The following is a 72,089-nucleotide window of genomic DNA, read 5'->3' on the forward strand; positions in this document are numbered from 1 at the left end:
GTCCTTAGGTTGACGGAAGTCTAAGGTGTTCCTGATTCTATTTGCAATTACCTTAGTAAATAGTTTGTAGGCAACTGACAGTAAGCTGGTCGGTCTATAATTTTTCAAGTCTTTGGCGTCCCCTTTCTTATGGATTAGGATTATGTTAGCGTTCTTCCAAGATTCCGGTATGCTCGAGGTCATGAGGCATTGCGTATACAGGGTGGCCAGTTTCTCTGGAACAATCTGCCCACCATCCTTCAACAAATCTGCTCTAACCTGATCCTCCCCAACTGCCTTCCCCCTTTGCATAGCTCCCAAGGCTTTTTCTTCTTCTTCCGGCGTTACCTGTAGGATTTAGAATTCCTTTAGACTATTCTCTCTTCCATTATCGTTGTGGGTGCCACTGGTACTGTATAAACATCTATAGAACTCCTCAGCCACTTGAACTATCTCATCCATATTAGTAATGATATTGCCGGCTTTGTCTCTTAACGCATACATCTGATTCTTGCCAATTCCTAGTTTCTTCTTCACTGCTTTTAGGCTTCCTCCATTCCTGAGAGCATGTTCAATTCTATTCATATTATACTTCCTTATGTCAGCTGTCTTCCGCTTGTTGATTAACTTCGAAAGTTCTGCCAGTTCTATTCTAGCTGTAGGGTTAGAGGCTTTCATACATTGGCGTTTCTTGATCAGATCTTTCGTCTCCTGCGATAGCTTACTGGTATCCTGTCTAACGGAGTTACCACCGACTTCTATTGCACACTCCTTAATGATGCCCACAAGATTGTCGTTCATTGCTTCAACACTAAGGTCCTCTTCCTGAGTCAAAGCCGAATACCTGTTCTGTAGCTTGATCGGGAATTCCTCTATTTTGCCTCTTACCAGTTGCTTCCGTTCCCTCCTCAGGTCTAGGCTAATTCGAGTTCTTACCATCCTATGGTCACTGCAGCGCACCTTGCTGAGCACGTCCACATCTTGTATGATGCCAGGGTTAGCGCAGAGTATGAAGTCTATCTCGTTTCTAGTCTCGCCGTTTGGGCTCCTCCACGTCCACTTCCTGCTATCCCTTTTGCGGAAGAAGGTATTCATTATCCGCATATTACTCTGTTCCGCAAACTCTACTAATAACTCTCCCCTGCTATTCCTAGTGCCTATGCCATATTCCCCCACTGCCTTGTCTCCAGCCTGCTTCTTGCCTACCTTGGCATTGAAGTCGCCCATCAGTATACTGTATTTTGTTTTGACTTTACCCAACGCCGATTCCACGTCTTCATAGAAGCTTTCGACTTCCTGGTCATCATGACTGGATGTAAGGGCGTAGACCTGTACAACCTTCATTTTGTACCTCTTATTAAGTTTCACAACAAAACCTGCCACCCTCTCGTTAATGCTATAGAATTCCTGTATGTTACCAGCTATGTTCTTATTAATCAGGAATCCGACTCCTAGTTCTCGTCTCTCCGCTAAGCCCTGGTAGCACAGGACGTGCCCGCTTTTTAGCACTGTATATGCTTCTTTTGGCCTCCTAACTTCACTGAGCCGTATTATATCCCATTTACTGCCCTCTAATTCCTCCAATAGCACTGCTAGACTCGCCTCACTAGATAACATTGTAGCGTTAAACGTTGCCAGGTTCATATTTCAATGGCGGCCTGTCCGGAGATGTATGCACTGAAAGTGCCATCTTTGATTAAATCGACTGTTATTCCATCCTCTCCTGCCGCTTTTCCCCATTTCATGCCTTGCAAGGCCCTTCTGACCTCATCTCTAGGAGGAGTTTCTGTGTACTGTTCATTATTGTTTCGAATAGAGTACTCCTGAGTCATCTGGGTGCTGTACAGGTCACCATAGAATTCTTCCGCTGCTTTTATCATACCTTCGAGATTGCTGATATTACCCTGCTTATCTTTCAGTGCATACATCTTGGTTTATCCTATTCCAAGTTTCCTTTTCACTGATTTCAGGCTGCGTCCATTTCTTACGGCTTCTTCAGTCTTTCTCATGTTATAATTTCTAATATTGCTTATTTTCGCTTTGTTGATCAGTTTTGACAGTTCCACGAATTCTATCTTATCTCTCGAGTTGGACACTTTCATTCTTTGTTGTTTCTTTATTAGGTCCTTTGTTACTTGGGAGAGCTTGCCTTCTGGTTGCCTTGGTGCCTTGCCTCCCACTTCAATTGCTGCCTCTCAAGCCAGCCTCAGTACGGTTTCCTTCGTTACCTCTATGTCATGATCATCATCACTCTGTTCTAAGGCTGCATATTTGTTCGCAAGTGCCAGCCTAAATTTGTCTGCTTTTACCCTTACTGCCTCTAAGTTGACCTGTTTTTTCTTGACGAAGTTTACTCTTTCTCTGTTCAAATTGAGGTTCAAATTGTATACTGGCCCTCACTAACCTAAAATCACTGCACTTTACCCTACCTATCACTTCTACATCCTGCACTATGCTGGGATCAGCAGAAAGTACGAAATCAATTTCATTTCTTGTTTCACCGTTAGGGCTTCTCCAAGTCTCCTTTCTGTTGCTACGCTTCCTGAAAAAGGCGTTCGTTATTCTCAGCTTATTCCTTTCTGCGAATTCTACCAGCATCTCTCCTCTAGTGTTTCTAGAATTGACACCATAGTTGCCAACTGCCTGTTCACCCGCCTGCTTTTTCCCCGCTCTTGCATTGAAGTCACCCATTACTACTGTATACCGCATCCGCACTTTTCTCATCGCTAATTCAACACCTTTTAAACTTATCTACTTCCTCATCTTCGTGACCGGACGTTGGCGTGTAGGTTTGTACTACCTTTAATCTTTACCTCTTATTTAGTCTGATTACGACTACTGCTACCCTCTCGTTGATGCTGTAGAATTTGTCAATGTTGCCTGCTATGTCCTTATGGATTAGGGATCCTACCCCGTATTGCTTATCTGGGAGACCTCTATAGCAGAGGACATGGCCGTTATTCAGCAATGTGTAAGCCTCACCAGCTCTTCTAATCTCACTAAGGCCGATAATATCCGAAACAATGTCTGATAGTTCTTTGAAGAGTCCTGCTAAGCTAGCCTCACTTGAGTGGGTTCGGGTGTTAAACGTTGCAAGGGTCAGTTTCCATGGGCAGCCTGTCCAGACCCAGAGATTCTTAGCACCCTCTGCTGCGTTGAAAGCCTGACCTCGGTCAGATGCTCCGCAGTCGCTGGGGACTGAGGGCCATTGGTTAATCGAAGATATCATTAGGGAGGTTGTGGCCAAATACTACACCAGGGAGGCCAATTCCTGTTCTGGTGAGGGAGTGTCTTTGTTCAAGCTTAGTGGGCCTTCCTAATTTGGTTGTACCTGGATTAGTGTAGCCCCACTCGCTATAACTTCAGGATAACTTGAATAATGCAATGAATAATTTTACAACCCAATTATTGCATCTAGAAATGGATTGGCAAGCACATAACATAATACATTAGTTAGGTTAAGAAATAGGCTAACATAATAAATAATCAGTTCTGATATTGTCTTCTTTTATTTTGTCAAATTGGAATTTTTGATGCAACTGCGAGAACATGCAGTAGTGTTTGCGTAATAGCTAAAGGGACATGAACTTTGCTTTTTGTCTGAGCTGTTAAGAAAGCATGCAAACTGTAATTACGGCAGATCTGCACAACATTTTCATATTTGCAGGGGAAGGAAAGATGTTTAGTACACAGAATGATTACTGCAGACACTGCCAACACATCCTGGTTACAAGAAATGAGTAAAGTGTCAACTATAATGCTGGACTGGTTGTCGATAAATAGCACCGATTACATTTTGCACTGTTTTGACGCGGTGCATAAGCAGGTGGCGGACAACTTCTTTCACTATATATACAGTGTTGTAAACAATTTCATTATTTTCCTTGTGCATTGCAAGCACTACCACGAAATGCCACCATTTCAGAGAAGGCCACATTTTGACCAGTTTTAATGCATAATCGAACTCATCCACAGATGTTATGACTCGTCACTAACAGTGACCAACCACTAATGGCCTCAGAACTTCAGAACTGGTGATGGAAGACACAAAAGAGTACAAACTATAAGTGCTGTGCTGAGTCATCAAACAAAAGTCTAAGGCTTTTTACTGCAAAGGCAATTTACTTGTGCATGACATTAGGGAGCTGCTTCACTGCATGGTACAAACACCTAAGATGCAAGAAGTTTTATTTCTTTTTGCCCAATGAACATAATTGCAGATTTCCTTTTTTTTCTTTGAAGTATTCTTGCATAACTTATGGATGAACCATATTCTTGGGGTTTCCTTTGACATCCGTAATTTTCAAACTATAATATCTTTAGTTAGTTTTTCAACTATACCAAAAATGCTGGTTTTGCAAATTTTGGTGTTGCATCACTGGATATACCATTCAGCCTGATACAACCTTTACACCACAATATATGCATGTGCCAACAATGTACAGCACCCAAAGGGTGTAGACTGGTCCTCACGTTTAAGGAAACATTCTGCAGTTCGTTAAATAGTTATGAATAAACTTAGAAACATGCCCTGTGTCATGTTTGACAGAATGAACTGTAACGACCTGCCTAATTGCCTGCTTTCTTCTTACTACATTCTTTACACATGACACATCTATAACCCTGACATTTGTGTAGGGAACCTAGTTTCGAAAGTTAATACTGTCTTAAACAATGTGTTAAATTCGTGCAGTATTAACCAGCTCAATATAAACTCGTCTAAAACTAAATTTTATTCTTGTCCCACCAACGCTCATCCGCATTCATTCCTTCGCTTTAACTTGGTAATAATATTATTGCACATAGTACTTCCTGAAGGGGATCACGGTCACTTACCAAGTCTGAAGTATAACCCGCATTTCGGAACCGGGCACGTGTTCCTTGTTCACTGAGTTGGACAGAAAATCGTCGTCACTTATGTAGCCAGCACGTGACGTAACAAACATGCGTCCGGTGTGTCCGGTTCATCGTAGCTGGCGTCGATTGAATGATTAGCGATTCTAGCAGCCACCGGGATGACATGTTCTTTTCTTTGGCAACAACAGTGGCATTGTCCCAGTCAATCTTGTGGCTATGTTCCTGCACATGCTCGGCAATGGCAATCGTCATGTGACTATTATTTCTTACGTCACGTTTATGGTCCTTGAGGCGTCTGGAGAACTTCCCTGTTTCACAAATATATTCTTTGTGGCAATCAGCGCATAGTATTTTATACACGACTCATAAAGAAAAAGATAAAGGAAATCACGCTGAGTGAAGATGACGCCATGGTCTCGTTCGACGTCACATCGCTTTTCACTAGTGTCCCAGTGAATTTGGTAATAGCCATGTGCAAAGAAGCCCCAGAAGGAGACAGTGGTCTTCCTGGTTGCATGTCCTTCGACATCCCCAAACTTAACGAGCTGCTGCGGTTTTGTCTAAGCAATACATATTTTTCTTATGGTGGCAGCCTTTATCAGCAAACGCATGGCATGGTGATGGGAGCGCCAATATCGGTTACCACGGCCAATCTAGTAATGGAAGCCTTGGGAGGAAAGGTGCTGGCCACATTCAACCCGGCGCCTAAAGTTTTTTATCGCTACGTAAAATGACTGCTTCTGTATTTTGAAGAAGCAAGACATACAATGCTTCCTGGACTGCCTGACTGCCCAAAATGCACACATACAATTCACCGTTGAACATGAGAGGGACAACTTGTTGCCTTTATTGGATGTACTGATTCGTCGGGATGGGGGCGCTCTCGCCTTCTGAGTATACAGGAAGCCTGCACACACAGGTTGTTACCTCAGGTTTAATTCTTGTTATCCTGTCGGCCACAAGACGTCTGTAGTGTTGTCCTTGATAACATGCGCCCTACGCGTCTCCTCAGGCGACAATGCACTGAAAAAGAAATTACGGACGATCCACCGTGAGCTAACCCGCAACAGCTACCGTAGTCGTTCCATATGTAGGACCGAGAAGCGGATATGACAGCCAAGCTCGGAGAACAACACGACAATCTGTGCACGTGCAGCCATCCCTTACGGCCGAGGAATCAGCGAGGCACTGTCAGGCGTATTTTCAACATATGACTTGCGCATTGCCCACATCCCGACCAGCAAGCTTCGGAACCAACTAATGAATGTGAAAGACAGGTTACCTGTTGAATCATTCCCAGCAGTCGTGTATAAAATACTATGCGCTGATTGCCAAAAAAAATATATTAGTGAAACAGGGAAGTTCTCCAGACGCCTCAAGGACCATAAACGTGACGTAAGAAATAATAGTCACATGACGAATGCCATTGCCGAGCATGTGCAGGAACATAGCCACAAGATTGACTGGGACAATGCTATTGTTGTTGCCAAAGAAAAGAACATGTCATCCCGGCGGCTGATAGAATCGCTAATCATTCAATCGACGCCAGCTATGATGAACCGGACACCAGGGACTATGCCTGCAATTTACACACGCTTGTTACATCACGTGCTGGCTACATAACTGATGATGATTTCCTGTCCAACTCAGTAAACAAGGAACCCGTACGCGGTTCCGAAACGTCGGATTATACATCAGACTTGGTCAAATGACCGTGATCCCCTTCATTTCCATGCCTGACCAGACTAACTTTCGTCGAACCCTTGATTATAGTACTTCCTGTAACTATTTGGGTGTAGAACTTGATTCTAACCTTAAATTTTATCAACACATAGCCAACATTAGGCAGAAGGCAACATATGGAATAAGGACACTTTTAAAAGCTCGGTATGCATTGAACCGCAAAACACTTACCCACTTACAATCATTACAAGTATTACAAAACTAGGCTGTTAGAATTACATTTAATTTGAACCATTTCAATTCCAAACAGTTATTACGTAATTACAACATTCTTACTGTAGATGAACTTATTAACTTTAATCTTGGTACATTTTTATGCCAACAACTAGGTAATGCTCACTGGAACAGTCTGACACCTCTCGTCTAATGAATACTAATCTTAGGCGATTTGCACTAAACAATAATATTATTCTTCCCAAGGTATGCACAAATTATGGTGAGCAGAGTATCCATTTTTTGTCCATTTCCTTCTGGAACACAATACCTCCTACAATTAAATCATGTATATCCTTAACTAGAACTGAATGACCACATTTTATAATCTGCAACAACTTAAGTCTTTCTTTTTTCATTTCTCCCTTCCAAATGTACGTTTTGTTGAAACTTATGCTACACAAATAAAAGTTTGCTTCGTTGTGTTTCATTATCCCTTTGCTTTCATAATGGCATAATTAGTCAAATGTCAATTATTATACTTCATTACTAGAATGTTTGTAGCTAATTTGTATTAGCGCTGCTAAACATAAACCAATACTATGTTTCCTATTTTTTAAATTTTATACATTATTTGTTGCAAGTGTTTATATTTTTACTTATACGCTGTACAGGAGGTCCCATTAGTCTTTGACGTCGGGACCTCCTCCTGTATAACATTCCCTTGTACTGTATTTTGTCTATTAATAAAGAACCCTCATTCATTCATTCATTCATTCAATGAAATGCTTTTTAATGTCTAAGGAAATACCAAAGTATTTCATTGGCTCTTTATATTAGACAAGCTTTCCCAAATATTACGTACTGTACTTTTTAAGTGATATAACTTTCTGAAACCTCTACTGATGCCAATACTATACTGATGTAAATTTAATGAGGTCAACATTAAAAAAAAAACAAGTACAGATACATAAGTAAAGGAAGATCAGTATTTTATTTATTTATTTAGTACCTACTACAGACCTTTCAGTCCAAGCAGAGGGGCAATAGAATGCATACAAACAAAAGAGGACAAATTAGGGACAAGCGAATACAAATTTATACAATTTTAGTCACACTCTATCTGTAAACTGTCATTCCAGTCTGATATTGTTCTGGAAAAAAAAAGAAAATTTAAACGTGTCAGTTCAAGCATAATAGGGTGTTAGTGAGTCCGGATGATGCTGTCTTGTGTGCCGTGTTAGTGCAGGTGTTATGTGAGTCGATGGTTTAATTTCAAGCCTGTTGTTGAGAAGAAGGGAAAGGAAGGGAAGGAGTGATTCAAGAGTGGGTATGGAATTTTCTGTCATCATTTTAGAGGGAGAGTCCAGTCTTACGAATTTATGAAATATAAACCTAACTGCCTTTCTTTGCATTTTTTCAAGACGCACAATATTTGACTTAGCGTAAAGATCCCATGATATACATGCATACTCTAACTTTGGTCTAATGAAAGTAAAAAAAAAAACAGTAATTTCACATTAGGCGGGGCATTTTTCAGTCTGTGTCTTAGGAAACAGAGTTTGCGGAAAGCAGAACAAATATCATTAATGTGCATGTTCCAGTACAATGTGGAAGTCAAGGTAACACCTATGTATTTGTAATTGTTAGTCTCACGCAGAGATGAAGAACCTAGCGTATAAGTTAGTGGTTCTTTTTTAAGAGTAATACGAAGAAATATGAATTTATCAGCATTAATAAAGATACCCCATTCATTACACCACTTCATTATGTTATTTGAATCCTTTTTGAGGACAGTCTGATCATTCTGACAAGTTACATCACTGTATAATATACAATCATAGGAAAACAGTCCAATTTGCACACTGGGAGTTATGGTTTTAACAATGTCATTTATATACATTAGAGACAGTAAAGGCCCCAAGACACTACCTTCGGGCACCCCTGATATGACTGGGAGAGTGGCCGAGCTATGTTCACCAATTGTAACGCAGTGAGTGCGTTTGCTCAGGTAAGCAATAATGCAGTTTATGAAAATGACAGGTATGCCAATAATTCTAAGTTCGAAGATTAATTTGTCGTGCAGAACCTTATTAAACGCTTTTCTGAAATCTAAATATATTACATCTATTTGACCATTATTGTCTAGAGATAAAGCAAACGAATGAATCACTGATACCAATTACTGCAGCACATGACAAGATTTTGTTCACTTAACACTGCCAATAAAAATGCCTACACTAACTTATTATGGACCATACAAAACTGCTATCTTTGGCCTTCATCATTGTAATAAGTAAAACCACTACAAAATAACCCAGGCACTGCAAATGTTTTGATTATATTACAGAACAGCGATTGTGTTGTTCCAAAACTGGTCCTGCAGAATTGCCTAAAGAGTTAAATTAGGCTGGAAATGCAAAGTGTTCAGCTTGTAAACAAAATGTTATTGACGGTATGCCTTATAATGTCAACAATATGGTGCTTCCACAAGAGCAAACAAGAACAATGTATGCGATTTCTTTGGCATTTACCACACTTAGTTTCACTTATACTTTACCAGATGTAGTACCAAATAAGGTTAACTCGGAAAAAATACAATGCTATTTTAAAAGCATAAAATTATGCAATGGAAATTTTGATGACCATGAATTTTACAGAAATAAAAGGTGGCAAGCCTATGCTGCCAGTTCAACAAATTCTTTACAATATTGAACAGCATCAATGAAAACGTGCTGTTAAGCTTTCATTCTAGTTTACAAGACATGGATCCCCAATGACTAAATCAGTACAGTACCTTACTACGGCAACAGTAAAAAAACGTTGCAATTTCGACTCCCTTAAGTCAGCTTCGCCGCACTACATCCATGCTAGGCGGTGATCATAAAGTGAAAGGGGGCGACTGTTACAGCTAATGCGTGTTCCTTAATTGTGCACGCGCGCACCCGCCGTTTTAGGCGCACCACTCACAGGTGTAAAAAATTATCTCGGGTGCGGCTTTGGAGATTTGAGCACTTCTTTCACCTATGTTACGCACCGCGAATATGAGACCGTAAACCAGTCTCTGGTACGCGTTCCTTACTTATACACATACACTGGAAGCCATTATGAGCTGCTTCTGATGTTTGCTGAAGCAATTTCGGCCCCTTGTTTTGGGGTCATGGCCCTATGCGCTCTTACTGTGACCAGAGACGGCGCGTGAGACTCTTACTACGTTTCTACAAGCAGAATAGTCTTTGTAACAAGCCTTTGCACATCAGACACCTCCAACAAATCAATGTAGTAGCAATCACGGTATTAGTCCTCAGAGAGATGAGTAGTTGCGCTTGCAGTTTGCACATTCTCCCTTCCCGTAAACCGCAAGACAATGTGTATCATTAACCGCATTACACAGATGTATTGAGGTGGGACCACTGTGAACCGAGTGCTTCAATGCAATACAAGTATGGTACATTACGGTGAAGCATACTATAGCACATCCGTTGCCGGCGGCCCGATGTGCAAGCGATGGGCACACAGCACGAAGATTTAGTTACACACACAGAGGTTCACGCTAGCACCCATTCATAAACCACATAAACCAGACGCTTTATGTGCACTGTTTGCTGTCGAGCTCACTTCGAGAGACATATCGCTATCTACGAAGCAGGCGGAAAAGTTCCATTCGCATCTGCGTGCCTTCGCAGGACACAGCGACCCCGTAGAAACTAACAAAAGCGGCAACGCCCTGCGCAGAAACCACATAATCACCTTCTAAAAGACTGCTGGGCAACGTGAACACGGGCACAGGCCAATTTCACTGACGCACATAGCACAATTAGGGCCAAACCACAACCTATCTAAACGACACACTTACAGAAAACTTCACCAATGACTTCATGTTGTCTCCTATCTCATCTCGAGGAACTTGTCTCGTTGATCAGTTTACCATGAACCAACTAGCCCAAGCAAGAGTTTTACTTGTCTACTTCAAACTGGAATAAGCGGCGACGACATGCAGACAAACCACATTACCTTCCAGTAAGCTAGTAAAGGACACGAGCAGCCAGGGGCACGGCCGAAGTCCGCACGGGCAGAATGGAGCTCACCTCGCGTCCATCACTTTAGCGACACCTATTTAAAAATAGTATACGGAGCCAAGCCAAATCATTATTTAGCGTCTATTTGGGTGAACCTAACGCTTTCGGGCCCTAACCGTTCGTACGACCAGGGCACGATAACGCTTACCCCCCCTTTCCACTCCTACGACCGGGTCGCAGGAACGGCGGCCATCGGAATACCCGTTTTCCACTCTTGGCTGGCGGAGAGGGGAGGCTTCGTTCCGGACGCGAAGCTCTCCACATCTCTGTAAGGTGCCTGCTTGTGGTCTCGTGCTGACGATGCCCTCTCGGTGAGCGCATACTTCCCCCCTCATCTTTTAAGAGGTTGAATACATACAAGCATTTGTCTCGCAAACCAGATTTATTTCAAGGGAATTTTCCACGTCTCAGTCATTTCTCTCGTCGTATTCGAGTGCTGATTACCGTTTGTTAACGAAGCTTTCCCTCAAGTCAAAATATTTTAAGGCAGTTTTCTTAGTCTCTAAAGCCGCTCGAGTACACGCTGCTCCTCTGGCGGCCATTTTTCCAAGAAATTATGCCTTCCAACAACTCAGAATCACCAAAATCGACTGTCGCAGACAACATCAGTGCCTTTCCACGTAAGTATGAGGCTCGGAGCAGGAGCTATGGCGCTTGAAAGTAACCGGTGGCTTGACGAACCAACCGACTGAGCTACCTTTCCGGGCAACATCGAAGTTAAATTTATATTCGAGTGCTGATTGTAGTGTTATAGTTTATTAACGAAGCTTCCCCTCAAGTCTAAAAATTTTAAGGCAGTTTGTTGTGTGCGTATCATGGACACGCATGCTTATATCGCCTTCCATTTCCCTACCATGGTTGCGCTTTAAAACCACGGCGCTGAAATATTGCTTTCCTCTCCTTCAACTGCTACACGCAGAGACAAAACAACAGCGCGCGCATGCGATCCCATAGATGAGATGAATACATATATGTAGATATGTATCAGTCATAGCTCTCGTAGTATAACCTTCTGAGCCGTTTCCTTTTTTTCTTTTTTTTTGAAAGAAGTCCTATTAGGGTTATTATAATTACACGAAGGTTTTTTGCCCTCGCCAGCAGCAGTACTTGAGATAGCTATTGTGGCGGCTAGCTTCCCACGCAATGCGTGCCGCCCTCGCACCTGTTTAAGCTTTTCCTAGACGCTAGAGCTATACTATTGCCGCGCAACCTTGAGCGATCGGAAAGCGCGTTTTCCACTCTTGGCCGGCGGAAAGGGGTGGCTTCGTTCCGGCCGCGAAGCTCTCCTCATCTCTGTAAGGTGCCTGGTGGTGGGCTCGTGCTGACGATGCCCTCTCGGTGAGCGCATACTTCCCCCCTCATCTTTTAAGAGGTTCAATACATACAAGCATTTGTCTCGCAAACCAGATTTATTTCAAGGGAATTTTCCACGTCTCAATCATTTCTCTCGTCGTATTCGAGTGCTGATTGCCGTGTTATAGTTTGTTAACGAAGGTTTCCCTCAAGTCAAAATATTTTAAGGCAGTTTTCCTAGTCTCTAAAGCCGCTCGAGTTCACGCTGCTCCTCTGGCGGCCATTTTTCCAAGAAAAATGCCTTCCAACCGCTCAGAATCCGCAAAAATCGACTGTCGCGGACAACATCAGTTCCTTTCCACATAAGTAGGAGGCTCGGAGCAGGAGCTATGGCGCTTGAAAGTAACCGGTGGCTTGACGAAACAACCGACTGAGCTACCTTTCCGGGCAACATTGAATTTATAATTATCTTCGAGTGCTGCTCGCCGTGTTATAGTTTATTAACGAAGCTTCCCCTCAAGTCTAAATATTTTAAGGCAGTTTTTCGTGTGCGTATCATGGACACGCATGCTTTTATCGCCTTCCGTTTCCCTACAACGGTTGCGCTTTAAAACCACGGCGCTGAAATATTGCTTTCCTCTCCTTCAACTACTACACGCAGAGACAAAACAACAGCGCGCGCATGCGATCCCATAGATGAGATGAATACATATATATATATATATATGTATCAGTCATAGCTCTCGTAGTATAGCCTTCTGAGCCGTTTGCTTTTTTTTCATTTTTTTCTTTGAAAGAAGTCCTATTAGGGTTATTATAATTACACGAAGGTATTTTGCCCTCGCCAGCAGCAGTACTTGAGATAGCTATTCTGGCGGCTAGCTTCCCACGCTATGCGTGCCGCCCTCGCACCTGTTTAAGCTTTTCCTAAATCCTAGAGCTATACTATTGCCGCGCAACCTTGAGCGGATGGAAAGCGCATTTTCCACTCTTGGCCGGCGGAGAGTGGAGGCTTCGTTCGGGCCGCGAAGCTCTCCACATCTCTGTAAGGTGCCTGGTGGTGGTCTCGTGCTGACGATGCCCTCGCCGTTATCGCATACTTCCCCCCTCATCTTTTAAGAGGTTCAATACATACAAGCATTTGCCTCGCAAACCAGATTTATTTCAAGGGAATTTTCCACGTCTCAATAATTTCCCTCGTCGTATTCGAGTGCTCATCTCCGTGTTATAGTTTGTTAACGAAGCTTTCACTCAAGTCAAAATATTTTAGGGCAGTTTTCCCAGTCTCTAAAGCCGCTCGAGTTCAATCTGCTCCTCTGGCGGCAATTTTTCCAAGAAATTATGCCTTCCAACCACTCAGAATCAGCAAAAATCGACTGTCGCGGACAACATCATTTCCTTTCCACATAAGTATGAGGCTCGGAGCAGGAGCTATGGCGCTTGAAAGTAAGCGGCGGCTGGATGAACCAACCGACTGAGCTACCTTTCCGGGCAACATTGAATTTATAATTATATTCGAGTGCTGATCGCCGTGTTATAGTTTATTAACGAAGCTTCCCCTCAAGTCTAAATATTTTGAGGCAGTTTTTCGTGTGCGTATCATGGACACGCATGCTTTTATCGCCTTCCGTTTCCCTACCATGGTTGCGCTTTAAAACCACGGCGCTGAAATATTGCTTTCCTCTCCTTCAACTACTGCACGCAGAGACAAAACAACAGCGCACGCATGCGATCCCATAGATGAGATGAATATATATATATAGATATGTATCAGTCATAGCTCTCGTAGTATAGCCTTCCGAGCCGTTTCCTTTTTTTCTTTTTTTTCTTTGAAAGAAGTCCTATTAGGGTTACTATAATTACACGAAGGTATTCTGCCCTCGCCAGCAGTAGTACTTGAGATAGCTATTCTGGCGGCTAGCTTCCCACGCTATGCGTGCCGCCCTCGCACCTGTTTAAGCTTTTCCTAGACGCTAGAGCTATACTATTGCCGCGCAACCTTGAGCGATCGGAAAGCGCGTTTTCCACTCTTGGCCGGCGGAAAGGGGAGGCTTCGTTCCGGCCGCGAAGCTCTCCACATCTCTGTAAGGTGCCTGGTGGTGGGCTCATGCTGACGATGCCCTCTCGGTGAGCGCATACTTCCCCCTTCATCTTTTAAGAGGTTGAATACATACAAGCATTTGTCTCGCAAACCAGATTTATTTCAAGGGGATTTTCCACGTCTCACTCATTTCTCTCGTCGTATTCGAGTGCTGATTGCCGTGTTATAGTTTGTTAACGAAAGTTTCCCTCAAGTCAAAATATTTTAAGGCAGTTTTCCCAGTCTCTAAAGCCGCTCGAGTTCACTCTGCTCCTCTGGTGGCCATTTTTCCAAGAAATAATGCCTTCCAACCACTCAGAATCAGCAAAAATCGACTGTCGCGGACAACATCAGTTCCTTTCCGCATAAGTATGAGGCTCGGAGCAGGAGCTATGGGGCTTGAAAGTAACCGGTGGCTTGACGAACCAACCGACTGAGCTACCTTTCCGGGCAACATTGAATTTATAATTATATTCGAGTGCTGATCGCCGTGTTATAGTTTATTAACGAAGCTTCCCCTCAAGTCTAAATATTTTAGGGCAGTTTGTCGTGTGCGTATCATGGACACGCATGCTTATATCGCCTTCCGTTTCCCTACAACGGTTGCGCTTTAAAACCACGGCGCTGAAATATTGCTTTCCTCTCCTTCAACTACTGCACGCAGAGACAAAACAACAGCGCGCGCATGCGATCCCATAGAAGAGATGAATACATATATATAGATATGTATCAGTCATAGCTCTCGTAGTATAGCCTTCCGAGCCGTTTCCTTTTTTTCTTTTTTTTCTTTGATAGAAGTCCTATTAGGGTTATTATAATTACACGAAGGTATTCTGCCCTCGCCAGCAGCAGTACTTGAGAGAGCTATTCTGGTGGCTAGCTGCCCACGATATGCGTGCCGCCCTCGCAGCTGTTTAACCTTTTCCTAGACGCTAGAACTATACTATTGCCGCGCAACCTTGAGCGATCGGAAAGCGCGTTTTCCACACTTGGCCGGCGGAAAGGCGAGGCTTCGTTCCGGCCGCGAAGCTCTCCACATCTCTGTAAGGTGCCTGGTGGTGGGCTCGTGCTGACGATGCCCTCTCGGTGAGCGCATACTTCCCCCCTCATCTTTTAGGAGGTTCAATACATACAAGAATTTGTCTCGCAAACCAGATTTATTTCAAGGGAATTTTCCACGTCTCAATAATTTCTCGCGTCGAATTCGAGTGCTGATTGCCGTGTTATAGTTTGTTAACGAAGCTTTCCCTCAAGTCAAGATATTTAAGGCATTTTTCCTAGTCTCTAAAGCCGCTCGAGTTCACGCTGCTCCTCTGGCGGCCATTTTTCCAAGAAATTATGCCTTCCAACCACTTAGAATCAGCAAAAATCGACTGTCGCGGACAACCTCAGTCCCTTTCCACATAAGTATGAGGCTCGGAGCAGGAGCTATGGCGCTTGAAAGTAACCGGTGGCTTGACGAACCAACCGACTGAGCTACCTTTCCGGGCAACATTAAAGTTATAATTATATTCGAGTGCTGATTGCCGTGTTATGTTTATTAACGAAGCTTCCCCTCAAGTCTAAATATTTTAAGGCAGTTTTCGTGTGCGTATCATGACACGCATGCTTATATCGCCTTCCGTTTCCCTGCCACGGTTGCGCTTTAAACCCACGGCTCTGAAATATTGCTTTCCTGTCCTTGAACTACTACACGCAGAGACAAAACAACAGCGCGTGCATGCGATCCCATAGATGAGATGAATACATATATATAGATATGTGTCAGTCATAGCTCTCGTAGTATAGCCTTCTGAGCCGTTTCTTTTTTTTCTTTTTTTCTTTGAAAGAAGTCCTATTAGGGCGATTATAATTACACGAAGGTTTTTTGCCCTCGCCAGCAGCAGTACTTGAGATAGCTTTTCCGGCGGCTAGCTTCCCACGCAATGCGGGCCGCCCTCGCGCCTGTTTAAGCTTTTCCTAGACGCTAGAGCTATACTATTGCCGCGCAACCTTGAGCGATCGGAAAGCGCGCTTTCAACTCTTGGCCGGCGGATAGGGGAGGCTTCGTGCTGGCCGCGAAGCTCTCCAAATCTCTGTAAGGTGCCTGGTAGTGGTATCGTGCTGACGATGCCCTCTCGGTGAGCGCATACTTCCCCCCTCTTCTTTTAAGAGGTTCAATACATACAAGCATTTGTCTCGCAAACCAGATTTATTTCAAGGGAATTTTCCACGTCTCAATAATTTCTCTCGTCGTATTCGAGTGCTGATTGCCGTGTTATAGTTTGTTAACGAAGCTTTCCCTCAAGTCAAAATATTTTAGGCAGTTTTCCTAGTCTCTAAAGCCGCTCGAGTTCACGCTGCTCCTCTGGGGGCCATTTTTCCAAGAAATTATCCCTTCCAACCACTCAGAATCAGCGAAAATCGACTCTCGCGGACAACATCAGTCCCTTTCCACGTAAGTATGAGGCTCGGAGCAGGAGCTATGGCGCTTGAAAGTAACCGGTGGCTTGACGAACCAACCGACTGAGCTACCTTTCCGGGCAACATTCAAGTTTTGATTATATTCGAGTGCTGATTGCCGTGTTATAGTTTATTAACGAAGCTTCCCCTCAAGTCTAAATATTTTAAGGCAATTTGACGTGTGCGTATGATGGACACGCATGCTTATATCGCCTTCCGTTTCCCTACCACGGTTGCGCTTTAAAACTGCGGCGCTGAAATAGTGCTTTCCTCTCCTGCAGCTACTACACGCAGAGACAAAACAACAGCGCGCGCATGGGATCCCATAGATGAGATGAATACATATATACATATGTATCAGTCATAGCTCTCGTAGTATAGCCTTCTGAGCCGTTTCTTTTTTTTCTTTTTTTCTTTGAAAGGAGTCGTATTAGGGTTATTATAATTACACGAAGGTATTTTGCCCTCGCCAGCAGCAGTACTTGAGATAGCTATTCTGGCGGCTAGCTTTCCACGCTATGCGTGCCGCCCTCGCACCTGTTTAAGCTTTTCCTAGACACTAGAGCTATACTATTGCCGTGCAACCTTGAGCGATCGGAAAGTGCGTTTTCCACTCTTGGCCGGCGGATAGGGGAGGCTTCGTTCCGGCCGCGAAGCTCTCCACATCTCTATAAGGTGCCTGGTGGTGGTCTCGTGCTGACGATGCCCTCTCGGTGAGCGCATACTTCCCCCCTCATCTTTTAAGAGGTTCAATACATACAAGCATTTGTCTCGCAAACCAGATTTATTTCAAGGGAATTTTCCACGTCTCAATAATTTCTCTCGTCGTATTCGAGTGCTGATTGCCGTGTTATAGTTTGTTAACGAAGCTTTTCCTCAAGTCAAAATATTTTAAGGCAGATTTCCTAGTCTCTAAAGCTGCTCGAATTCACGCTGCTCCTCTGGCGGCCATTTTCCCAAGAAATGATGCCTTCCAACAACTCATAATCAGGAAAAATCGACTGTCGCGGACAACATCAGTCCCTTTCGACATAAGTATGAGGCTCGGAGCAGGAGCTATGGCGCTTGAAAGTAACCGGTGGCTTGACGAACCAACCGACTGAGCTACCTTTCCGGGCAACATTGAAGTTTTAATTATATTCGAGTGCTGATTGCCGTGTTATGTTTATTAACGAAGCTTCCCCTCAAGTGTAAATATTTTAAGGCAGTTTCTCTTGTGCGTATCATGGACACGCATGCTTATATCGCCTTCCGTTTCCCTACCACGGTTGCGCTTTAAAACTACGGCGCTGAAATAGTGCGTTCCTCTCCTTCAGCTACTACACGCAGAGACAAAACAACAGCGCGCGCATGCGATCCCATAGATGAGATGAATACATATATATAGATATGTATCAGTCATAGCTCTCGTAGTATAGCCTTCTGAGCCGTTTCTTTTTTTTCTTTTTTTCTTTGAAAGCAGTCGTATTAGGGTTAATATAATTACACGAAGGTATTTTGCCCTCGCCAGCAGCAGTACTTGAGATAGCTATTCTGGCGGCTAGCTTCCCACGGAATGCGTGCCGCCCTCGCACCTGTTTAAGCTTTTCCTACACGCTAGAGCTATACTATTGCCGCGCAACCTTGAGCGATCGGAAAGCGCGTTTTCCACTCTTGACCGGCGGATAGGGGAGGCTTCGTTCCGGCCGCGAAGCTCTCCACATCTCTGTAAGGTGCCTGGTGGTGGTCTCGTGCTGACAATGCCCTCTCGGTGAGCGCATACTTCCCCCCTCTTCTTTTAAGAGGTTCAATACGTACAAGCATTTCTCGCAAACCAGATTTATTTCAAGGGAATTTTCCACGTCTCAATAATTTCTCTCGTCATATTCGAGTGCTGATTGCCGTGTTATAGTTTGTTAACGAAGCTTTCCCTCAAGTCAAAATATTTTAGGGCAGTTTTCCTAGTCTCTAAAGCCGCTCGAGTTCACGCTGCTCCTCTGGCGGCCATTTTTCCAAGTAATTATGCCTTCCAACCACTCAGAATCAGCAAAAATCGACTGTCGCGGACAACATCAGTCCCTTTCCACATAAGTATGAGGCTCGGAGCAGGAGCTATGGCGCTTGAAAGCAACCGGTGTCTTGACGAACCAACCGACTGAGCTACCTTTCCGGGCAACATTCAAGTTATAGTTATATTCGAGTGCTGATTGCCGTGTTATGTTTATTAACGAAGCTTCCCCTCAAGTGTAAATATTTTAAGGCAGTTTTTCTTGTGCGTATCATGGACACGCATGCTTATATCGCCTTCCGTTTCCCTACCACGGTTGCGCTTTAAAACCACGGCGCTGAAATATTGCTTTCCTCTCCTTCAACTACTAACGCAGAGACAAAACAACAGCTCACGCATGCGATCCCATAGATGAGATGTATACATATATATAGATATGTATCAGTCATAGCACTCGTAGTATAGCCTTCTGAGCCGTTTCCTTTTTTTTTCTTTTTTTCTTTGAAAGAAGTCCTATTAGGGTTATTATAATTACACGAAGGTATTTTACCCTCGCCAGCAGCAGTACTTGAGATAGCTATTCTGGCGGCTAGCTTTGTACGCTATGCGTGCCACCCTCGCACCTGTTTAAGCTTCTCCTTGACGCTAGAGCTATACTATTGCCGCGTAAGCTTGAGCGATCGGAAAGTGCGTTTTCCACTCTTGACCGGCGGGTAGGGGAGGCTTCGTTCCGGCCGCGAAGCTCTCCACATCTCTGTAAGGTGCCTGGTGGTGGTCTCGTGCTGACAATGCCCTCTCGGTGAGCGCATACTTCCCCCCTCTTCTTTTAAGAGGTTCAATACATACAAGCATTTGTCTCGCAAACCAGATTTATTTCAAGGAAATTTTCCACGTCTCAATAATTTCTCTCGTCGTATTCGAGTGCTGATTGCCGTGTTATAGTTTGTTAACGAAGCTTTCCCTCAAGTCAAAATATTTTAGGGCAGTTTTCCTATTCTCTAAAGCCGCTCGAGTTCACGCTGCTCCTCTGGCGGCCATTTTTCCAAGTAATTATGCCTTCCAACCACTCAGAATCAGCAAAAATCGACTGTCGCGGACAACATCAGTCCCTTTCCACATAAGTATGAGGCTCGGAACAGGAGCTATGGCGCTTGAAAGTAACCGGTGGCTTGACGAACCAACCGACTGAGCTACCTTTCCGGGCAACTTTGAAGTTATAATTATATTAGAGTGCTGATTGCCGTGTTATAGTTTATTAACGAAGCTTTCCATCTAGTCAAAATATTTTAAGGCAGTTTTCCTAGTCTCTAAAGCCGCTCGAGTTCACGCTGCTCCTCTGGCGGCCATTTTTCCAAGAAATTATGCCTTCCAACCACTCAGAATCAGCAAAAATCGACTGTGGCGGACAACATCAGTCCCTTTCCACATATGTATGAGGCTCGGAGCAGGAGCTATGTCGCTTGAAAGTAACCGGTGGCTTGACGAACCAACCGACTGAGCTACCTTTCCGGGCAACATTGAAGTTATAATTATATTCGAGTGCTGATTGCCGTGTTATAGTTTATTAACGAAGCTTCCCCTCAAGTCTAAATATTTTAAGGCAGTTTGTCGTGTGCGTATCATGGACACGCATGCTTATATCGCCTTCCGTTTCCCTACCACGGTTGCGCTTTAAAACCACGGCGCTGAAATATTGCTTTCCTCTCCTTCAACTACTACACGCAGAGACAAAACAACAGTGCGCGCATGCGATCCCATAGATGAGATGAATACATATATATATATATATATATATATATGTATCAGTCATAGCTCTCGTAGTGTAGCCTTCTGAGCCGTTTCCTTTTTCTTTCTTTTTTTTTCTTTGAAAGAAGTCCTATTAGGGTTATTATAATTACACGAAGGTATTATGCCCTCGCCAGCAGCAGTACTTGAGATAGCTATTCTGGCGGCTAGCTTTCCACGCTATGCGTGCCGCCCTCGCACCTGTTTAAGCTTTTCCTAGACGCTAGAGCTATACTATTGCCGTGCAACCTTGAGCGATCGGAAAGTGCGTTTTCCACTCTTGGCCGGTGGAGAGGGGAGGCTTCGTTCCGGCCGCGAAGCTCTCCACATCTCTGTAAGGTGCCTGGTGGTGGTCTCGTGCTGACGATGCCCTCTCGGTGAGCGCATACTTCCCCCCCTCCCCCATCTTTTAAGAGGTTCAATACATACAAGCATTTGTCTCACAAACCAGATTTATTTCAAGGGAATTTTCCACGTCTCAATAATTTCTCTCGTCGTATTCGAGTGCTGATTGCAGTGTTATAGTTTGTTAACAAAGCTTTCCCTCAAGTCAAAATACTTTAAGGCAGTTTCCTAGTCTCTAAAGCCGCTCGAGTTCACGCTGCTCCTCTGGCGGCCATTTTTCCAAGTAATTATGCCTTGCAACCACTCAGAATCAGCAAAAATCGACTGTCGCGGACAACATCAGTCCCTTTCCACATAAGTATGAGGCTCGGAGCAGGAGCTATGGCGCTTGAAAGCAACCGGTGTCTTGACGAACCAACCGACTGAGCTACCTTTCCGGGCAACATTCAAGTTATAGTTATATTCGAGTGCTGATTGCCGTGTTATGTTTATTAACGAAGCTTCCCCTCAAGTGTAAATATTTTAAGGCAGTTTCTCTTGTGCGTATCATGGACACGCATGCTTATATCGCCTTCCGTTTCCCTACCACGGTTGCGCTTTAAAACTACGGCGCTGAAATAGTGCGTTCCTCTCCTTCAGCTACTACACGCAGAGACAAAACAACAGCGCGCGCATGCGATCCCATAGATGAGATGAATACATATATATAGATATGTATCAGTCATAGCTCTCGTAGTATAGCCTTCTGAGCCGTTTCTTTTTTTTCTTTTTTTCTTTGAAAGCAGTCGTATTAGGGTTAATATAATTACACGAAGGTATTTTGCCCTCGCCAGCAGCAGTACTTGAGATAGCTATTCTGGCGGCTAGCTTTCCACGCTATGCGTGCCGCCCTCGCACCTGTTTAAGCTTTTCCTAGACGCTAGAGCTATACTATTGCCGTGCAACCTTGAGCGATCGGAAAGTGCGTTTTCCACTCTTGGCCGGTGGAGAGGGGAGGCTTCGTTCCGGCCGCGAAGCTCTCCACATCTCTGTAAGGTGCCTGGTGGTGGTCTCGTGCTGACGATGCCCTCTCGGTGAGCGCATACTTCCCCCCCTCCCCCATCTTTTAAGAGGTTCAATACATACAAGCATTTGTCTCACAAACCAGATTTATTTCAAGGGAATTTTCCACGTCTCAATAATTTCTCTCGTCGTATTCGAGTGCTGATTGCAGTGTTATAGTTTGTTAACAAAGCTTTCCCTCAAGTCAAAATACTTTAAGGCAGTTTCCTAGTCTCTAAAGCCGCTCGAGTTCACGCTGCTCCTCTGGCGGCCATTTTTCCAAGTAATTATGCCTTGCAACCACTCAGAATCAGCAAAAATCGACTGTCGCGGACAACATCAGTCCCTTTCCACATAAGTATGAGGCTCGGAGCAGGAGCTATGGCGCTTGAAAGCAACCGGTGTCTTGACGAACCAACAGACTGAGCTACCTTTCCGGGCAACATTCAAGTTATAGTTATATTCGAGTGCTGATTGCCGTGTTATGTTTATTAACGAAGCTTCCCCTCAAGTGTAAATATTTTAAGGCTGTTTTTCTTGTGCGTATCATGGACACGCATGCTTATATCGCCTTCCGTTTCCCTACCACGGTTGCGCTTTAAAACCACGGCGCTGAAATATTGCTTTCCTCTCCTTCAACTACTAACGCAGAGACAAAACAACAGCTCACGCATGCGATCCCATAGATGAGATGTATACATATATATAGATATGCATCAGTCATAGCACTCGTAGTATAGCCTTCTGAGCCGTTTCCTTTTTTTTTTTCTTTTTTTCTTTGAAAGAAGTCCTATTAGGGTTATTATAATTACACGAAGGTATTTTACCCTCGCCAGCAGCAGTACTTGAGATAGCTATTCTGGCGGCTAGCTTTGTACGCTATGCGTGCCACCCTCGCACCTGTTTAAGCTTCTCCTTGACGCTAGAGCTATACTATTGCCGCGTAAGCTTGAGCGATCGGAAAGTGCGTTTTCCACTCTTGGCCGGCGGAGAGGGGAGGCTTCGTTCCGGCCGCGAAGCTCTCCACATCTCTGTAAGGTGCCTGGTGGTGGTCTCGTGCTGACGATGCCCTCTCCGTGAGCGCATACTTCCCCCCCCCCCCCCATCTTTTAAGAGGTTCAATACATACAAGCATTTGTCTCGCAAACCAGATTTATTTCAAGGGAATTTTCCACGTCTCAATAATTTCTGTCGTCGTTTTCGAGTGCTGATTGCCGTGTTATAGTTTGTTAACGAAGCTTTCCCTCAAGTCAAAATATTTTAAGGCAGTTTTCCTAGTCTCTAAAGCCGCTCGAGTTCACGCTGCTCCTCTGGCGGCCATTTTTCCAAGAAATTATGCCTTCCAACCACTCAGAATCAGCAAAAATCGACTGTCGCGGTCAACATCAGTCCCTTTCCACGTAAGTATGAGGCTCGGAGCAGGAGCTATGGTGCTTGAAAGCAACCGGTGGCTTGACGAACCAACCGACTGAGCTACCTTTCCGGGCAACATTAAAGTTATAATTATATTAGAGTGCTGATTGCCGTGTTATGTTTATTAACGAAGCTTCCCCTCAAGTCTAAATATTTTAAGGCAGTTTTTCGTGTGCGTATCATCGACACGCATGCTTATATCGCCTTCCGTTTCCCTACCACGGTTGCGCTTTAAAACCACGGCGCTGAAATATTGCTTTCCTCTCCTTCAACTACTACACGCAGAGACAAAACAACAGCGCGCGCATGCGATCCCATAGATGAGATGAATACATATATATATATATATGTATCAGTCATAGCTCTCGTAGTATAGCCTTCTCAGCCGTTTCTTTTTTTTCTTTTTTTCTTTGAAAGAAGTCCTATTAGGGTTATTATAATTACACGAAGGTATTTTACCCTCGCCAGCAGCAGTACTTGAGATAGCTATTCTGGCGGCTAGCTTCCCACGGAATGCGTGCCGCCCTCGCACCTGTTTAAGCTTTTCCTACACGCTAGAGCTATACTATTGCCGCGCAACCTTGAGCGATCGGAAAGCGCGTTTTCCACTCTTGACCCGCGGGTAGGGGAGGCTTCGTTCCGGCCGCGAAGCTCTCCACATCTCTGTAAGGTGCCTGGTGGTGGTCTCGTGCTGACAATGCCCTCTCGGTGAGCGCATACTTCCCCCCTCTTCTTTTAAGAGGTTCAATACATACAAGCATTTGTCTCGCAAACCAGATTTATTTCAAGGAAATTTTCCACGCCTCAATAATTTCTCTCGTCGTATTCGAGTGCTGATTGCCGTGTTATAGTTTGTTTACGAAGCTTTCCCTCAAGTCAAAATATTTTAGGGCAGTTTTCCTAGTCTCTAAAGCCGCTCGAGTTCACGCTGCTAATCTGGCGGCCATTTTTCCAAGTATTTATGCCTTCCAACCACTCAGAATCAGCAAAAATCGACTGTCGCGGACAACATCAGTCCCTTTCCACATAAGTATGAGGCTCGGAACAGGAGCTATGGCGCTTGAAAGTAACCGGTGGCTTGACGAACCAACCGACTGAGCTACCTTTCCGGGCAACATTGAAGTTATAATTATATTAGAGTGCTGATTGCCGTGTTATAGTTTATTAACGAAGCTTTCCCTCAAGTCAAAATATTTTAAGGCAGTTTTCCTAGTCTCTAAAGCCGCTCGAGTTCACGCTGCTCCTCTGGCGGCCATTTTTCCAAGAAATTATGCCTTCCAACCACTCAGAATCAGCAAAAATCGACTGTGGCGGACAACATCAGTCCCTTTCCACATATGTATGAGGCTCGGAGCAGGAGCTATGTCGCTTGAAAGTAACCGGTGGCTTGACGAACCAACCGACTGAGCTACCTTTCCGGGCAACATTGAAGTTATAATTATATTCGAGTGCTGATTGCCGTGTTATAGTTTATTAACGAAGCTTCCCCTCAAGTCTAAATATTTTAAGGCAGTTTGTCGTGTGCGTATCATGGACACGCATGCTTATATCGCCTTCCGTTTCCCTACCACGGTTGCGCTTTAAAACCACGGCGCTGAAATATTGCTTTCCTCTCCTTCAACTACTACACGCAGAGACAAAACAACAGTGCGCGCATGCGATCCCATAGATGAGATGAATACATATATATATATATATATATGTATCAGTCATAGCTCTCGTAGTGTAGCCTTCTGAGCCGTTTCCTTTTTCTTTCTTTTTTTTTCTTTGAAAGAAGTCCTATTAGGGTTATTATAATTACACGAAGGTATTATGCCCTCGCCAGCAGCAGTACTTGAGATAGCTATTCTGGCGGCTAGCTTCCCACGCCATGCGTGCCGCCCTCGCACCTGTTTAAGCTCTTCCTAGACGCTAGAGCTATACTATTGCCGTGCAACCTTGAGCGATCGGAAAGTGCGTTTTCCTCTCTTGGCCGGTGGAGAGGGGAGGCTTTGTTCCGGCCGCGAAGGTCTCCACATCTCTGTAAGGTGCCTGGTGGTGGTCTCGTGCTGACGATGCCCTCTCGGTGAGCGCATACTTCCCCCCCCCCCCATCTTTTAAGAGGTTCAATACATAAAAGCATTTGTCTCGCAAACCAGATTTATTTCAAGGGAATTTTCCACGTCTCAATAATTTCTCTCGTCGTATTCGAGTGCTGATTGCAGTGTTATAGTTTGTTAACAAAGCTTTCCCTCAAGTCAAAATACTTTAAGGCAGTTTTCCTAGTCTCTAAAGCCGCTAGAGTTCACGCTGCTCCTCTGGCGGCCATTTTTCCAAGAAATTATGCCTTTCAACCACTCAGAATCAGCAAAAATCGACTGTCGCGGTCAACATCAGTCCCTTTCCACGTAAGTATGAGGCTCGGAGCAGGAGCTATGGCGCTTGAACGTAACCGGTGGCTTGACGAACCAACCGACTGAGCTACCTTTCCGGGCAACTTTGAAGTTTTAATTATATTCGAGTGCTGATTGCCGTGTTATAGTTTATTAACGAAGCATCCCCTCAAGACTAAATATTTTAAGGCAATTTGACGTGTGCGTATCATGGACACGCATGCTTATATCGCCTTCCGTTTCCCTACCACGGTTGGGCTTTAAAACTACGGCGCTGAAAAAGTGCTTTCCTCTCCTTCAGCTACTACACGCAGAGACAAAACAACAGCGCGCGCATGCGATCCCATAGATGAGATGAATACATATATATAGATATGTATCAGTCATAGCTCTCGTAGTATAGCCTTCTGAGCCGTTTCTTTTTTTTCTTTTTTTCTTTGAAAGCAGTCGTATTAGGGTTAATATAATTACACGAAGGTATTTTGCCCTCGCCAGCAGCAGTACTTGAGATAGCTATTCTGGCGGTTAACTTTCCACGCTATGCGTGCCGCCCTCGCACCTGTTTAAGCTTTTCCTAGACGCTAGAGCTATACTATTGCCGTGCAACCTTGAGCGATCGGAAAGTGCGTTTTCCTCTCTTGGCCGGTGGAGAGGGGAGGCTTTGTTCCGGCCGCGAAGCTCTCCACATCTCTGTAAGGTGCCTGGTGGTGGTCTCGTGCTGACGATGCCCTCTCGGTGAGCGCATACTTCCCCCCCCCATCTTTTAAGAGGTTCAATACATACAAGCATTTGTCTCGCAAACCAGATTTATTTCAAGGGAATTTTCCACGTCTCAATAATTTCTGTCGTCGTTTTCGAGTGCTGATTGCCATGTTATTGTTTGTTAACGAAGCTTTCCCTCAAGTCAAAATATTTTAGGGCAGTTTTCCTAGTCTCTAAAGCCGCTCGAGTTCACGCTGCTCCTCTGGCGGCCATTTTTCCAAGAAATTATGCCTTCCAACCACTCAGAATCAGCAAAAATTGACTGTCGCGGTCAACATCAGTCCCTTTCCACGTAAGTATGAGGCTCGGAGCAGGAGCTATGGCGCTTGAAAGTAACCGGTGGCTTGACGAACCAACCGACTGAGCTACCTTTCCGGGCAACATTAAAGTTATAATTATATCCGAGTGCTGATTGCCGTGTTATGTTTATTAACGAAGCTTCCCCTCAAGTCTAAATATTTTAAGGCAGTTTTTCGTGTGCGTATCATGGACACGCATGCTTATATCGCCTTCCGTTTCCCTGCCACGGTTGCGCTTTAAAACTACGGCGCTGAAATATTGCTTTCCTCTCCTTCAGCTACTACACGCAGAGACAAAACAACAGCGCGCGCATGCGATACCATAGATGAGATGAATACATATATATAGATATGTATCAGTCATAGCTCTCGTAGTATAGCCTTCTGAGCCGTTTCTTTTTTTTTTTCTTTTTTTTCTTTGAAAGAAGTCGTATTAGGGTTATTTTAATTACACGAAGGTTTTTTGCCCTCGCCAGCAGCAGTACTTGAGATAGCTATTCTGGCGGCTAGCTTCCCACGGAATGCGTGCCGCCCTCGCACCTGTTTAAGCTTTTCCTACACGCTAGAGCTATACTATTGCCGCGCAACCTTGAGCGATCGGAAAGCGCGTTTTCCACTCTTGACAGGCGGATAGGGGAGGCTTCGTTCCGGCCGCGAAGCTCTCCACATCTCTGTAAGGTGCCTGGTGGTGGTCTCGTGCTGACAACGCCCTCTCGGTGAGCGCATACTTCCCCCCTCTTCTTTTAAGAGGTTCAATACATACAAGCATTTGTCTCGCAAACCAGATTTATTTCAAGGGAATTTTCCACGTCTCAATAATTTCTCTCGTCGTATTCGAGTGCTGATTGCCGTGTTATAGTTTGTTAACGAAGCTTTCCCTCAAGTCAAAATATTTTAGGGCAGTTTTCCTAGTCTCTATGGCCGCTCGAGTTCACGCTGCTCCTCTGGCGGCCATTTTTCCAAGTAAATTTGCCTTCCAAACACTCAGAATCAGCAAAGATCGACTGTCGCGGTCAACATGAGTCCCTTTCCACGTAAGTATGAGGCTCGGAGCAGGAGCTATGGCGCTTGAAAGTAACCGGTGGCTTGACGAACCAACCGACTGAGGTACCTTTCCGGGCAACATTGAGGTTATAATTATATTCGATTGCTGATTGCCGTGTTATTGCTTATTAACGAAGCTTCCCCTCAAGTCTAAATATTTTAAGGCAGTTTGTCGTGTGCATATCTTGGACACGCATGCTTATATCGCCTTCCGTTTTCCTACCACGGTTGCACACAAAACTACGGCACTGAAATAGTGCTTTCCTCTCCTTCAGCTACTACACGCAGAGACAAAACTACAGCGCGCGCATGCGATCCCATAGATGAGATGAATACATATATGTAGATATGTATCAGTCATAGCTCTCGCAGTATAGCCTTCTGAGCCGTTTCTTTTTTTTTCTTTTTTTCTTTGAAAGAAGTCCTATTAGGGTTATTATAATTACACGAAGGTATTTTGCCCTCGCCAGCAGCAGTACTTGAGATAGCTATTCTGGCGGCTAGCTTTCCAGGCTATGCGTGCCGCCCTCGCACCTGTTTAAGCTTTTCCTAGACGCTAAAGCTATACTATTGCCGCGCAACCTTGAGCGATCGGAAAGTGCGTTTTCCACTCTTGTCCGGCGGAGAGGGGAGGCTTCGTTCCGGCCGCGAAGCTCTCCACATCTCTGTAAGATGCCTGGTGGTGGTCTCGTGCTGACGATGCCCTCTCGGTGAGCGCATACTTCCCCCCTCATCTTTTAAGAGATTCAATACATACAAGCATTTATCTCGCAAACCAGATTTATTACAAGGGAATTTTCCACGTCTCAGTAATTTCTGTCGTCGTATTCGATTGCTGATTGCCGCGTTATAGTTTGTTAACGAAGATTTCCCTCAAGTCAAAATATTTTAAGGCAGTTTTCCTAGTCTCTAAAGCCGCTCGAGTTCACGCTGCTCCTCTGGTGGCCATTTTTCCAAGAAATTATGCCTTCCAACCACTCAGTATCAGCAAAGATCGACTGTCGCGGTCAACATGAGTCCCTTTCCACGTAAGTATGAGGCTCGGAGCAGGAGCTATGGCGCTTGAAAGTAACCGGTGGCTCGACGAACCAACCGACTGAGCTACCTTTCCGGGCAACTTTGAAGCTTTAATTATATTCGAGTGCTGATTGCCGTGTTATAGTTTAATAACGAAGCTTCCCCTCAAGACTAAATATTTTAAGGCAATTTGACGTGTGCGTATCATGGACACGCATGCTTATATCGCCTTCCGTTTCCCTACCACGGTTGCGCTTTAAAACTACGGCGCTGAAATAGTGCTTTCCTCTCCTTCAGCTACTACACGCAGAGACAAAACAACAGCGCGCGCATGCGATACCATAGATGAGATGAATACATATATATGGATATGTATCAGTCATAGCTTTCGTAGTATAGCCTTCTGAGCCGTTTCTTTTTTTTTTCTTTTTTTCTTTGAAAGAAGTCCTATTAGGGTTATTATAATTACACGAAGGTATTTTGCCCTCGCCAGCAGCAGTACTTGAGATAGCTATTCTGGCGGCTAGCTTTCCACGCTATGCGTGCCGCCCTCGCACCTGTTTAAGCTTTTCCTAGACGCTAAAGCTATACTATTGCCGCGCAACCTTGAGCGATCGGAAAGTGCGTTTTCCACTCTGGGCCGGCGGATAGGGGAGGCTTCGTTCCGGCCGCGAAGCTCTCCACATCTCTGTAAGGTGCCTGGTGGTGGTCTCGTGCTGACGATGCCCTCTCGGTGAGCGCATACTTCCCCCCTCTTCTTTTAAGAGGTTCATTACATACAAGCATTTGTCTGGCAAACCAGATTTATTTCAAGGGAATTTTCCACGTCTCAATAATTTCTCTCGTCGTATTCGAGTGCTGATTGCCGTGTTATAGTTTGTTAATGAAGCTTTCCTTCAAGTCAAAATATTTTAAGGCAGCTTTCCTAGTCTCTAAAGCCGCTCGAGTTCACGCTGCTCCTCTGGCGGCCATTTTTCCAAGAAATTATGCCTTCCAACCACTCAGAATCAGCGAAAATCGACTCTCGCGGACAACATCAGTCCCTTTCCACGTAAGTATGAGGCTCGGAGCAGGAGCTATGGCGCTTGAAAGTAACCGGTGGCTTGACGAACCAACCGACTCAGCTACCTTTCCGGGCAACTTTGAAGTTTAATTATATTCGAGTGCTGATTGCCGTGTTACAGTTTATTAACGAAGCTTCCCCTCAAGTCTAAATATTTTAAGGCAGTTTGTCGTGTGCGTATCATGGACACGCATGCTTATATCGCCTTCCGTTTCCCTGCCACGGTTGCGCTTTAAAACCACGGCGCTGAAATATTGCTTTCCTCTCCTTCAACTACTACACGCAGAGACAAAACAAAGCCCGCGCATGCGATCCCATAGATGAGATGAATACATATATATAGATATGTATCAGTCATAGCTCTCGTAGTATAGCCTTCTGAGCCGTTTCCTTTTTTTCTTTTTTTCTTTGAAAGAAGTCCTATTAGGGTTATTATAATTACGCGAAGGTATTTTACCCTCGCCAGCAGCAGTATTTGAGATAGCTATTCTGGCGGCTAGCTTCCCACGCTATGCGTGCCGCCTTCGCACCTGTTTAAGCTTTTTCCTAGACGCTAGAGCTAAACTATTGCCGCGCAACCTTGAGCGATCGGAAAGCGCATTTACCACTCTTCGCCGGCGGAGAGGGGAGGCTTCGTTCCAGCCGCGAAGCTCTCCACATCTCTGTAAGGTGCCTGGTGGTGGTCTCGTGCTGACGATGCTCTCTCGGTGAGCGCATACTTCCCCCCTCATCTTTTAAGAGGTTCAATACATACAAGCATTTGTCTCGCAAACCAGATTTATTTCAAGGGAATTTTCCACGTCTCAATAATTTCTCTCGTCGTATTCGAGTGCTGATTGCCGTGTTATAGTTTGTTAACGAAGCTTTCCCTCAAGTCAAAATATTTTAAGCCAGTTTTCCTAGTCTCTAAAGCCGCTCGAGTTCACGCTGCTCCTCTGGCGGCCATTTTTCCAAGAAATTATGCCTTCCAACCACTCAGAATCAGCGAAAATCGACTCTCGCGGACAACATCAGTCCCTTTCCACATAAGTATGAGGCTCGGAGCAGGAGCTATGGCGCTTGAAAGTAACCGGTGGCTTGACGAACCAACCGACTGAGCTACCTTTCCGGGCAGCATTAAAGTTATAATTATATTCGAGTGCTGATTGCCGTGTTCTGTTTATTAACGAAGCTTCCCCTAAAGTCTAAATATTTTAAGGCAGTTTTTCGTGTGCGTATCATGGACACGCATGCTTATATCGCCTTCCGTTTCCCTACCACGGTTGCGCTTTAAAACCACGGCGCTGAAATATTGCTTTCCTCTCCTTCAACTACTACACGCGGAGACAAAACAACAGCGCGAACATGCGATCACATAGATGAGATGAATACATATATATAGATATGTATCAGTCATAGCTCTCGTAGTATAGCCTTCTGAGCCGTTTCTTTTTTTTCTTTTTTTCTTTGAAAGAAGTCATATTAGGGCGATTATAATTACACGAAGGTTTTTTGCCCTCGCCAGCAGCAGTACTTGAGATAGCTTTTCCGGCGGCTAGCTTCCCACGCAATGCGTGCCGCCCTCGCGCCTGTTTAAGCTTTTCCTAGACGCTAGAGCTATACTATTGCCGCGCAACCTTGAGCGATCGGAAAGCGCGCTTTCAACTCTTGGCCGGCGGATAGGGGAGGCTTCGTTCTGGCCGCGAAGCTCTCCAAATCTCTGTAAGGTGCCTGGTGGTGGTATCGTGCTGACGATGCCCTCTCGGTGAGCGCATACTTCCCCCCTCTTCTTTTAAGAGGTTCAATACATACAAGCATTTGTCTCGCAAACCAGATTTATTTCAAGGGAATTTTCCACGTCTCAATAATTTCTCTCGTCGTATTCGAGTGCTGATTGCCGTGTTATAGTTTGTTAACGAAGCTTTCCCTCAAGTCAAAATATTTTAGGCAGTTTTCCTAGTCTCTAAAGCCGCTCGAGTTCACGCTGCTCCTCTGGGGGCCATTTTTCCAAGAAATTATCCCTTCCAACCACTCAGAATCAGCGAAAATCGACTCTCGCGGACAACATCTGTCCCTTTCCACGTAAGTATGAGGCTCGGAGCAGGAGCTATGGCGCTTGAAAGTAACCGGTGGCTTGACGAACCAACCGACTGAGCTACCTTTCCGGGCAACATTCAAGTTTTAATTATATTCGAGTGCTGATTGCCGTGTTATAGTTTATTAACGAAGCTTCCCCTCAAGTCTAAATATTTTAAGGCAATTTGACGTGTGCGTATGATGGACACGCATGCTTATATCGCCTTCCGTTTCCCTACCACGGTTGCGCTTTAAAACTACGGCGCTGAAATAGTGCTTTCCTCTCCTGCAGCTACTACACGCAGAGACAAAACAACAGCGCGCGCATGGGATCCCATAAATGAGATGAATACATATATACATATGTATCAGTCATAGCTCTCGTACTATAGCCTTCTGAGCCGTTTCTTTTCTTTCTTTTTTTCTTTGAAAGGAGTCGTATTAGGGTTATTATAATTACACGAAGGTATTTTGCCCTCGCCAGCAGCAGTACTTGTGATAGCTATTCTGGCGGCTAGCTTTCCACGCTATGCGTGCCGCCCTCGCACCTGTTTAAGCTTTTCCTAGACACTAGAGCTATACTATTGCCGTGCAACCTTGAGCGATCGGAAAGTGCGTTTTCCACTCTTGGCCGGCGGATAGGGGAGGCTTCGTTCCGGCCGCGAAGCTCTCCACATCTCTGTAAGGTGCCTGGTGGTGGTCTCGTGCTGACGATGCCCTCTCGGTGAGCGCATACTTCCCCCCTCATCTTTTAAGAGGTTCAATACATACAAGCATTTGTCTCGCAAACCAGATTTATTTCAAGGGAATTTTCCACGTCTCAATAATTTCTCTCGTCGTATTCGAGTGCTGATTGCCGTGTTATAGTTTGTTAACGAAGCTTTTCCTCAAGTCAAAATATTTTAAGGCAGATTTCCGAGTCTCTAAAGCTGCTCGAATTCACGCTGCTCCTCTGGCGGCCATTTTCCCAAGAAATGATGCCTTCCAACAACTCATAATCAGGAAAAATCGACTGTCGCGGACAACATCAGTCCCTTTCGACATAAGTATGAGGCTCGGAGCAGGAGCTATGGCGCTTGAAAGTAACCGGTGAATTGACGAACCAACCGACTGAGGTACCTTTCCGGGCAACTTTGAAGTATTAATTATATTAGAGTGCTGATTGCCATGTTACAGTTTTTTAACGAAGCTTCCCCTCAAGTCTAAATATTTTAAGGCAGTTTGTCGTGTGCGTATCATGGACACGCATGCTTATATCGCCTTCCGTTTCCCTGCCACGGTTGCGCTTTAAAACCACGGCGCTGAAATATTGCTTTCCTCTCCTTCAGCTACTACACGCAGAGACAAAACAACAGCGCGCGCATGCGATACCATAGATGAGATGAATACATATATACATATGTATCAGTCATAGCTCTCGTAGTATAGCCTTCTGAGCCGTTTCCTTTTTTTCTTTTTTTTCTTTGAAAGAAGTCGGTTTAGGGTTATTATAATTACACGAAGGTATTTTACTCTCGCCAGCAGCAGTATTTCAGAGAGCTATTCTGGCGGCTAGCTTCCCACGCTATGCGTGCCGCCCTCGCATCTGTTTATGCTTTTCCTAGACGCTAGAGCTATACTATTGCCGCGCAACCTTGAGCGATCGGAACGCGCGTTTTCCACTCTTGGCCGGCGGATAGGGGAGGCTTCGTTCCGGCCGCGAAGCTCTCCACATCTCTGTAAGGTGCCTGGTGGTGGTCTCGTGCTGACGATGCCCTCTCGGTGAGCGCATACTTCCCCCCTCTTCTTTTGAGAGGTTCAATACATACAAGCATTTGTCTCACAAACCAGATTTATTTCAAGGGAATTTTCCACGTCTCAATAATTTCTCTCGTCGTATTCGAGTGCTGATTGCAGTGTTATAGTTTGTTAACAAAGCTTTCCCTCAAGTCAAAATACTTTAAGGCAGTTTCCTAGTCTCTAAAGCCGCTCGAGTTCACGCTGCTCCTCTGGCGGCCATTTTTCCAAGAAATTATGCCTTTCAACCACTCAGAATCAGCAAAAATCCACTGTCGCGGTCAACATCAGTCCCTTTCCACGTAAGTAAGAGGCTCGGAGCAGGAGCTATGGCGCTTGAAAGTAACCGGTGGCTTGACGAACCAACGGACTGAGCTACCTTTCCGGGCAACATTGAAGTTTTAATTATATTCGAGTGCTGATTGCCGTGTTATGTTTATTAACGAAGCTTCCCCTCAAGTGTAAATATTTTAAGGCAGTTTCTCTTGTGCGTATCATGGACACGCATGCTTATATCGCCTTCCGTTTCCCTACCACGGTTGCGCTTTAAAACTACGGCGCTGAAATAGTGCGTTCCTCTCCTTCAGCTACTACACGCAGAGACAAAACAACAGCGCGCGCATGCGATCCCATAGATGAGATGAATACATATATATAGATATGTATCAGTCATAGCTCTCGTAGTATAGCCTTCTGAGCCGTTTCTTTTTTTTTCTTTTTTTCTTTGAAAGCAGTCGTATTAGGGTTAATATAATTACACGAAGGTATTTTGCCCTCGCCAGCAGCAGTACTTGAGATAGCTATTCTGGCGGCTAGCTTTCCACGCTATGCGTGCCGCCCTCGCACCTGTTTAAGCTTTTCCTAGACGCTAGAGCTATACTATTGCCGTGCAACCTTGAGCGATCGGAAAGTGCGTTTTCCACTCTTGGCCGGTGGAGAGGGGAGGCTTCGTTCCGGCCGCGAAGCTCTCCACATCTCTGTAAGGTGCCTGGTGGTGGTCTCGTGCTGACGATGCCCTCTCGGTGAGCGCATACTTCCCCCCCCTCCCCCATCTTTTAAGAGGTTCAATACATACAAGCATTTGTCTCGCAAACCAGATTTATTTCAAGGGAATTTTCCACGTCTCAATAATTTCTGTCATCGTTTTCGAGTGCTGATTGCCGTGTTATAGTTTGTTAACGAAGCTTTCCCTCAAGTCAAAATATTTTAGGGCAGTTTTCCTAGTCTCTAAAGCCGCTCGAGTTCACGCTGCTCCTCTGGCGGCCATTTTTCCAAGAAATTATGCCTTCCAACCACTCAGAATCAGCAAAAATCGACTGTCGCGGTCAACATCAGTCCCTTTCCACGTAAGTATGAGACTCGGAGCAGGAGCTATGGCGCTTGAAAGTAACCGGTGGCTTGACGAACCAACCGACTGAGCTACCTTTCCGGGCAACATTAAAGTTATAATTATATTCGAGTGCTGATTGCCGTGTTATGTTTATTAACGAAGCTTCCCCTCAAGTCTAAATATTTTAAGGCAGTTTTTCGTGTGCGTATCATGGACACGCATGCTTATATCGCCTTCCGTATCCCTGCCACGATTGCGCTTTAAAACCACGGCGCTGAAATATTGCTTTCCTCTCCTTCAACTACTAACGCAGAGACAAAACAGCGCGCGCATGCGATACCATAGATGAGATGAATACATATATATAGATATGTATCAGTCATAGCTCTCGTAGTATAGCCTTCTGAGCCGTTTCTTTTTTTTTCTTTTTTTCTTTGAAAGAAGTCGTATTAGGGTTATTTTAATTACACGAAGGTTTTTTGCCCTCGCCAGCAGCAGTACTTGAGATAGCTATTCTGGCGGCTAGCTTCCCACTGAATGCGTGGCGCCCTCGCACCTGTTTAAGCTTTTCCTACACGCTAGAGCTATACTATTGCCGCGCAACCTTGAGCGATCGGAAAGCGCGTTTTCCACTCTTGACCGGCGGATAGGGGAGGCTTCGTTCCGGCCGCGAAGCTCTCCACATCTCTGTAAGGTGCCTGGTGGTGGTCTCGTGCTGACAATGCCCTCTCGGTGAGCGCATACTTCCCCCCTCTTCTTTTAAGAGGTTCAATACATACAAGCATTTCTCGCAAACCAGATTTATTTCAAGGGAATTTTCCACGTCTCAATAATTTCTCTCGTCATATTCGAGTGCTGATTGCCGTGTTATAGGTTGTTAACGAAGCTTTCCCTCAAGTCAAAATATTTTAGGGCAGTTTTCCTAGTCTCTAAAGCCGCTCGAGTTCACGCTGCTCCTCTGGCGGCCATTTTTCCAAGTAATTATGCCTTCCAACCACTCAGAATCAGCGAAAATCGACTGTCGCGGACAACATCAGTCCCTTTCCACATAAGTATGAGGCTCGGAGCAGGAGCTATGGCGCTTGAAAGCAACCGGTGTCTTGACGAACCAACCGACTGAGCTACCTTTCCGGGCAACATTCAAGTTATAATTATATTCGAGTGCTGATTGCCGTGTTATGTTTATTAACGAAGCTTTCCCTCAAGTGTAAATATTTTAAGGCAGTTTTTCTTGTGCGTATCATGGACACGCATGCTTATATCGCCTTCCGTTTCCCTACCACGGTTGCGCTTTAAAACCACGGCGCTGAAATATTGCTTTCCTCTCCTTCAACTACTAACGCAGAGACAAAACAACAGCTCACGCATGCGATCCCATAGATGAGATGAATACATATATATAGATATGTATCAGTCATAGCACTCGTAGTATAGCCTTCTGAGCCGTTTCCTTTTTTTTTCTTTTTTTCTTTGAAAGAAGTCCTATTAGGGTTATTATAATTACACGAAGGTATTTTACCCTCGCCAGCAGCAGTATTTCAGAGAGCTATTCTGGCGGCTAGCTTCCCACGCTATGCGTGCCGCCCTCGCACCTGTTTATGCTTTTCCTAGACGCTAGAGCTATACTATTGCCGCGCAACCTTGAGCGATCGGAAAGTGCGTTTTCCACTCTTGTCCGGCGGAGAGGGGAGGCTTCGTTCCGGCCGCGAAGCTCTCCACATCTCTGTAAGATGCCTGGTGGTGGTCTCGTGCTGACGATGCCCTCTCGGTGAGCGCATACTTCCCCCCTCATCTTTTAAGAGATTCAATACATACAAGCATTTATCTCGCAAACCAGATTTATTACAAGGGAATTTTCCACGTCTCAGTAATTTCTGTCGTCGTATTCGATTGCTGATTGCCGTGTTATAGTTTGTTAACGAAGATTTCCCTCAAGTCAAAATATTTTAAGGCAGTTTTCCTAGTCTCTAAAGCCGCTCGAGTTCACGCTGCTCCTCTGGTGGCCATTTTTCCAAGAAATTATGCCTTCCAACCACTCAGTATCAGCAACGATCGACTGTCGCGGTCAACATGAGTCCCTTTCCACGTAAGTATGAGGCTCGGAGCAGGAGCTATGGCGCTTGAAAGTAACCGGTGGCTTGACGAACCAACCGACTGAGCTACCTTTCCGGGCAACTTTCAAGTTTTAATTATATTCGAGTGCTGATTGCCGTGTTATAGTTTAATAACGAAGCTTCCCCTCAAGACTAAATATTTTAAGGCAATTTGACGTGTGCGTATCATGGACACGCATGCTTATATCGCCTTCCGTTTCCCTACCACGGTTGCGCTTTAAAACTACGGCGCTGAAATAGTGCTTTCCTCTCCTTCAGCTACTACACGCAGAGACAAAACAACAGCGCGCGCATGCGATACCATAGATGAGATGAATACATATATATGGATATGTATCAGTCATAGCTTTCGTAGTATAGCCTTCTGAGCCGTTTCTATTTTTTTCTTTTTTTCTTTGAAAGAAGTCCTATTAGGGTTATTATAATTACACGAAGGTTTTTCGCCCTCGCCAGCAGCAGTACTTGAGATAGCTATTCTGGCGGCTAGCTTTCCACGCTATGCGTGCCGCCCTCGCACCTGTTTAAGCTTTTCCTAGACGATAGAGCTATACTATTGCCGCGCAACCTTGAGCGATCGGAAAGTGCGTTTTCCACTCTTGGCCGGCGGAGAGGGGAGGCTTCGTTCCGGCCGCGAAGCTCTCCACATCTCTGTAAGTTACCTGGTGGTGGTCTCGTGCTAACGATGCCCTCTCGGTGAGCGCATACTTCCCCCCTCATCTTTTAAGAGATTCAATATATACAAGAATTTATCTCGCAAACCAGATTTATTACAAGGGAATTTTCCACGTCTCAATAATTTCTGTCGTCTTATTCGAGTGCTGATTGCCGTGTTATAGTTAGTTAACGAAGCTTTCCCTCAAGTCAAAATATTTTAAGGCAGTTTTCCTTGTCTCTAATGCCGCTCGAGTTCACGCTGCTCCTCTGGCGGCAATTTTTCCAAGAAATTATGCCTTCCAACCACTCAGAATCTGCAAAAATCGACTGTCGCGGTCAACATCAGTCCTTTCCACGTAAGTATGAGGTTCGGAGCAGGAGCTATGGCGCTTCAAAGTAACCGGTGGCTTGACGAACCAACCGACTGAGCTACCTTTCCGGGCAACATTAAAGTTATAATTATATTCGAGTGCTGATTGCCGTGTTATGTTTATTAACGAAGCTTCCCCTCAAGTCTAAATACTTTAAGGCAGTTTTTCGTGTGCGTATCATGGACACGCATGCTTATATCGCCTTCCGTTTCCCTGCCACGGTTGCGCTTTAAAACCACGGCGCTGAAATATTGCTTTCCTCTCCTTCAGCTACTAACGCAGAGACAAAACAACAGCGCGCGCATGCGATACCATAGATGAGATGAATACATATATATAGATATGTATCAGTCATAGCTCTCGTAGTATAGCCTTCTGAGCCGTTTCTTTTTTTTTTCTTTTTTTTCTTTGAAAGAAGTCGTATTAGGGTTATTTTAATTACACGAAGGTTTTTTGCCCTCGCCAGCAGCAGTACTTGAGATAGCTATTCTGGCGGCTAGCTTCCCACGGAATGCGTGCCGCCCTCGCACCTGTTTAAGCTTTTCCTACACGCTAGAGCTATACTATTGCCGCGCAACCTTGAGCGATCGGAAAGCGCGTTTTCCACTCTTGACAGGCGGATAGGGGAGGCTTCGTTCCGGCCGCGAAGCTCTCCACATCTCTGTAAGGTGCCTGGTGGTGGTCTCGTGCTGACAATGCCCTCTCGGTGAGCGCATACTTCCCCCCTCTTCTTTTAAGAGGTTCAATACATACAAGCATTTGTCTCGCAAACCAGATTTATTTCAAGGGAATTTTCCACGTCTCAATAATTTCTCTTGTCGTATTCGAGTGCTGATTGCCGTGTTAAAGTTGGTTAACGAAGCTTTCCCTCAAGTCAAAATATTTTAAGGCAGTTTTCTAGTCCCAAAAGCCGCTCGAGTTCACGGTGCTCCTCTGGCGGCCATTTTTCCAAGAAATTATGCCTTCCAACCACTCAGAATCAGCAAAAATCGACTGTCGCGGACAACATCAGTCCCTTTCCACGTAAGTATGAGGCTCGGAGGAGGAGCTATGGCGCTTGAAAGTAACCGGTGGCTTGACGAACCAACCGACTGAGCTACCTTTCCGGGCAACTTTGAAGTTTTAATTATATTCGAGTGCTGATTGCCGTGTTACAGTTTATTAACGAAGCTTCCCCTCAAGTCTAAATATTTTAATGCAGTTTGTCGTGTGCGTATCATGGACACGCATGCTTATATTGCCTTCCGTTTCCTTATCACGGTTGCGCTTTAAAATCACGGCGCTGAAATATTGCTTTCCTCTCCTTCAGCTACTACACGCAGAGACAAAACAACAGCGCGCGCATGCGATCCCATAGATGAGATGAATACATATATGTAGATATGTATCAGTCATAGCTCTCGTAGTATAACCTTCTGAGCCGTTTCCTTTTTTTCTTTTTTTTGAAAGAAGTCCTATTAGGGTTGTTATAATTACACGAAGGTTTTTTGCCCTCGCCAGCAGCAGTACTTGAGATAGCTATTGTGGCGGCCAGCTTCCCACGCAATGCGTGCCGCCCTCGCACCTGTTTAAGCTTTTAATAGACGCTAGAGCTATACTACTGCCGCGCAACCTTGAGCGATCGGAAAGCGCGTTTTCCACTCTTGGCCGGCGGAGAGGGGAGGCTTCGTTCCGGCCGCGAAGCTCTCCACATCTCTGTAATGTGCCTGGTCGTGGTCTCGTGCTGACGATGCCCTCTCGGTGAGCGCATACTTCCCCCCTCATCTTTTAAGAGGTTCAATACATACAAGCATTTGTCTCGCAAACCAGATTTATTTCAAGGGAATTTTCCACGTCTCAATAATTTCTCTCGTCGTATTCGAGTGCTGATTGCCGTGTTATAGTTTGTTAACGAAGCTTTCCCTCAAGTCAAAATATTTTAATGCAGTTTTCCTAGTCTCTAAGGCCGTTCGTGTTCACGCTGCTCCTCTCGCGGCTATTTTTCCAAGAAATTATGCCTTCCAACCACTCAGATTCAGCAAAAATTGGCTGTCGCGTACAACATCAGTCCCTTTCCACATAAGTATGAGGCTCGGAGCAGGAGCTATGGCGCTTGAAAGTAACCGGTGGCTTGACGAACCAACCGACTGAGCTACCTTTCCGGGCAACTTTGAAGTTTTAATTATATTCGAGTGCTGATTGCCGTGTTACAGTTTATTAACGAAGCTTCCCCTCAAGTCTAAATATTTTAAGGCAGTTTGTTGTGTGCGTATCATGGACACGCATGCTTATGTCGCCTTCCGTTTCCCTACCACGGCTGCGCTTTAAAACAACGGCGCTGAAATATTGCTTTCCTCTCCTTCAGCTACTACACGCAGAGACAAACCAACAGCGCGTGCATGCGATCCCATAGATGAGATGAATACATATATATAGATATGTATCAGTCATAGCTCTCGTAGTATAACCTTCTGAGCCGTTTCCTTTATTTTCTTTTTTTTCTTTGAAAGAAGTCCTATTAGGGTTATTATAATTACACGAAGGTTTTTTGCCCTCGCCAGCAGCAGTACTTGAGATAGCTATTCTGGCGGCTAGCTTCCAACGCAATGCGTGCCGCCCTCGCACCTGTTTAAGCTTTTCCTAGACGCTAGAGCTATACTATAGCCGCGCAACCTTGAGCGATCGGAAAGTGCATTTTCCACTCTTGGCCGGCGGAGAGGGGAGGCTTCGTTCCGGCCGCGAAGCTCTCCACATCTCTGTAAGGTGCCTGGTGGTGGTCTCGTGCTGACGATGCCCTCTCGGTGAGCGCATACTTCCCCCCTCATCTTTTAAGAGGTTCAATACATACAAGCATTTGTCTCGCAAACCAGATTTATTTCAAGGGAATTTTCCACGTCTCAATAATTTCTCTCGTCGTATTCGAGTGCTGTTTGTCGTGTTATAGTTTTTTAACGAAGCTTTCCCTCAAGTCAAAATATTTTAAGGCAGTTTTCCTAGTCTCTAAAGCCGCTGGAGTTCACGGTGCTCCTCTGGCGGCCATTTTTCCAAGAAATTATGCCTTCCAACCACTCAGAATCAGCAAAAATCGACTGTCGCGGACAACATCAGTCCCTTTCCCCGTAAGTATGAGGCTCGGAGCAGGAGCTATGGCGATTGAAAGTAACCGGTGGCTTGACGAACCAACCGACTGAGCTACCTTTCCGGGCAACTTTGAAGTTTTAATTATATTCGAGTGCTGATTGCCGTGTTACAGTTTATTAACGAAGCTTCCCCTCAAGTCTAAATATTTTAAGGCAGTTTGTTGTGTCCGTATCTTGGACACGCATGCTTATATCGCCTTCCGTTTCTCTACCACGGTTGCGCTTTAAAACCATGGCGCTGAAATATTGCTTTCCTCTACTTCAACTACTACACGCAGAGACAAAACAACAGCGCGCGCATGCGATCCCATAGATGAGATGAATACATATATGTAGCTATGTATCAGTCATAGCTCTCGTAGTATAACCTTCTGAGCCGTTTCCTCTTTTTTCTTTTTTTTTCTTTGAAAGAAGTCCTATTAGGGTTATTATAATTACACGATGGTTTTTTGCCCTCGCCAGCAGCAGTACTTGAGATAGCTATTCTGGCGGCTAGCTTCCAACGCAATGCGTGCCGCCCTCGCACCTGTTTAAGCTTTTCCTAGACGCTAGAGCTATACTATTGCCGCGCAACCTTGAGCGATCGGAAAGCGCGTTTTCCACTCTTGGCCGGCGGAGAGGGGAGGCTTCGTTCCGGCCGTGAAGCTCTCCACATCTCTGTAAGGTGCCTGGTGGTGGTCTCGTGCTGACGATGCCCTCTCGGTGAGCGCATACTTCCCCCCTCTTCTTTTAAGAGGTTCAATACATACAAGCATTTGTCTCGCAAACCAGATTTACTTCAAGAGAATTTTCCACGTCTCAATAATTTCTCTCGTCGTATTCGAGTGCTGTTTGTCGTGTTATAGTTTTTTAACGAAGCTTTCCCTCAAGTCAAAATATTTTAAGGCAGTTTTCCTAGTCTCTAAAGCCGCTGGAGTTCACGGTGCTCCTCTGGCGGCCATTTTTCCAAGAAATTATGCCTTCCAACCACTCAGAATCAGGAAAAATCGACTGTCGCGGACAACATCAGTCCCTTTCCCCGTAAATATGAGGCTCGGAGCAGGAGCTCTGGCGCTTGAAAGTAACCGGTGGCTTGATGAACCAACCCACTGAGCTACCTTTCCGGGCAACATTGAAGTTATAATTATATTCGAGTGCTGATTGCCATGTTATAATTTAATAACGAAGCTTCCCCTCAAGTCTAAATATTTTAAGGCAGTTTTTCGTGTGCGTATCATGGACAAGCATGCTTATATCGCCTTCCGTTTCCCTACCACGGTTGCGCTTTAAAACCACGGCGCTGAAATATTGCTTTTCTCTCCTTCAACTACTACACGCAGAGACAAAAGAACAGCGCGTGCATGCGATCCCATAGATGAGATGAATGCATATATATATATATATATATATATATATATATATATATATGTATCAGTCATAGCTCTCGTAGCATAGCCTGCTGAGCCGTTTCCTTTTTTTTTTCTTTGAAAGAAGTCCTACTAGGGTTATTATAATTACAAGAAGGTATTTTGCCCTCGCCAGCAGCAGTACTTGAGATAGCTATTCCGGCGGCTAGCTTTCCACGCTATGCGTGCCGCCCTCGCACCTGTTTAAGCTTTGCCTAGACGCTAGAGCTATACAATTGCCGCGCAACCTTGAGCGATCGGAAAGTGCGTTTTCCACTCTTGGCCGGCGGAGAGGGGAGGCTTCGTTCCGCCCGCGAAGCTCTCCACATCTCTGTAAGGTGCCTGGTGGTGGTCTCGTGCTGATGATGCCCTCTCGGTGAGCGCGTACTTCCCCCCTCATCTTTTAAGAGGTTCAATACATACAAGCATTTGTCTCGCAAACCGTATTATTTCAAGAGAATTTTCCACGTCTCAATAATTTCTCTCGTCGTATTCGAGTGCTGATTCCCGTGTTATAGTTTGTTACCGAAGCTTTCCCTCAAGTCAAATATTTTAAGGCAGTTTTCCTAGTCTCTAAAGCCGCTCGAGTTCACGGTGCTCCTCTGGCGCCCATTTTTCCAAGAAATTATGCCTTCCAACCACTCAGAATCAGCAAAAATCGACTGTCGCGGACATCAGTCCCCTTCCACATAAGTATGAGGCTCGGAGCAGGAGCTATGGCGCTTGAAAGTAACCGGTGGCTTGACGAACCAACCGACTGAGCTACCTTTCCGGGCAACTTTGAAGTTTTAATTATATTCGAGTGCTGATTGCCGTGTTACAGTTTATTAACGAAGCTTCCCCTCAAGTCTAAATATTTTAAGGCAGTTTGTCGTGTGCGTATCATGGACACGCATGCTGATATCGCCTTCCGTTGTCCCACCACGGTTGGGCTTTAAAACCACGGCGCTGAAATATTGCTTTCCTCTCCTTCAGCTACTACACGCAGAGACAAAACAACAGCGCGCGCATGCGATCCCATAGATGAGATGAATACATATATATAGATCTGTATCAGTCATAGCTCTCGTAGTATAGCCTTCTGAGCCGTTTCCATATTTTTCTTTTTTTTCTTTGAAATAAGTCGTATTAGGGTTATTCTAATTACACGAAGGTATTTAACCCTTGCCAGCAGCAGTACTTGAGATAGCTATTCTGGCGGCTAGCTTCCCACGCTATGCGTACCGCCCTCGCACATGTTTAAGCTTTTCCTAGACGCTAGAGCTATACTATTGCCGCGCAACCTTGAGCGATTGGAAAGCGCGTTTTCCACTCTTGGCAGGTGGATAGGGGAGGCTTCGTTCCGGCCGCGAAGCTCTCCATATCTCTGTAAGGTGCCTGGTGGTGGTCTCGTGCTGACGATGCCCTCTCGGTGAGCGCATACTTCCCCCCTCATCTTTTAAGAGGTTCAATACATGCAAGCATTTGTTTCGCAAACCAGATTTGTTTCAAGGGAATGTTCCATGTGTCAATAATTTCTCTCGTCGTATTCGAGTGCTGATTGCCGTGTTATAGTTTCTTAACTAAGCTTTCCCTCAAGTAAAAATATTTTAAGGCAATTTCCCTAGTCTCTAAAGCCGCTCGAGTTCACGCTGCTCCTCTGGCGGCCATATTTCCAAGAATTATGCCTTCCAACCACTCAGAATCAGCAAAAATCGACTGTCGCGGACAACATCAGTCCCTTTCCACATAAGTATGAGGCTCGGAGCAGGAGCTATGGCGCTTGAAAGTCCCCGGTGGCTTGACGAACCAACCGACTGAGCTACCTTTAAGGGCAACATTGAAGTTATATTTATATTCTAGTGCTGATTGCCGTGTTATAGTTTATTAACGAAGCATCCCCTCAAGTCTAAATATTTTAAGGCAGTTTGTCGTGTGCGTATCATGGACACGCATGCTTATATCGCCTTCCGTTTCCCTACCACGTTTGCGCTTTAAAACCACGGCGCTGAAATATTGCTTTCCTCTCTTTCAACTACTACACGCAGAGACAAATCAACAGCGCGCGCATGCGATCCTATAGATGAGATGAATACATATATACAGATATGTATCAGTCCTAGCTCTCGTAGTATAGCCTTCTGAGCCGTTTCCTTTTTTTTTCTTTGTTTTTCTTTGAAAAAAGTCCTATTAGGGTTATTACAATTACACGAAGGTATTTTGCCCTCGCCAGCAGCAGTACTTGAGATAGCTATTCTGGCGGCTAGCTTCCCACGCTAGGCGTACCGCCCTCGCACCTGTTTAAGCTTTTCCTTGATGCTAGAGCTATTCCATTGCCGCGCAACCTTGAGCGATCGGAAAGCGCGTTTTCCACTCTTGGCCGGCGGAGAGGGGAGGCTTCGTTCCGGCCGCGAAGCTCTCCACATCTCTGTAAGGTGCCTGGTGGTGGTCTCGTGCTGACGATGCCCTCTCGGTGAGCGCATACTTTCCCTCTCATCTTTTAAGGGGTTCAATACATACAAGCATTTGTCTCGCAAACCAGATTTATTTCAAGGGAATTTCCCACGTCTCAATAATTTCTCTCGTCATATTCGAGTGCTGATTGCCGTGTTATAGTTTGTTAACGAAGCTTTCCCTCAAGCCAAATATTTTAAGGCAGTTTTCCTAGTCTCTAAAGCCACTCGAGTTCACGCTGCTCCTCTGGCGGCCATTTTTCCAAGAAATTATGCCTTCCAACCACTCAGAATCAGCAAAAATGGACTGTCGCGGACAACACCAGTCCCTTTCCACATGAGGCTCGGAGCAGGAGTTATGGCGCTTGAAATTAACCGGTGGCTTGACGAACCAACCGACTGAGCTACCTTTCCGGGCAACATTGAAGTTATAATTACATTCTAGTGCTGATTGCCGTGTTATAGTTTATTAACGAAGCTTTCCCTCAAGTCTAAATATTTTAGGGCAGTTTGTCGTGTGCGTATCATGGACACGCATGCTTGTATCGCCTTCCGTTTCCCTACCACTTTTGCGCTTTAAAACCACGGCGCTGAAATATTGCTTTCCTCTCCTTCAACTACTACACGCCGAGACAAAACAACAGCGCGCGCATGCGATCCCATAGATCAGATGAATGCATATATATAGATATGTATCAGTCATAGCTCTCGTAGTATAGCCTTCTGAGCCGTTTCCTTTTTTGTTTTTTTTCTTTGAAAGAAGTCCTATTAGGGTTATTATAATTTCACGAAGCTATTTTGCCCTCGCCAGCAGCAGTACTTGAGATAGCTATTCTGGCGGCTAGCTTCCCACGCTATGCTTGCCGCCCTCGCACGTGTTTAAGCTTTTCCTAGACGCTAGAGCTATACTTTTGCCGCGCAACCTTGAGCGATCGGAAAGCGCGTTTTCCACTCTTGGCCGGCGGAGAGGGGAGGCTTCGTTCCGGCCGCGAAGCTCTCCACATCTCTGTAAGGTGCCTGGTGGGGGTCTCGTGCTGACGATGCCCTCTCGGTGTGCGCATACTTCCCCCCTCATCTTTTAAGAGGTTCAATACATACAAGCATCTGTCTCGCAAACCAGATTTATTTCAAGGGAATTTTCCACGTCTCAATAATTTCTCTTGTCGTATTCGAGTGCTGATTGCCGTGTTATAGTTTGTTAACGAAGATTTACCTCAAGTCAAAATATTTTAAGGCAATTTTCCTAGTCTCTATAGCCGCTCGAGTTCACGCTGCTCCTCTGGCGGCCATTTTTCCAAGAAATTATGCCTTTCAACCACTCAGAATCAGCAAAAATCGACTGTCGCGGTCAACATCAGTCCCTTTCCACGTAAGTATGAGGCTCGGAGCAGGAGCTATGGCGCTTGAAAGTAACCGGTGGCTTGACGAACCAACCGACTGAGCTACCTTTCCGGGCAACTTTGAAGTTTTAATTATATTCGAGTGCTGATTTCCGTGTTATAGTTTATTAACGAAGCTTCCCCTCAAGACTAAATATTTTAAGGCAATTTGACGTGTGCGTATCATGGACACGCATGCTTATATCGCCTTCCGTTTCCCTACCACGGTTGCGCTTTAAAACTACGGCGCTGAAATAGTGCTTTCCTCTCCTTCAGCTACTACACGCAGAGACAAAACAACAGCGCGCGCATGCGATCCCATAGATGAGATGAATACATATATATAGATATGTATCAGTCATAGCTCTCGTAGTATAGCCTTCTGAGCCGTTTCTTTTTTTTCTTTTTTTCTTTGAAAGCAGTCGTATTAGGGTTAATATAATTACACGAAGGTATTTTGCCCTCGCCAGCAGCAGTACTTGAGATAGCTATTCTGGCGGCTAACTTTCCACGCTATGCGTGCCGCCCTCGCACCTGTTTAAGCTTTTCCTAGACGCTAGAGCTATACTATTGCCGTGCAACCTTGAGCGATCGGAAAGTGCGTTTTCCACTCTTGGCCGGTGGAGAGGGGAGGCTTCGTTCCGGCCGCGAAGCTCTCCACATCTCTGTAAGGTGCCTGGTGGTGGTCTCGTGCTGACGATGCCCTCTCGGTGAGCGTATACTTCCCCCCCCCCATCTTTTAAGAGGTTCAATACATACAAGCATTTGTCTCGCAAACCAGATTTATTTCAAGGGAATTTTCCACGTCTCAATAATTTCTCTCGTCGTATTCGAGTGCTGATTGCCGTGTTATAGTTTGTTACCGAAGCTTTCCCTCAAGTCAAAATATTTTAAGGCAATTTTCCTAGTCTCTAAAGCCGCTCGAGTTCACACTGCTCCTCTGGCGGACATTTTTCCAAGAAATTATGCCTTCCAACCACTCAGAATCAGCAAAAATTGACTGTCGCGGTCAACATCAGTCCCTTTCCACGTAAGTATGAGGCTCGAGGCAGGAGCTATGGCGCTTGAAAGTAACCGGTGGCTTGACGAACCAACCGACTGAGCTACCTTTCCGGGCAACATTAAAGTTATAATTATATTCGAGTGCTGATTGCCGTGTTATGTTTATTAACGAAGCTTCCCCTCAAGTCTAAATATTTTAAGGCAGTTTTTCGTGTGCGTATCATGGACACGCATGCTTATATCGCCTTCCGTTTCCCTACCACGGTGGCGCTTTAAAACCACGGCGCTGAAATATTGCTTTCCTCTCCTTCAACTACTACACGCCGAGACAAAACAACAGCGCGAACATACGATCACATAGATGAGATGAATACATATATATAGATATGTATCAGTCATAGCTCTCGTAGTATAGCCTTCTGAGCCGTTTCTTTCTTTTCTTTTTTTCTTTGAAAGCAGTCGTATTAGGGTAATATAATTACACGAAGGTATCTTGCCCTCGCCAGCAGCAGTACTTGAGATAGCTATTCTGGCGGCTAACTTTCCACGCTATGCGTGCCGCCCTCGCACCTGTTTAAGCTTTTCCTAGACGCTAGAGCTATACTATTGCCGCGCAACCTTGAGCGATCGGAAAGCGCGCTTTCAACTCTTGGCCGGCGGATAGGGGAGGCTTCGTTCTGGCCGCGAAGCTCTCCAAATCTCTGTAAGGTGCCTGGTAGTGGTATCGTGCTGACGATGCCCTCTCGGTGAGCGCATACTTCCCCCCTCTTCTTTTAAGAGGTTCAATACATACAAGCATTTGTCTCGCAAACCAGATTTATTTCAAGGGAATTTTCCACGTCTCAATAATTTCTCTCGTCGTATTCGAGTGCTGATTGCCGTGTTATAGTTTGTTAACGAAGCTTTCCCTCAAGTCAAAATATTTTAGGCAGTTTTCCTAGTCTCTAAAGCCGCTCGAGTTCACACTGCTCCTCTGGGGGCCATTTTTCCAAGAAATTATCCCTTCCAACCACTCAGAATCAGCGAAAATCGACTCTCGCGGACAACATCAGTCCCTTTCCACGTAAGTATGAGGCTCGGAGCAGGAGCTATGGCGCTTGAAAGTAACCGGTGGCTTGACGAACCAACCGACTGAGCTACCTTTCCGGGCAACATTCAAGTTTTAATTATATTCGAGTGCTGATTGCCGTGTTATAGTTTATTAACGAAGCTTCCCCTCAAGTCTAAATATTTTAAGGCAATTTGACGTGTGCGTATGATGGACACGCATGCTTATATCGCCTTCCGTTTCCCTACCACGGTTGCGCTTTAAAACTGCGGCGCTGAAATAGTGCTTTCCTCTCCTGCAGCTACTACACGCAGAGACAAAACAACAGCGCGCGCATGGGATCCCATAGATGAGATGAATACATATATACATATGTATCAGTCATAGCTCTCGTAGTATAGCCTTCTGAGCCGTTTCTTTTTTTTCTTTTTTTCTTTGAAAGGAGTCGTATTAGGGTTATTATAATTACACGAAGGTATTTTGCCCTCGCCAGCAGCAGTACTTGAGATAGCTATTCTGGCGGCTAGCTTTCCACGCTATGCGTGCTGCCCTCGCACCTGTTTAAGCTTTTCCTAGACACTAGAGCTATACTATTGCCGTGCAACCTTGAGCGATCGGAAAGTGCGTTTTCCACTCTTGGCCGGCGGATAGGGGAGGCTTCGTTCCGGCCGCGAAGCTCTCCACATCTCTGTAAGGTGCCTGGTGGTGGTCTCGTGCTGACGATGCCCTCTCGGTGAGCGCATACTTCCCCCCTCATCTTTTAAGAGGTTCAATACATACAAGCATTTGTCTCGCAAACCAGATTTATTTCAAGGGAATTTTCCACGTCTCAATAATTTCTCTCGTCGTATTCGAGTGCTGATTGCCGTGTTATAGTTTGTTAACGAAGCTTTTCCTCAAGTCAAAATATTTTAAGGCAGATTTCCTAGTCTCTAAAGCTGCTCGAATTCACGCTGCTCCTCTGGCGGCCATTTTCCCAAGAAATGATGCCTTCCAACAACTCATAATCAGGAAAAATCGACTGTCGCGGACAACATCAGTCCCTTTCGACATAAGTATGAGGCTCGGAGCAGGAGCTATGGCGCTTGAAAGTAACCGGTGAATTGACGAACCAACCGACTGAGGTACCTTTCCGGGCAACTTTGAAGTATTAATTATATTATAGTGCTGATTGCCATGTTACAGTTTTTTAACGAAGCTTCCCCTCAAGTCTAAATATTTTAAGGCAGTTTGTCGTGTGCGTATCATGGACACGCATGCTTATATCGCCTTCCGTTTCCCTGCCACGGTTGCGCTTTAAAACCACGGCGCTGAAATAGTGCTTTCCTCTCCTGCAGCTACTACACGCAGAGACAAAACAACAGCGCGCGCATGCGATACCATAGATGAGATGAATACATATATACATATGTATCAGTCATAGCTCTCGTAGTATAGCCTTCTGAGCCGTTTCCTTTTTTTCTTTTTTTTCTTTGAAAGAAGTCGGTTTAGGGTTATAATTACACGAAGGTATTTTACTCTCGCCAGCAGCAGTATTTCAGAGAGCTATTCTGGCGGCTAGCTTCCCACGCTATGCGTGCCGCCCTCGCATCTGTTTATGCTTTTCCTAGACGCTAGAGCTATACTATTGCCGCGCAACCTTGAGCGATCGGAACGCGCGTTTTCCACTCTTGGCCGGCGGATAGGGGAGGCTTCGTTCCGGCCGCGAAGCTCTCCACATCTCTGTAAGGTGCCTGGTGGTGGTCTCGTGCTGACGATGCCCTCTCGGTGAGCGCATACTTCCCCCCTCTTCTTTTGAGAGGTTCAATACATACAAGCATTTGTCTCACAAACCAGATTTATTTCAAGGGAATTTTCCACGTCTCAATAATTTCTCTCGTCGTATTCGAGTGCTGATTGCAGTGTTATAGTTTGTTAACAAAGCTTTCCCTCAAGTCAAAATACTTTAAGGCAGTTTCCTAGTCTCTAAAGCCGCTCGAGTTCACGCTGCTCCTCTGGCGGCCATTTTTCCAAGAAATTATGCCTTTCAACCACACAGAATCAGCAAAAATCGACTGTCGCGGTCAACATCAGTCCCTTTCCACGTAAGTATGAGGCTCGGAGCAGGAGCTATGGCGCTTGAAAGTAACCGGTGGCTTGACGAACCAACCGACTGAGCTACCTTTCCGGGCAACATTCAAGTTATAATTATATTCGAGTGCTGATTGCCGTGTTATGTTTATTAACGAAGCTTCCCCTCAAGTGTAAATATTTTAAGGCAGTTTTTCTTGTGCGTATCATGGACACGCATGCTTATATCGCCTTCCGTTTCCCTACCACGGTTGCGCTTTAAAACCACGGCGCTGAAATATTGCTTTCCTCTCCTTCAACTACTAACGCAGAGACAAAACAACAGCTCACGCATGCGATCCCATAGATGAGATGAATACATATATATAGATATGTATCAGTCATAGCACTCGTAGTATAGCCTTCTGAGCCGTTTCCTTTTTTTTCTTTTTTTCTTTGAAAGAAGTCCTATTAGGGTTATTATAATTACACGAAGGTATTTTACCCTCGCCAGCAGCAGTATTTCAGAGAGCTATTCTGGCGGCTAGCTTCCCACGCTATGCGTGCCGCCCTCGCACCTGTTTATGCTTTTCCTAGACGCTAGAGCTATACTATTGCCGCGCAACCTTGAGCGATCGGAAAGTGCGTTTTCCACTCTTGTCCGGCGGAGAGGGGAGGCTTCGTTCCGGCCGCGAAGCTCTCCACATCTCTGTAAGATGCCTGGTGGTGGTTTCGTGCTGACGATGCCCTCTCGGTGAGCGCATACTTCCCCCCTCATCTTTTAAGAGATTCAATACATACAAGCATTTATCTCGCAAACCAGATTTATTACAAGGGAATTTTCCACGTCTCGGTAATTTCTGTCGTCGTATTCGATTGCTGATTGCCGTGTTATAGTTTGTTAACGAAGATTTCCCTCAAGTCAAAATATTTTAAGGCAGTTTTCCTAGTCTCTAAAGCCGCTCGAGTTCACGCTGCTCCTCTGGTGGCCATTTTTCCAAGAAATTATGCCTTCCAACCACTCAGTATCAGCAAAGATCGACTGTCGCGGTCAACATGAGTCCCTTTCCACGTAAGTATGAGGCTCGGAGCAGGAGCTATGGCGCTTGAAAGTAACCGGTGGCTTGACGAACCAACCGACTGAGCTACCTTTCCGGGCAACATTGAAGTTTTAATTATATTCGAGTGCTGATTGCCGTGTTATAGTTTAATAACGAAGCTTCCCCTCAAGACTAAATATTTTAAGGCAATTTGACGTGTGCGTATCATGGACACGCATGCTTATATCGCCTTCCGTTTCCCTACCACGGTTGCGCTTTAAAACTACGGCGCTGAAATAGTGCTTTCCTCTCCTTCAGCTACTACACGCAGAGACAAAACAACAGCGCGCGCATGCGATACCATAGATGAGATGAATACATATATATGGATATGTATCAGTCATAGCTTTCGTAGTATAGCCTTCTGAGCCGTTTCTTTTTTTTTCTTTTTTTCTTTGAAAGAAGTCCTATTAGGGTTATTATAATTACACGAAGGTTTTTCGCCCTCGCCAGCAGCAGTACTTGAGATAGCTATTCTGGCGGCTAGCTTTCCACGCTATGCGTGCCGCCCTCGCACCTGTTTAAGCTTTTCCTAGACGATAGAGCTATACTATTGCCGCGCAACCTTGAGCGATGGGAAAGTGCGTTTTCCACTCTTGGCCGGCGGAGAGGGGAGGCTTCGTTCCGGCCGCGAAGCTCTCCACATCTCTGTAAGTTACCTGGTGGTGGTCTCGTGCTAACGATGTCCTCTCGGTGAGCGCATACTTCCCCCCTCATCTTTTAAGAGATTCAATATATACAAGAATTTATCTCGCAAACCAGATTTATTACAAGGGAATTTTCCACGTCTCAATAATTTCTGTCGTCTTATTCGAGTGCTGATTGCCGTGTTATAGTTTGTTAACGAAGCTTTCCCTCAAGTCAAAATATTTTAAGGCAGTTTTCCTTGTCTCTAAAGCCGCTCGAGTTCACGCTGCTCCTCTGGCGGCAATTTTTCCAAGAAATTATGCCTTCCAACCACTCAGAATCTGCAAAAATCGACTGTCGCGGTCAACATCAGTCCCTTTCCACGTAAGTATGAGTCTCGGAGCAGGAGCTATGGCGCTTGAAAGTAACCGGTGGCTTGACGAACCAACCGACTGAGGTACCTTTCCGGGCAACATTGAGGTTATAATTATATTCGATTGCTGATTGCCGTGTTATTGCTTATTAACGAAGCTTCCCCTCAAGTCTAAATATTTTCAGGCAGTTTGTCGTGTGCGTATCTTGGACACGCATGCTTATATCGCCTTCCGTTTTCCTACCACGGTTGCACTTAAAACTACGGCACTGAAATAGTGCTTTCCTCTCCTTCAGCTACTACACGCAGAGACAAAACTACAGCGCGCGCAGGCGATCCCATAGATGAGATGAATACATATATGTAGATATGTATCAGTCATAGCTCTCGTAGTATAGCCTTCTGAGCCGTTTCTTTTTTTTCTTTTTTTCTTTGAAAGAAGTCCTATTAGGGTTATTATAATTACACGAAGGTATTTTGCCCTCGCCAGCAGCAGTACTTGAGATAGCTATTCTGGCGGCTAGCTTTCCACGCTATGCGTGCCGCCCTCGCACCTGTTTAAGCTTTTCCTAGACGCTAAAGCTATACTATTGCCGCGCAACCTTGAGCGATCGGAAAGTGCGTTTTCCACTCTTGGCCGGCGGAGAGGGGAGGCTTCGTTCCGGCCGCGAAGCTCTCCACATCTCTGTAAGATGCCTGGTGGTGGTCTCGTGCTGACAATGCCCTCTCGGTGAGCGTATACTTCCCCCCCCCCCATCTTTTAAGAGGTTCAATACATACAAGCATTTGTCTCGCAAACCAGATTTATTTCAAGGGAATTTTCCACGTCTCAATAATTTCTGTCGTCGTTTTCGAGTGCTGATTGCCATGTTATTGTTTGTTAACGAAGCTTTCCCTCAAGTCAAAATATTTTAGGGCAGTTTTCCTAGTCTCTAAAGCCGCTCGAGTTCACACTGCTCCTCTGGCGGACATTTTTCCAAGAAATTATGCCTTCCAACCACTCAGAATCAGCAAAAATTGACTGTCGCGGTCAACATCAGTCCCTTTCCACGTAAGTATGAGGCTCGAGGCAGGAGCTATGGCGCTTGAAAGTAACCGGTGGCTTGACGAACCAACCGACTGAGCTACCTTTCCGGGCAACATTAAAGTTATAATTATATTCGAGTGCTGATTGCCGTGTTATGTTTATTAACGAAGCTTCCCCTCAAGTCTAAATATTTTAAGGCAGTTTTTCGTGTGCGTATCATGGACACGCATGCTTATATCGCCTTCCGTTTCCCTACCACGGTGGCGCTTTAAAACCACGGCGCTGAAATATTGCTTTCCTCTCCTTCAACTACTACACGCCGAGACAAAACAACAGCGCGAACATGCGATCACATAGATGAGATGAATACATATATATAGATATGTATCAGTCATAGCTCTCGTAGTATAGCCTTCTGAGCCGTTTCTTTCTTTTCTTTTTTTCTTTGAAAGCAGTCGTATTAGGGTAATATAATTACACGAAGGTATCTTGCCCTCGCCAGCAGCAGTACTTGAGATAGCTATTCTGGCGGCTAACTTTCCACGCTATGCGTGCCGCCCTCGCACCTGTTTAAGCTTTTCCTAGACGCTAGAGCTATACTATTGCCGCGCAACCTTGAGCGATCGGAAAGCGCGCTTTCAACTCTTGGCCGGCGGATAGGGGAGGCTTCGTTCTGGCCGCGAAGCTCTCCAAATCTCTGTAAGGTGCCTGGTAGTGGTATCGTGCTGACGATGCCCTCTCGGTGAGCGCATACTTCCCCCCTCTTCTTTTAAGAGGTTCAATACATACAAGCATTTGTCTCGCAAACCAGATTTATTTCAAGGGAATTTTCCACGTCTCAATAATTTCTCTCGTCGTATTCGAGTGCTGATTGCCGTGTTATAGTTTGTTAACGAAGCTTTCCCTCAAGTCAAAATATTTTAGGCAGTTTTCCTAGTCTCTAAAGCCGCTCGAGTTCACACTGCTCCTCTGGGGGCCATTTTTCCAAGAAATTATCCCTTCCAACCACTCAGAATCAGCGAAAATCGACTCTCGCGGACAACATCAGTCCCTTTCCACGTAAGTATGAGGCTCGGAGCAGGAGCTATGGCGCTTGAAAGTAACCGGTGGCTTGACGAACCAACCGACTGAGCTACCTTTCCGGGCAACATTCAAGTTTTAATTATATTCGAGTGCTGATTGCCGTGTTATAGTTTATTAACGAAGCTTCCCCTCAAGTCTAAATATTTTAAGGCAATTTGACGTGTGCGTATGATGGACACGCATGCTTATATCGCCTTCCGTTTCCCTACCACGGTTGCGCTTTAAAACTGCGGCGCTGAAATAGTGCTTTCCTCTCCTGCAGCTACTACACGCAGAGACAAAACAACAGCGCGCGCATGGGATCCCATAGATGAGATGAATACATATATACATATGTATCAGTCATAGCTCTCGTAGTATAGCCTTCTGAGCCGTTTCTTTTTTTTCTTTTTTTCTTTGAAAGGAGTCGTATTAGGGTTATTATAATTACACGAAGGTATTTTGCCCTCGCCAGCAGCAGTACTTGAGATAGCTATTCTGGCGGCTAGCTTTCCACGCTATGCGTGCTGCCCTCGCACCTGTTTAAGCTTTTCCTAGACACTAGAGCTATACTATTGCCGTGCAACCTTGAGCGATCGGAAAGTGCGTTTTCCACTCTTGGCCGGCGGATAGGGGAGGCTTCGTTCCGGCCGCGAAGCTCTCCACATCTCTGTAAGGTGCCTGGTGGTGGTCTCGTGCTGACGATGCCCTCTCGGTGAGCGCATACTTCCCCCCTCATCTTTTAAGAGGTTCAATACATACAAGCATTTGTCTCGCAAACCAGATTTATTTCAAGGGAATTTTCCACGTCTCAATAATTTCTCTCGTCGTATTCGAGTGCTGATTGCCGTGTTATAGTTTGTTAACGAAGCTTTTCCTCAAGTCAAAATATTTTAAGGCAGATTTCCTAGTCTCTAAAGCTGCTCGAATTCACGCTGCTCCTCTGGCGGCCATTTTCCCAAGAAATGATGCCTTCCAACAACTCATAATCAGGAAAAATCGACTGTCGCGGACAACATCAGTCCCTTTCGACATAAGTATGAGGCTCGGAGCAGGAGCTATGGCGCTTGAAAGTAACCGGTGAATTGACGAACCAACCGACTGAGGTACCTTTCCGGGCAACTTTGAAGTATTAATTATATTATAGTGCTGATTGCCATGTTACAGTTTTTTAACGAAGCTTCCCCTCAAGTCTAAATATTTTAAGGCAGTTTGTCGTGTGCGTATCATGGACACGCATGCTTATATCGCCTTCCGTTTCCCTGCCACGGTTGCGCTTTAAAACCACGGCGCTGAAATAGTGCTTTCCTCTCCTGCAGCTACTACACGCAGAGACAAAACAACAGCGCGCGCATGCGATACCATAGATGAGATGAATACATATATACATATGTATCAGTCATAGCTCTCGTAGTATAGCCTTCTGAGCCGTTTCCTTTTTTTCTTTTTTTTCTTTGAAAGAAGTCGGTTTAGGGTTATAATTACACGAAGGTATTTTACTCTCGCCAGCAGCAGTATTTCAGAGAGCTATTCTGGCGGCTAGCTTCCCACGCTATGCGTGCCGCCCTCGCATCTGTTTATGCTTTTCCTAGACGCTAGAGCTATACTATTGCCGCGCAACCTTGAGCGATCGGAACGCGCGTTTTCCACTCTTGGCCGGCGGATAGGGGAGGCTTCGTTCCGGCCGCGAAGCTCTCCACATCTCTGTAAGGTGCCTGGTGGTGGTCTCGTGCTGACGATGCCCTCTCGGTGAGCGCATACTTCCCCCCTCTTCTTTTGAGAGGTTCAATACATACAAGCATTTGTCTCACAAACCAGATTTATTTCAAGGGAATTTTCCACGTCTCAATAATTTCTCTCGTCGTATTCGAGTGCTGATTGCAGTGTTATAGTTTGTTAACAAAGCTTTCCCTCAAGTCAAAATACTTTAAGGCAGTTTCCTAGTCTCTAAAGCCGCTCGAGTTCACGCTGCTCCTCTGGCGGCCATTTTTCCAAGAAATTATGCCTTTCAACCACTCAGAATCAGCAAAAATCGACTGTCGCGGTCAACATCAGTCCCTTTCCACGTAAGTATGAGGCTCGGAGCAGGAGCTATGGCGCTTGAAAGTAACCGGTGGCTTGACGAACCAACCGACTGAGCTACCTTTCCGGGCAACATTCAAGTTATAATTATATTCGAGTGCTGATTGCCGTGTTATGTTTATTAACGAAGCTTCCCCTCAAGTGTAAATATTTTAAGGCAGTCTTTCTTGTGCGTATCATGGACACGCATGCTTATATCGCCTTCCGTTTCCCTACCACGGTTGCGCTTTAAAACCACGGCGCTGAAATATTGCTTTCCTCTCCTTCAACTACTAACGCAGAGACAAAACAACAGCTCACGCATGCGATCCCATAGATGAGATGAATACATATATATAGATATGTATCAGTCATAGCACTCGTAGTATAGCCTTCTGAGCCGTTTCCTTTTTTTTCTTTTTTTCTTTGAAAGAAGTCCTATTAGGGTTATTATAATTACACGAAGGTATTTTACCCTCGCCAGCAGCAGTATTTCAGAGAGCTATTCTGGCGGCTAGCTTCCCACGCTATGCGTGCCGCCCTCGCACCTGTTTATGCTTTTCCTAGACGCTAGAGCTATACTATTGCCGCGCAACCTTGAGCGATCGGAAAGTGCGTTTTCCACTCTTGTCCGGCGGAGAGGGGAGGCTTCGTTCCGGCCGCGAAGCTCTCCACATCTCTGTAAGATGCCTGGTGGTGGTTTCGTGCTGACGATGCCCTCTCGGTGAGCGCATACTTCCCCCCTCATCTTTTAAGAGATTCAATACATACAAGCATTTATCTCGCAAACCAGATTTATTACAAGGGAATTTTCCACGTCTCGGTAATTTCTGTCGTCGTATTCGATTGCTGATTGCCGTGTTATAGTTTGTTAACGAAGATTTCCCTCAAGTCAAAATATTTTAAGGCAGTTTTCCTAGTCTCTAAAGCCGCTCGAGTTCACGCTGCTCCTCTGGTGGCCATTTTTCCAAGAAATTATGCCTTCCAACCACTCAGTATCAGCAAAGATCGACTGTCGCGGTCAACATGAGTCCCTTTCCACGTAAGTATGAGGCTCGGAGCAGGAGCTATGGCGCTTGAAAGTAACCGGTGGCTTGACGAACCAACCGACTGAGCTACCTTTCCGGGCAACATTGAAGTTTTAATTATATTCGAGTGCTGATTGCCGTGTTATAGTTTAATAACGAAGCTTCCCCTCAAGACTAAATATTTTAAGGCAATTTGACGTGTGCGTATCATGGACACGCATGCTTATATCGCCTTCCGTTTCCCTACCACGGTTGCGCTTTAAAACTACGGCGCTGAAATAGTGCTTTCCTCTCCTTCAGCTACTACACGCAGAGACAAAACAACAGCGCGCGCATGCGATACCATAGATGAGATGAATACATATATATGGATATGTATCAGTCATAGCTTTCGTAGTATAGCCTTCTGAGCCGTTTCTTTTTTTTTCTTTTTTTCTTTGAAAGAAGTCCTATTAGGGTTATTATAATTACACGAAGGTTTTTCGCCCTCGCCAGCAGCAGTACTTGAGATAGCTATTCTGGCGGCTAGCTTTCCACGCTATGCGTGCCGCCCTCGCACCTGTTTAAGCTTTTCCTAGACGATAGAGCTATACTATTGCCGCGCAACCTTGAGCGATGGGAAAGTGCGTTTTCCACTCTTGGCCGGCGGAGAGGGGAGGCTTCGTTCCGGCCGCGAAGCTCTCCACATCTCTGTAAGTTACCTGGTGGTGGTCTCGTGCTAACGATGTCCTCTCGGTGAGCGCATACTTCCCCCCTCATCTTTTAAGAGATTCAATATATACAAGAATTTATCTCGCAAACCAGATTTATTACAAGGGAATTTTCCACGTCTCAATAATTTCTGTCGTCTTATTCGAGTGCTGATTGCCGTGTTATAGTTTGTTAACGAAGCTTTCCCTCAAGTCAAAATATTTTAAGGCAGTTTTCCTTGTCTCTAAAGCCGCTCGAGTTCACGCTGCTCCTCTGGCGGCAATTTTTCCAAGAAATTATGCCTTCCAACCACTCAGAATCTGCAAAAATCGACTGTCGCGGTCAACATCAGTCCCTTTCCACGTAAGTATGAGTCTCGGAGCAGGAGCTATGGCGCTTGAAAGTAACCGGTGGCTTGACGAACCAACCGACTGAGGTACCTTTCCGGGCAACATTGAGGTTATAATTATATTCGATTGCTGATTGCCGTGTTATTGCTTATTAACGAAGCTTCCCCTCAAGTCTAAATATTTTCAGGCAGTTTGTCGTGTGCGTATCTTGGACACGCATGCTTATATCGCCTTCCGTTTTCCTACCACGGTTGCACTTAAAACTACGGCACTGAAATAGTGCTTTCCTCTCCTTCAGCTACTACACGCAGAGACAAAACTACAGCGCGCGCAGGCGATCCCATAGATGAGATGAATACATATATGTAGATATGTATCAGTCATAGCTCTCGTAGTATAGCCTTCTGAGCCGTTTCTTTTTTTTTCTTTTTTTCTTTGAAAGAAGTCCTATTAGGGTTATTATAATTACACGAAGGTATTTTGCCCTCGCCAGCAGCAGTACTTGAGATAGCTATTCTGGCGGCTAGCTTTCCACGCTATGCGTGCCGCCCTCGCACCTGTTTAAGCTTTTCCTAGACGCTAAAGCTATACTATTGCCGCGCAACCTTGAGCGATCGGAAAGTGCGTTTTCCACTCTTGGCCGGCGGAGAGGGGAGGCTTCGTTCCGGCCGCGAAGCTCTCCACATCTCTGTAAGATGCCTGGTGGTGGTCTCGTGCTGACAATGCCCTCTCGGTGAGCGCATACTTCCCCCCTCATCTTTTAAGAGATTCAATACATACAAGCATTTATCTCGCAAACCAGATTTATTACAAGGGAATTTTCCACGTCTCAGTAATTTCTGTAATCGTATTCGAGTGCTGATTGCCGTGTTATAGTTTGTTAACGAAGATTTCCCTCAAGTCAAAATATTTTAGGGCAGTTTTCCTAGTCTCTAAAGCCACTCGAGTTCACGCTGCTCCTCTGGTGGCCATTTTTCCAAGAAATTATGCCTTCCAACCACTCAGTATCAGCAAAGATCGACTGTCGCGGTCAACATGAGTCCCTTTCCACGTAAGTATGAGGCTCGGAGCAGGAGCTATGGCGCTTGAAAGTAACCGGTGGCTTGACGAACCAACCGACTGAGCTACCTTTCCGGGCAACTTTCAAGTTTTAATTATATTCGAGTGCTGATTGCCGTGTTATAGTTTAATAACGAAGCTTCCCCTCAAGACTAAATATTTTAAGGCAATTTGACGTGTGCGTATCATGGACACGCATGCTTATATCGCCTTCCGTTTCCCTACCACGGTTGCGCTTTAAAACTACGGCGCTGAAATAGTGCTTTCCTCTCCTTCAGCTACTACACGCAGAGACAAAACAACAGCGCGCGCATGCGATACCATAGATGAGATGAATACATATATATGGATATGTATCAGTCATAGCTTTCGTAGTATAGCCTTCTGAGCCGTTTCTATTTTTTCTTTTTTTCTTTGAAAGAAGTCCTATTAGGGTTATTATAATTACACGAAGGTATTTTACCCTCGCCAGCAGCAGTATTTCAGAGAGCTATTCTGGCGGCTAGCTTCCCACGCTATGCGTGCCGCCCTCGCACCTGTTTATGCTTTTCCTAGACGCTAGAGCTATACTATTGCCGCGCAACCTTGAGCGATCGGAAAGTGCGTTTTCCACTCTTGTCCGGCGGAGAGGGGAGGCTTCGTTCCGGCCGCGAAGCTCTCCACATCTCTGTAAGATGCCTGGTGGTGGTTTCGTGCTGACGATGCCCTCTCGGTGAGCGCATACTTCCCCCCTCATCTTTTAAGAGATTCAATACATACAAGCATTTATCTCGCAAACCAGATTTATTACAAGGGAATTTTCCACGTCTCGGTAATTTCTGTCGTCGTATTCGATTGCTGATTGCCGTGTTATAGTTTGTTAACGAAGCTTTCCCTCAAGTCAAAATATTTTAAGGCAGTTTTCCTTGTCTCTAAAGCCGCTCGAGTTCACGCTGCTCCTCTGGCGGCAATTTTTCCAAGAAATTATGCCTTCCAACCACTCAGAATCTGCAAAAATCGACTGTCGCGGTCAACATCAGTCCCTTTCCACGTAAGTATGAGTCTCGGAGCAGGAGCTATGGCGCTTGAAAGTAACCGGTGGCTTGACGAACCAACCGACTGAGGTACCTTTCCGGGCAACATTGAGGTTATAATTATATTCGATTGCTGATTGCCGTGTTATTGCTTATTAACGAAGCTTCCCCTCAAGTCTAAATATTTTCAGGCAGTTTGTCGTGTGCGTATCTTGGACACGCATGCTTATATCGCCTTCCGTTTTCCTACCACGGTTGCACTTAAAACTACGGCACTGAAATAGTGCTTTCCTCTCCTTCAGCTACTACACGCAGAGACAAAACTACAGCGCGCGCAGGCGATCCCATAGATGAGATGAATACATATATGTAGATATGTATCAGTCATAGCTCTCGTAGTATAGCCTTCTGAGCCGTTTCTTTTTTTTTCTTTTTTTTCTTTGAAAGAAGTCGTATTAGGGTTATTTTAATTACACGAGGGTTTTTTGCCCTCGCCAGCAGCAGTACTTGAGATAGCTATTCTGGCGGCTAGCTTCCCACGGAATGCGTGCCGCCCTCGCACCTGTTTAAGCTTTTCCTACACGCTAGAGCTATACTATTGCCGCGCAACCTTGAGCGATCGGAAAGCGCGTTTTCCACTCTTGGCCGGTGGATAGGGGAGGCTTCGTTCCGGCCGCGAAGCTCTCCATATCTCTGTAAGGTGCCTGGTGGTGGTCTCGTGCTGACGATGCCCTCTCGGTGAGCGCATACTTCCCCCCTCATCTTTTAAGAGGTTCAATACATGCAAGCATTTGTTTCGCAAACCAGATTTGTTTCAAGGGAATGTTCCATGTGTCAATAATTTCTCTCGTCGTATTCGAGTGCTGATTGCCGTGTTATAGTTTCTTAACTAAGCTTTCCCTCAAGTAAAAATATTTTAAGGCAATTTCCCTAGTCTCTAAAGCCGCTCGAGTTCACGCTGCTCCTCTGGCGGCCATATTTCCAAGAATTATGCCTTCCAACCACTCAGAATCAGCAAAAATCGACTGTCGCGGACAACATCAGTCCCTTTCCACATAAGTATGAGGCTCGGAGCAGGAGCTATGGCGCTTGAAAGTCCCCGGTGGCTTGACGAACCAACCGACTGAGCTACCTTTAAGGGCAACATTGAAGTTATATTTATATTCTAGTGCTGATTGCCGTGTTATAGTTTATTAACGAAGCATCCCCTCAAGTCTAAATATTTTAAGGCAGTTTGTCGTGTGCGTATCATGGACACGCATGCTTATATCGCCTTCCGTTTCCCTACCACGTTTGCGCTTTAAAACCACGGCGCTGAAATATTGCTTTCCTCTCTTTCAACTACTACACGCAGAGACAAATCAACAGCGCGCGCATGCGATCCTATAGATGAGATGAATACATATATACAGATATGTATCAGTCCTAGCTCTCGTAGTATAGCCTTCTGAGCCGTTTCCTTTTTTTCTTTGTTTTTCTTTGAAAGAAGTCCTATTAGGGTTATTACAATTACACGAAGGTATTTTGCCCTCGCCAGCAGCAGTACTTGAGATAGCTATTCTGGCGGCTAGCTTCCCACGCTAGGCGTACCGCCCTCGCACCTGTTTAAGCTTTTCCTTGATGCTAGAGCTATTCTATTGCCGCGCAACCTTGAGCGATCGGAAAGCGCGTTTTCCACTCTTGGCCGGCGGAGAGGGGAGGCTTCGTTCCGGCCGCGAAGCTCTCCACATCTCTGTAAGGTGCCTGGTGGTGGTCTCGTGCTGACGATGCCCTCTCGGTGAGCGCATACTTTCCCTCTCATCTTTTAAGGGGTTCAATACATACAAGCATTTGTCTCGCAAACCAGATTTATTTCAAGGGAATTTCCCACGTCTCAATAATTTCTCTCGTCATATTCGAGTGCTGATTGCCGTGTTATAGTTTGTTAACGAAGCTTTCCCTCAAGCCAAATATTTTAAGGCAGTTTTCCTAGTCTCTAAAGCCACTCGAGTTCACGCTGCTCCTCTGGCGGCCATTTTTCCAAGAAATTATGCCTTCCAACCACTCAGAATCAGCAAAAATGGACTGTCGCGGACAACACCAGTCCCTTTCCACATGAGGCTCGGAGCAGGAGTTATGGCGCTTGAAATTAACCGGTGGCTTGACGAACCAACCGACTGAGCTACCTTTCCGGGCAACATTGAAGTTATAATTACATTCTAGTGCTGATTGCCGTGTTATAGTTTATTAACGAAGCTTCCCCTCAAGTCTAAATATTTTAGGGCAGTTTGTCGTGTGCGTATCATGGACACGCATGCTTATATCGCCTTCCGTTTCCCTACCACTTTTGCGCTTTAAAACCACGGCGCTGAAATATTGCTTTCCTCTCCTTCAACTACTACACGCCGAGACAAAACAACAGCGCGCGCATGCGATCCCATAGATCAGATGAATGCATATATATAGATATGTATCAGTCATAGCTCTCGTAGTATAGCCTTCTGAGCCGTTTCCTTTTTTGTTTTTTTTCTTTGAAAGAAGTCCTATTAGGGTTATTATAATTTCACGAAGCTATTTTGCCCTCGCCAGCAGCAGTACTTGAGATAGCTATTCTGGCGGCTAGCTTCCCACGCTATGCTTGCCGCCCTCGCACGTGTTTAAGCTTTTCCTTGATGCTAGAGCTATTCTATTGCCGCGCAACCTTGAGCGATCGGAAAGCGCGTTTTCCACTCTTGGCCGGCGGAGAGGGGAGGCTTAGTTCCGGCCGCGAAGCTCTCCACATCTCTGTAAGGTGCCTGGTGGGGGTCTCGTGCTGACGATGCCCTCTCGGTGTGCGCATACTTCCCCCCTCATCTTTTAAGAGGTTCAATACATACAAGCATCTGTCTCGCAAACCAGATTTATTTCAAGGGAATTTTCCACGTCTCAATAATTTCTCTTGTCGTATTCGAGTGCTGATCGCCGTGTTATAGTTTGTTAACGAAGATTTCCCTCAAGTCAAAATATTTTAAGGCAATTTTCCTAGTCTCTATAGCCGCTCGAGTTCACGCTGCTCCTCTGGCGGCCATTTTTCCAAGAAATTATGCCTTCCAACCACTCAGAATCAGCAAAAATCGACGGTAACGGTCAACATCAGTCCCTTTCCACGTAAGTACGAGGCTCGGAGCAGGAGCTATGGCGCTTGAAAGTAACCGGTGGCTTGACGAACCAACCGACTGAGCTACCTTTCCGGGCAACATTGAAGTTATAATTATATTCGAGTGCTGATTGCCGTGTTATAGTTTATAACGAAGCTTCCCCTTAAGTCTAAATATTTTAAGGCAGTTTGTCGTGTGCGTATCTTGGACACGCATGCTTATATCGCCTTCCGTTTCCCTACCACGGTTGCGCTTTAAAACCACGGCGCTGAAATATCGCTTTCCTCTCCTTCAGCTACTACACGCAGAGACAAAACAACAGCGCGCGCATGCGATCCCATAGATGAGATGAATACATATATATAGATCTGTATCACTCATAGCTCTCGTAGTATAGCCTTCTGAGCCGTTTCCTTTTCTTTTCTTTTTTTTTTCTTTGAAATAGGTCGTATTAGGGTTATTATAATTACACGAAGGTATTTTACCCTTGCCAGCAGCAGTATTTGAGATAGCTATTCTGGCGGTTAGCTTCCCACGCTATGCGGCCGCCATCGCACCTGTTTAAGCTTTTCCTAGACGCTAGAGCTATACTATTGCCGCGCAACCTTGAGCGATCGGAAAGCGCGTTTTCCACTCTTGGCCGGCGGAGAGGGGAGGCTTCGTTCCGGCCGCGAAGCTCTCCACATCTCTGTAAGGTGCCTGGTGCTGGTCTCGTGCTGACGATGCCCTCTCGGTGAGCGCATACTTCCCCTCTCATCTTTTAAGAGGTTCAATACATGCAAGCATTTGTCTCGCAAACCAGATTTATTTCAAGGGAATTTTCCACGTCCCAATAATTTCTCTCGTCATATTCGAGTGCTGATTGCCGTGTTATAGTTTGTTAACGAAGTTTTCCCTCAAGCCAAATATTTTAAGGCAGTTTTCCTAGTCTCTAAAGCCACTCGAGTTCACGCTGCTCCTCTGGCGGCCATTTTTCCAGGAAATTATGCCTTCCAACCATTTAGAATCAGCAAAAATGGACTGTCGCGGACAACACCAGTCCCTTTCCACATAAGTATGAGGCTCGGAGCAGGAGTTATGGCGCTTGAAATTAACCGGTGGCTTGACGAACCAACCGACAGAGCTACCTTTCCGGGCAACATTGAAGTTATAATTATATTCTAGTGCTGATTGCCGTGTTATAGTTTATTAACGAAGCTTCCCCTCAAGTCTAAATATTTTAAGGCAGTTTGTCGTGTGCCTATCATGGACACGCATGCTTATATCGCCTTCCGTTTCCCTACCACGGTTGCGCTTTAAAACCACGGCGCTGAAATATTGCTTTCCTCTCCTTCAACTACTACACGCCGAGACAAAACAACAGCGCGCGCATGCGATCCCATAGATGAGATGAATGCATATATATAGATATGTATCAGTCATAGCTCTCGTAGTATAACCTTCTGAGACGTTTCCTTTTTTCTTTTTTTTCTTTGAAAGAATTCCTATTAGGGTTATTATAAGTTCACGAAGCTATTTTGCCCTCGCCAGCAGCAGTACTTGAGATAGCTATTCTAGCGGCTAGCTTCCCACGCTATGCTTGCCGCCCTCGCACCTGTTTAAGCTTTTCCTAGACGCTAGAGCTATACTATTGCCGCGCAACCTTGAGCGATCGGAAAGCGCGTTTTCCACTCTTGGCCGGCGGAGAGGGGAGGCTTCGTTCCGGCCGCGAAGCTCTCCACATCTCTGTAAGGTGCCTGGTGGTGGTCTCGTGCTGACGATGCCCTCTCGGTGAGCGCATACTTCCCCCCTCATCTTTTAAGAGGTTCAATACATACAAGCATCTGTCTCGCAAACCAGATTTATTTCAAGGGAATTTTCCACGTCTCAATAATTTCTCTCGTCGTATTCGAGTGCTGATTGCCGTGTTATAGTTTGTTAACGAAGATTTCCCTCAAGTCAAAATATTTTAAGGCAATTTTCCAAGTCTCTAAAGCCGCTCGAGTTCACGCTGCACCTCTGGTGGCCATTTTTTCAAGAAAGAATGCCTTCCAACCACTCAGAATCAGCGAAAATCGACTGTCGCGGACAACATCAGTCCCTTTCCACATAAGTATGAGGCTCGGAGCAGGAGCTATGGCGCTTGAAAGTCCCCGGTGGCTTGACGAACCAACCGACTGAGCTACCTTTCCGGGCAACATTGAAGTTATAATTATATTCGAGTGCTGATTGCCGTGTTATAGTTTATTAACGAAGCTTCCCCTCAAGTCTAAATATTTTAAGGCAGTTTGTCGTGTGCGTATCATGGACACGCATGCTTATATCGCCTTCCGTTTCCCTACCACGGTTGCGCTTTAAAACCACGGCCCTGAAATATTGCTTTCCTCTCCTTCAACTACTACACGCAGAGACAAAACAACAGCGCGCGCATGCGATCCCATAGATGAGATGAATACAAATATATAGATATGTGTCAGTCATAGCTCTCGTAGTGTAGCCTTCTGAGCCGTTTCCTTTTTTTTCTTTGAAAGAAGTCCTAAGGGGGTTATTATAATTACACGAAGGTATTTTGCCCTCGCCAGCAGCAGTACTTGAGATAGCTATTCTGGCGGCTAGCTTCCCACGCTATGCGTTCCGCCCTCACACCTGTTTAAGCTTTTTCTGGACGCTAGAGCTATACTATTGCCGCGCAACCTTGAGCGATCGGAAAGCGCGTTTTCCACTCTTGGCCGGCGGAGAGGGAAGGCTTCGTTCCGGCCGCGAAGCGCTCCACATCTCTGTAAGGTGCCTGGTGGTGGTCTCGTGCTGACGATGCCCTCTCGGTGAGCGCATACTTCCCCCCTCATCTTTTAAGAGGTTCAATACATACAAGCATTTGTCTCGCAAACCAGATTTATTTCAAGGGAATTTTCCACGTCTCAATAATTTCTCTCGTCGTATTCGAGTGCTGATTGCCGTGTTATAGTTTGTTAACGAAGCTTTCCCTCAAGTCAAAATATTTTAAGGCAGTTTTCCTAGTCTCTAAAGCCGCTCGAGTTCAGGCTGCTCCTCTGGCGGCCATTGTTCCAAGAAATTATGCCTTCCAACCACTCAGAATCAGCGAAAATCGACTGTCGCGGACAACATTAGTCCCTTTCCACATGAGTATGAGGCTCGGAGCAGGAGCTATGGCGCTTGAAAGTCCCCGGTGGCATGACGAACCAACCGACAGAGCTAACTTTCCGGGCAACATTGAAGTTATAATTATATTCGAGTGCTGATTGCCGTGTTATAGTTTATTAACGAAGCTTCCCCTCAAGTCTAAATATTTTAAGGCAGTTTGTCGTGTGCGTATCATGGACACGCATGCTTATATCGCCTTCCGTTTCCCTACCACGGTTGCGCTTTAAAACCACGGCGCTGAAATATTGCTTTCCTGTCCTTCAACTTCTACACGCACAGACAAAACAACAGCGCGCGCATGCGATCCCATAGATGAGATGAATACATATATATATAGATATGTGTCAGTCATAGCTCTCGTAGTAGAGCCTTCGGAGCCGTTTCCTTTTTTTCTTTTTTTTTCTTTGAAAGAAGTCCTATTAGGGTTATTATAATTACACGAAGGTATTTTGCCCTCGCCAGCAGCAGTACTTGAGATAGCTATTCTGGCGGCTAGCTTCCCACGCTATGCGTGCCGCCCTCGCACCTGTTTAAGCTTTTCCGAGACACTAGAACTATACTATTGCCGCGCAACCTTGAGCGATCGGAAAGCGCGTTTTCCACTCTTGGCCGGCGGAGAGGGAAAGCTTCGTTCCGGCCGCGAAGCTCTCCACATCTCTGTAAGGTGCCTGGTGGTGGTCTCGTGCTGACGATGCCCTCTCGGTGAGCGCATACTTCCCCCCTCATCTTTTAAGAGGTTCAATACATACAAGCATTTGTCTCGCAAACCAGATTTATTTCAAGGGAATTTTCCACGTCTCAATAATTTCTCTCGTCGCATTCGAGTGCTGATTGCCGTGTTATTGTGTGTTAACGAAGCTTTCCCTCAAGTCAAAATATTTTAAGGCAGTTTTCCTAGTCTCTAAAGCCGCTCGAGTTCCCGCTCCTCCTCTGGTGGCCATTTTTCCAAGAAAAATATGCCTTCCAACCACTCAGAATCAGCGAAAATCGACTGTCGCGGACAACATCAGTCCCTTTCTACATAACTATGAAGCTCGGAGCAGGAGCTACGGCGCTTGAAAGTAACCGGTGGCTTGACGAAACAACCGACTGCGCTACCTTTCCGGGCAACATTGAAGTCTTAATTATATTCGAATGCTGATTGCCGTGTTATAGTTTATTTACAAAGCTTCCCCTCAAGTCTAAATATGTTAAGGCAGTTTGTCGTGTGCGTATCATGGACACGATTGCTTATATCGCCTTCCGTTTCCCTACCACGGTTGCGCTTTAAAACCACGGCGCTGAAATATTGCTTTTCTCTCCTTCAACTACTACACGCAGAGACAAAACAACAGCGCGCGCATCCGAGCCCATAGATGAGATGAATACAAATATGTAGATATGTATCAGTCATAGCTCTCGTAGTATAGCCTTCTGAGTCGTTTCCTTTTTTTTCTTTGAAAGAAGTCCTAATAGGGTTATTATAATTACACGAAGGTATTTTGCCCTCGCCAGCAGCAGTACTTGAGATAGCTATTCTGGCGGCTAGCTTCCCACGCTATGCTTGCCGCCCTCGCACCTGTTTAAGCTATTCCTAGACGCTAGAGCTATACTATTGCCGCGCAACCTTGAGCGATCGGAAAGCGCGTTTTCCACGCTTGGTCGGCGGAGAGGGGAGGCTTCGTTCCAGCCGCGAAGCTCTCCACATCTCTGTAAGGTGCCTGGTGGTGGTCTCGTGCTGACGATGCCCTCTCGGTGAGCGCATACTTCCCCCCTCATCTTTTAAGAGGTTCAATAAATACAAGCATCTGTCTCGCAAACCAGATTTATTTCAAGGGAATTTTCCACGTTTCAATAATTTCTCTCGTCGTATTCGAGTGCTGATTGCCGTGTTATAGTTTGTTACCGAAGCTTTCCCTCAAGTCAAAATATTTTAAGGCAATTTTCCTAGTCTCTAAAGCCGCTCGAGTTCACGCTGCACCTCTGGTGGCCATTTTTTCAAGAAAGAATGCCTTCCAACCACTTAGAATCAGCGAAAATCGACTGTCGCGGACAACATCAGTCCCTTTCCACATAAGTATGAGGCTCGGAGCAGGAGCTATGGCGCTTGAAAGTCCCCGGTGGCTTGACGAACCAACCGACTGAGCTACCTTTCCGGGCAACATTGAAGTTATAATTATATTCCAGTGCTGATTGCCGTGTTATAGTTTATTAACGAAGCTTCCCCTCAAGTCTAAATATTTTAAGGCAGTTTGTCGTGTGCGTATCATGGACACGCATGCTTATATCGCCTTCCGTTTCCCTACCACGGTTGCGCTTTAAAACCACGGCCCTGAAATATTGCTTTCCTCTCCTTCAACTACTACACGCAGAGACAAAACAACAGCGCGCGCATGCGATCCCATAGATGAGATGAATACAAATATATAGATATGTGTCAGTCATAGCTCTCGTAGTGTAGCCTTCTGAGCCGTTTCCTTTTTTTTCTTTGAAAGAAGTCCTAAGGGGGTTATTATAATTACACGAAGGTATTTTGCCCTCGCCAGCAGCAGTACTTGAGATAGCTATTCTGGCGGCTAGCTTCCCACGCTATGCGTTCCGCCCTCACACCTGTTTAAGCTTTTTCTGGACGCTAGAGCTATACTATTGCCGCGCAACCTTGAGCGATCGGAAAGCGCGTTTTCCACTCTTGGCCGGCGGAGAGGGAAGGCTTCGTTCCGGCCGCGAAGCGCTCCACATCTCTGTAAGGTGCCTGGTGGTGGTCTCGTGCTGACGATGCCCTCTCGGTGAGCGCATACTTCCCCCCTCATCTTTTAAGAGGTTCAATACATACAAGCATTTGTCTCGCAAACCGTATTATTTCAAGAGAATTTTCCACGTCTCAATAATTTCTCTCGTCGTATTCGAGTGCTGATTCCCGTGTTATAGTTTGTTACCGAAGCTTTCCCTCAAGTCAAATATTTTAAGGCAGTTTTCCTAGTCTCTAAAGCCGCTCGAGTTCACGGTGCTCCTCTGGCGCCCATTTTTCCAAGAAATTATGCCTTCCAACCACTCAGAATCAGCAAAAATCGACTGTCGCGGACATCAGTCCCCTTCCACATAAGTATGAGGCTCGGAGCAGGAGCTATGGCGCTTGAAAGTAACCGGTGGCTTGACGAACCAACCGACTGAGCTACCTTTCCGGGCAACTTTGAAGTTTTAATTATATTCGAGTGCTGATTGCCGTGTTACAGTTTATAAACGAACCTTCCTCTCTAGTCTAGATATATTAAGGCAGTTTGTCGTGTGCGTATCATGGACACGCATGCTTATATCGCCTTCCGTTTCCCTACCACGGTTGCGCTTTAAAACAACGGCGCTGAAATATTGCTTTCCTCTCCTTCAACTACTACACGCAGAGACAAAACACCAGCGCGCGCATGCGATCCCATAGATGAGATGAATACAAATATATAGATATGTATCAGTCATAGCTCTCGTAGTATAGCCTTCTGAGCCGTTTCCTTTTTTTCTTCTTTGAAAGAAGTCCTATTAGGGTTATTATAATGACACGAAGGCATTTTGCCCTCGCCAGCAGCAGTACTTGAGATAGCTATTCTGGCGGCTAGCTTCCCAAGCTACGCTTGCCGCCCTCGCACCTGTTTAAGCTTATCCTAGACGCTAGAGCTATACTATTGCCGCGCAACCTTGAGCGATCGGAAAGCGCGTTTTCCACTCTTGGCCGGCGGAGAGGGGAGGCTTCGTTCCGGCTGTGAAGCTCTCCACATCTCTGTAAGGTGCCTGGTGGTGGTCTCGTGCTGACGATGCCGTCTCGGTGAGCGCATACTTCCCCCCTCATCTTTTAAGAGGTTCAATACATACAAGCATCTGTCTCGCAAACCAGATTTAATTCAAGGGAATTTTACACGTCTCGATAATTTCTCTCGTCGTATTCGAGTGCTGATTGCCGTGTTATAGTTTGTTAACGAAGCTTTCCCTCAAGTCAAAATATTTTAAGGCAGTTTTCCTAGTCTCTAAAGCCGCTCGAGTTCACGCTGCTCCTCTGGTGGCCATTTTTCCAAGAAATTATGTCTTCCAACCACTCAGAATCAGCAAAAATCGACTGTCGCGGACAACATCATTCCCTTTCCACATGAGTACGAGGCTTGGAGCAGGAGCTATGGCGCTTGAAAGTCCCCGGTGGCTTGAGGAACCAACCGAGAGAGCTAGCTTTCCGGGCAACATTGAAGTTATAATTATATTCGAGTGCTGATTGCCGTGTTATAGTTTATTAACGAAGCTTCACCTCAAGTCTAATTATTTTAAGGCAGTTTGTGGTGTGCGTATCATGGATAGGATAGGATAGGAATAAACTTTATTTATCCAACGGTTGTTGATGTTGGTTCCCGGGGCTAGGCTGCCAGGGGTCCATCGCCCGAGGAAGATCTTTCGAGATCCTCGGCAACGGCCCTGGCCCGCTGGACGGCCCACTCCTGGTCTTCGGGTGCCCCGCTGTGGAGGGCGGCTTGCCATCTCTCAGCGAGGCGCCCCGCTTCAGAGGGTTCAGCTGTTGTATTCCCCCTTACTCTTTGTCCTTGTTCCACGTGGCGTTGGCATTCCCAAAGCACATGGGACATATCGGCCCGTTCGTGCTCGCACCTCGGGCAGCCGGGCGACGGGTGCAGCGCGGGCCACAGGCGGTGCAGGTGGTAGGGGTTGGTGAAAGTGCCCGTCTGCAACTGTCTTAGGTCGACCGCCTGGGACCTGTCTAGACGCCCGTGGGGTTGTGGATACTTTCTTGGTTCTTGCCTATAGTGACCAAGCACCTCTCTGTACGTTGCCGGAAACTCCTTGCCATCGCAGTCGGCGTCCGCGTGAACCCCAGCTCCGTCCGCCGCGATTTGTGTTGTATTGGTAACGACAGCGGCCGCGTCAGACGGGGTGGCAGCCGCCGTCGCCGTCACTCCTCCGCTGGGGTCCCGCACAACAGCGGCAGCGGCTGCCCTCTGGGTGACG

This window comes from Dermacentor andersoni, unplaced genomic scaffold, assembly GCF_023375885.2.
Source record: "Dermacentor andersoni unplaced genomic scaffold, qqDerAnde1_hic_scaffold ctg00000039.1, whole genome shotgun sequence".
Classification (NCBI taxonomy): Eukaryota; Metazoa; Arthropoda; class Arachnida; order Ixodida; family Ixodidae; genus Dermacentor; species Dermacentor andersoni.